General features: G+C 40.3%; 1 long non-coding RNA gene across 1 annotated transcript; it reads left to right on the top strand.

Annotated features, from left to right (window-relative positions):
- Nucleotides 1–26,689: 26,689 nt before the first annotated feature.
- LOC146042002 (uncharacterized) lies at nt 26,690–34,510 on the top strand. The gene is made up of 3 exons (XR_014463705.1): nt 26,690–26,819; nt 32,432–32,599; nt 34,248–34,510. It is a non-coding gene; the product is annotated as an uncharacterized LOC146042002 (long non-coding RNA).
- The last annotated feature ends 37,579 nt before the right edge of the window (nt 34,511–72,089 follow it).

Below are 72,089 nucleotides of genomic sequence, written 5' to 3'. Positions count from 1 at the left end.
TAGTTGGTGGAGGTCGCCCCCCTGTACGGCTCCTGACAGTCAGAATTCCGATGTCAGTGAAATGACCATCCCGACTGTTGGTAAGTTATACCGTACCCTTTTTTACTTACATACTTTGTAAGGTTCTCTGGAACCCTTTTGATTTCATAAAAATTATTAATAATATACAGTATATTATTATTATTTCCAAAACTTAAGCTTTCATTTTGAGTTGAGTTACCCATACTTTTACTTGCTTTATGGCTTTGAACATGTTACTGTACTGATGAATTTCTGTACCAAGTACTTACATGCACTCTGCTCCATTTGCTTGGTTGTAACACTCGCCATTGCCGAAACAGTAATCAGGATTCTGTGCGCAAGGTCCCATACACTCACAAGATTGGTTGTTACAGGTCAGGTTGTAATCAGAAAAATTCAGCGCACATGTTAGGTAATCCTTCAGCTGGGTGACATCTGAAATAATCAAAAGATGGTTCAGCTAATATTTAGGTGTTTTACTGTCACTATATCACTGATCTAAATTATTTATGACATTTCATGATATCACTGGTAATTCCTCTTAAATGTCATCATTAAAATTTAAATCTGAAATGCGATAGAGAAGATGTGTTTGTTGTACTGGTGGACAGTTACATCACTTCAGTGCTCTGGGACCCATTGGAGGAGTGCTAATGATTGTTTAGCCAGTGGTTGCCCTCTGGCAGTTTTACGGACATCATATTTACTAATATATTGGCAGCAGCATTACTATAAGTGGTGCAGCCTTATGTAGGCCTTACATCTCTTTTTCATAAGCAGAAATTACTAAATTAAAATCTTAATTTGTTTAGTGTCTATAAGTTGGTTTTAAACATTTCACTTTTAATTAGGGTCGTAACTAAGGCCCTTATTCTGATCGGTGCGGCCGGATCCGATTATGCGGCCAGGACCGTGCGTGCGAAACCACGCCTTCCATACGGATCGCAAACTCCGTCTGTACGCGGTAAGAAGCTGGCCGAACGGACCGCACGTGTATTTTTCACGGAATACGCCTCCTCCATCTAAGGGAACCTCCCCCATCATTCGAATGCAGGACCGAGTGCTCCACCAGCTCCCGCAACCTCAGACCACACAGACATTTTTCCGTGCAAAAGCCGGGATCTGGGCGGGCAGCTGACATCCGGCGATGTCATATGTCCGCCCCCAACACGTGCGTCACGGCCGTATTACCATACGTACGCCCAGCGTTTGCATGGGAACGCCCATGAAACGCGGGGCCTATGCATATGGTAATGAGCCCAAATAGCCCTTCACGCCCCTCTCCACCCCCTGTTCGGAGTGTTCACATATCATGCGGGATTTGGCCGTACGCCCCGCTCGCACATGCGCAGAGACCCCTCTGCACATGCGCAGACACAAAACATTGGCGGGCCGAACGCACGCGGATATATTTGCACCGACCAGAATAAGGGCCTTAGTTTGTGTGTGTGGTGTTGTCACACAACACGCAGTTCCCTGGGCACTGTTGCTGCCTATGGCAACTGCAACAGCATCCTATAGCCAGTAGTGCTTCTGCAAAGCCACCTGGAGCATCCAATTAGGCGGGCAACCTGCAGCCAGTGGTATTTGGACATGGGTCCATCCTAGGAATGACCAGGCATTTGCAAGGTAAAGCTCCTCACAGCAATAAAGGGGTGTGGTATAGGGGTCCGACAGTCGGGATCCCGACAGTCATTAGCCCGACGTCGGGATCCCATCTGGCAGGACCCAGACAGCATGGTGAGCGCAACTAAGCCCCTTGCTGGCACGGTGGCTCGCTACGCGAACCACTTATTCTATTCTCTCTCTATGGGGATTGTGGACCCCCATAAGGGAAAATAGCAGGTGGCCGTCGGGAACCTGGCTGTCAGTGTTTTGACAGTCGGGATCCCGACGTCGGGTAAATGCCTGTCGGGATCCGGACTGTCGGGATCCCGCCCGGCACCCCAATAAAGCAGGTCGCTGTTGTCATCAGGTGGGGTGTGAATGGGACCTGGGTTACCCATTCACACTGCACAGCAACCTGGGTTTGCCCCAGGATTAACCTTTTTTTTATAACGGGTCGGATTGCCAGGTTGTTGGACCCTAGATTTTTCAAAAGGCTCTTTTTGTGTGATGTGAAAGGGGCATTAGAATGCTTCAAGCAGTGTTCTACTTATATCATGGGTTTATCAGGTGACAGCAATATTGCAGCTTGTGTAACACTAAAAAAAAAACAACTTGATCTGATCATGCACCAAATTAACGGCTCCATTTGGTCACTTGTATGTGGCCAAAATGGACACTGGTCGTTTTATTTGGCACTGAAGGTAGCACCTAGATCACACTACATGTGGTCACCATTGAAGGACCATTTATGAAAAAGAAAATCTTAGCATTGCCAAAAGTTAGAACCAAAAGTAAGTACCATGATACAAGTATTACAGAGCATGGAAAGTATTTAACAACAGATTTATGCTGGGAGGGTCTCACTACAGCGAACCCTCTAATAATTTAAGTAATGGGACTTTACATCCCAACAGTCTCCATATTTACACAAATGCAAGATACTTACTTGATATCTGCGCAGGCTCAGCTGTAAAATTCACAACAGTGGCAGTTGTATTGAAATCAGTTGAGTTCAGTTCATTTGAAAACACATTATAAACAGCACTGGTCAAGTTATTGTTTATAAAGTCGATACCAGTCTGATTATTGGGGTATGCATACTCTCCAGTTGTGTTTACAAGGGTACTTCCTCGGCTGCAACAAAATAATAATAAAAACAATACTGTACATCAAGATATGACTGTTAGAAATGGTCATTAGGACAATCTGTAATTTTTATAAGTGAACATCTACTATCACACACACACACACACACACACACAAACAAACACACACACATTATCGTAGGTAGTAGGTAACATTTACAATAGGCAAAACTAAATATTTCACACACATCCAGGGTGACTGCTCCATAATGAGCCAGCTTGGCACTTAGTGAATTATCGTGATTATGTTTTTATTCTTCTTATAAAGTTATTACAGCTTACATACAGTACCTGAATTCATTTACTGTCATCCCAAAAAAGTACTCTGATGCTTTCTGGTACAATGGTGTAAGGATCTGAAAATGCACAACACAGAGCACACTGAGAAAAACAATTCAACACTTTCACTGTTATTTTATACATTTTCTGTAAAATGTTCTGTTTATAACTATTTAAAGCATAAACATTCCCTTCACAGTCAATGTTTTCTTCCAGGTCAATGTTTATATCAACTTCCGAAGCTTCTTACTGTGACATTGGTCCCAAGTGAAATGTGCCCAGTGTCGGAGTGGGGGTCAACCTGGGGAACTCAGTGCTATGGTCCCATATTAGTAATGTGGCCAGCCAAGGGAATGAGTGTGCCAAGCACAGAGGAATCACTTCTGTCTCCAACTGTTAGTTGGAGATGTTTGAAGCAGTGTTAGAACTGGAGGGGGGGGAGTGTTCAGGCACCTGGGCTGCTCTACACACGGCTGAGTGGATGCCTGGAGACTCAGGACTGACACCCCAGGGCACTGCGATATGGGAGATGGCACTGGCTGCACACCGCTCCCTTCAGCACTGTAGCTTGCTAGCCACACTTGTTTCTACCCCAAAGGCAATTATTACAGAAAATAGTTATTTGTAGAAAGACAGAAAAATGAGACCGGATACATGCTGTAAGTATTGGTAAGTTACCCCTCTCTCTTCAGCACGTACCTGATCTAATTTCTCTGTTGCACAGAAATAATCAATGTGGCATGGCAGCCTAAGCAAACACACTTTACCTGGATGCTTTTGTTCCTGAGGTTTATGTACTCTGCAGAAGATACATTTTGTAGCTCTTCAACAAAAATTGTATTTAATGAAACAATCACAGTTATTTTCCTTTTTGGAGCGTTTCCTATAAAAAGAGTAAAACATTGTTTATTATAGGATGTTAATAGTTTTCTAGCCCCATTTTTTATTGAGGGGTCACAGGAACGACAAAACATAATTCATTAGAACATAGGAGGAGCAGGAAACTGGTGCATACAGATGTTCTATAGAGATGACGATTGTACATTAAGGGGGGTGATACGGAAAGAGAGGGAGTGAAGTTGTGGACTGCGTTCAGTGAAAAAAAGAAAAAGAAACAACAGTAGAGAAAGAAAGAGCGGAGCAAAGAGAGAAAGAACTAAAACAGATGAAATCATATCTGACTACGAGGATGCTTCAGCATTATATATTGTGAGAAAGGGACTTTTTTGAAAGAAAAAACATCATTAACTGACTACAAAGAAATGTAAGAATTCCACTTACTGTAATGCGCCCATACAACAGTGCCACTACAATTCGCCGATCTGATCTACTAATGACGTCAACGAATTGCAGAAGTTCTGCATGCTAAAACCCCAGATCTGCTTCTCCGAGTTATTTTTTGTTGTTGGACTCAGCATATCAGGGAAATCCAGCTCATGCAATAACAGAATAGGGACAGATGGACCCCATTGGTTATGAGCAGTGGAGGCTCCAGAGGAAGGGCTGGAGCACAGGCCAAAGTGCAAATAGGGGAGCAACACCAACTGCCTTCCCAAACTGACTCACAGGCAGTTGTTGTGACTCCTCCATCTGAATTTTGGACAGTGATGCAGCTCCACCTCTGGAGCCGCATCTGGTTATGAGCATATTCAACCTAATGACCATGTCCACCTATATCATGTGTTGACAGTCACCTATTGTGATCAACCTAATGACTGTCAACCTAAGTTCTGTCGACTCTATGATACCTGGAACATGGATTCCTGGGGGTTGACTGGGAGGTGGCTACACAGATGCACATAGATATGTATTCAGTCTGATGGGCATGTTACAATGGTGTGTCACAGGAGTAATTGGGCACTAACCGCATACACAGTGGTACAAATACTGTAGATTTATTATGGTACTGTATTTAGCCATCTCCCCTTCATTATACATGCGGAATAGTCATACACTATTGTGAGACACAAATAATACGGCTTCCATTGTCACATAACCTCCGCTACCCATGCGCCATACAGGCTACTATGTATATGTGTGAGGTAGTAGAACTGCTTGACGTAGCAATGCTGACAAACAATTCGTACCAATGTAGGCCTTATGGCACAAAAGTGGGAATGCCTGGTCCCCCCTAGTACTCCACATTGCTCCCAGCCTACTGATGTGGATGGAAACAATTATAATAATCTGTTTGATTCTAGTAGGCTACAGGGAGAGGACAGAGGAGACTCTCTGAGCAATGGATTGCAAAGGCTGGAGCTGAAAATGCATTGCCAGTTCCTCCTCTTTGCTTGACTTCACAATATTGCATTCACAGATGTCCTACTACACAGCAAGCAAAACAAGGAGGAGCCAAAGGTACAAATAGGAGGAGCCAGAAAAAACGGGTATATTTCTCTGTGCCAAGTGAAAACTCTCACTAGGCGGCACAGATGAGGCCATGTTTCTGCCTATATCACGCCTATGCAATGTGGCAAAAATTATTCACATATTGATAGATAGATAATTAGGTACTTGTTTCCTAGCACGGCGCCCATCGCATCGCATACCATAAGGCATACGACGGTATGCGATGTGATGTTAGCCGATGTTATACAATTTTAAATTGTATACCATCGAATTCTATGCCATTGTATGCCATATACAATGGTATACGGTTTAAATTGTATAAGCACCCTAATGGGTGCTTTCAATGTTAAATGTGCCCCCTATAAGATAAATAATTGTATAAGCACCGTAATAGGTGCTTACAATGTTAAAAGCACCCCCACGCCACCCATACTATGAACGCCAACCCAAGTGTGGCGAGCACAGCGAGCCCGCGTGGGGCGGCGGTACACGTCATCCGTCCATTTCATACCCCCACTATCCACGTCAGCGTGGAGTTGAGTTTATATAGTGTGGCGAGCGCAGCGAGCCACCAAGCCCGAAACGTGGTGAGCGGCCGCGGAATACGTGTGAAGTAATGCGCATCCCCTCGCGGGGCTCGCCACGCTTCGGGCTCGCCACGCTTCGGGCTCGGTGGCTCGCTACGCTCGCCACACTATATGAGAACCAACTCCATGCTGATGTGGATAGTGGGGGTATGAAAAGGTCGGAGGACGTGTACCGCCGCCCCTCGCCACACTTCGGGTTGGCGTTGATAGTGGCGGTGGCGTGGGGGGTGCATTTAACATTGTAAGCACCTAATAAGGTGCTTATACAATTAAAAATTGTATATACAATTTAAAATCGCATTGCATTGCATTGTATGCCATTGTATGCCATATACAATGGTATACAATTTTAAATTGAATACAATGTCATACGACTGAATATCGTGGGTGCCGTGCTAGGAAACAAGTACCGATAATTATTTCTAAATTGTATGAAGTACCTGTCCATACCATCTTACATACATTACATTTCTAATGAAACTTTAAATAAGCTTGATGCCAAAGCTCTAGTCTAGTCTAGTCTAATTTGCATTGATTTTGCAATGTAAAACCAATATATGCTAAAAATGAACAAAATGTTTTACTAAACTCCAAGAGTAAAATCATTGGTACTAAATTAAAATTGTGCTTATCATCAACATCAATACTGTATATACAAAAGCGTAACTACACCAATGTGCTTACCTAGTGTGACATCCACATAATTGTCTCCATTTTTACAGTTATCTCCACTTGCAAAACGTGGACAGATAGCAGCAGAACTTTTAGAAGTTGAACTTTTCATGCCACCACTGGTTCTATGGCTTTCTGTAATTATGGAAGAAATGGATGACCATGTTGGGGATTCTATTGCTTTAGTTGATAGCACACTCTCTGTTAAAGGTGAAGCCTCTATTGTGTGAGAAGTTTCTGATGACTGGCTCACAGATGAAGTATATGATAATCCAGATGAAGGTGATAACTCTGTCAAAGTAGAGGGTTCTTCCATATGAATAGAATAGGACGTTTCTTTCAGGGATGATGTCACCTTGGATTCGGAACCAGTGGATGTGGGCACAGCTGGTGATGTTCCAGATTTAGTTGTTATTTCCTCCATGATTGTTGAGGTCTGTACAGTTCTGGTAAAATGTGGAGATTCTGATAATGATGATACCTCTGTTGTGTGGGAAGCAGGTGATGTCTGTGCTTGAGTCATACCAGAAGACATTGTTGTGCCTATCAATGTTGATGACTCCAAAGTTTGAGCTGTTTGTTTATCTTCTGATAAAGTTGAGCCTTCAGTTGTTTGCAAAGTTGTCGAAGATCCCGTTACAGATACTTGGTGTGATGTTTCAGAAGAACTTGAAAATGTTGGTAATGCAGATGACTCTGTTGTTTGAGTAGAACTTGATGTTTCTGATTCTGTTGATTGCTCTTGAGTTTGAGAAATACTTGATGTTTCTGCAACAGAGGAGGAATCTGAAGCTATTGAAGGCCTTGATGTTTCTAGATTTGTTGACGATTGTATTGCTGGAGTAGAAAGTGGTGACTCTGTTATGGTTGATGCTTCAGATGTAGGAGAAGCACTGGTTATATGACTTTCTGTAATTACTGAAAAACTAGATGAGCCTGTTGAGGATTCTATTGCTTTAGTTGATTGCACACTCTCTGTTGAAGGTGAAGCCTCTGTTGTGTGAGAAGATTCCATTGACTTGCTCACAGATGAAGTATATGATAATCCAGATGACGTTGACAATTCTGTCAAAGTAGTGAGTTCTTCTGTATCAGTAGAATAGGATGTTTCTGTTAAGGATGATGTCACTTTGGATTCGGAACCAGTGGATGTGAGCACAACTGGTGATGTTCCAGAAGTAGTTGTTATTTCCTCCTTGATTGTTGATGTACTTACTGTTGGAGAAAAATGTGGAGATTCTGATAAGGTTGATACCTCTGTTGTGTGTGAAGCAGGTGATGTCTGTGTTTTAGTTATACCAGAAGACATTGTTGTGCCTATCAATGTTGATGACTCCAAAGTTTCGTTAGTTTGCGTATCTTCTGCTAAAGTTGTGCCTTCAGATGTTTGTTTAGCAGTTAAGGATCCTGTCACAAATATTTGTTGTGATGTTTCAGAAGATCTTGAAAATGTTGGTAATGCAGATGACTCTATTGTTTGAGTAGAACTTGATGTTTCTGGTTCTGTTGATTGCTCTTGAGTTTGAGAAGTACTTGGTGTTTGGGCAACAGAGGAGGATTCTGAAGCTCTGGATGGCCTTGATGTTTCTAGATTTGTTGACGATTGTATTGCTGGAGTAGAGAGTGTTGACTCTGTTATGGTTAATGTTTCAGATGTAGGAGAAGCACTGGTTATATGACTTTCTGTAATTACTGAAAAACTAGATGAGCCTGTTGAGGATACTATTGTTTTAGTTGATTGCACACTCTCTGTTGAAGGTGAAGCCTCTGTTGTGTGAGAAGATTCCATTGACTGGCTCACAGATGAAGTATATGATAATCCAGATGAAGTTGATAATTCTGTCAAAGTAGTGAGTTCTTCTGTATGAGTAGAATAGGATGTTTCTGTTAAAGATGATGTCACTTTGGATTCAGAACCAGTGGATGTGGGCACAACTGGTGATGTTCCAGAAGTAGTTGTTATTTCCTCCATGATTGTTGATGTACTTACTGTTGGAGAAAAATGTGCCGATTCTGCTAAGGTTGATACCTCTGTTGTGTGGGAAGCAGGTGATGTCTGTGTTTCAGTTATACCAGAAGACATTGTTGTGCCTATCAATGTTGATGACTCTAAAGTTTCAATAGTTTGTGTATCTTCTGCTAAAGTTGGGCCTTCAGATGTTTGTCTAGCAGTTAAGGATCCTGTCACAGATATTCTTTGCGATGTTTCAGAAGAACTTGGAAATGTTGGTAATGCAGATGACTCTGTTGTTTGAGTAAAACTTGATGTTTCTGGTTCTGTTGATCGCTCTTGAGTTTGAGAAGTACTTTGTGTTTGGGCAACAGAGGAGGATTCTGAAGCTTTGGAAGGTCTTGATGTTTCTAGATTTGTTGACGATTGTATTGCTGGAGTAGAGAGTGTTGACTCTGTTATGGTTGATGCTTCAGATGTAGGAGAAGCACTGGTTATATGACTTTCTGTAATTACTGAAAAACTAGATGAGCCTGTTGAGGATTCTATTGCTTTAGTTGATTGCACACTCTCTGTTGAAGGTGAAGCCTCTGCTGTGTGAGAAGATTCCATTGACTGGCTCAAAGATGAAGTATATGATAATCCAGATGAAGTTGCTAATTCTGTCAAAGTAGAGGGTTCTTCTGTATGAGTAGAATAGGACGTTTCTATCAGGGATGATGTCACTTTGGATTCGGAACCAGTGGATGTGGGCACAACTGGTGATGTTCCAGAAGTAGTTGTTATTTCCTCCATGATTGTTGATGTACTTAGTGTTGGAGTAAAAGTTGGAGATTCTGATAAGGATGATACCTCTGTGGTGTGGGAAGCAGGTGATGTCTGTGTTTCAGTTATACCAGAAGACATTATTTTGCCTAGCAATGTTGATGACTCTAAAGTTTCAGTAGTTTGTGTATCTTCTGCTAAAGTTGGGCCTTCGGATGTTTGCCTAGCAGTTGAGGATCCTGTCAAAGATATTCTTTGTGATGTTTCATAAGAATTTGGAAATGTTGGTAATGCAGATGACTCTGTTGTTTGAGTAGAACTTGATGTTTCTGGTTCTGTTGATTGCTCTTGAGTTTGAGAAGTATTTGGTGTTTGGGCAACAGAGGAGGATTCTGAAGCTCTGAAAGGCCTTGATGTTTCTAAATTTGTTGACGATTGTATTGCTGGAGTAGAGAGTGTTGACTCTGTTATGGTTGATGCTTCAGATGTAGGAGAAGCACTGGTTATATGACTTTCTGTAATTACTGAAAAACTAGATGAGCCTGTTGAGGATTCTTTTGTTTTAGTTGATTGCACACTCTCTGTTGAAGGTGACGCCTCTGTTGTGTGAGAAGATTCCATTGACTGGCTCACAGATGAAGTATATGATAATCCAGATGAAGTTGCTAATTCGGTCAAAGTAGAGGGTTCTTCTGTATGAGTAGAATAGGACGTTTCTATCAGGGATGATGTCACTTTAGATTCGGAACCAGTGGATGTGGGCACAACTGGTGATGTTCCAGAAGTAGATGTTATTTCCTCCATGATTGTTGATGTACTTAGTGTTGGAGTAAAAGTTGAAGATTCTGATAAGGATGATACCTTTGTGGTGTGGGAAGCAGGTGATGTCTGTGTTTCAGTTATACCAGAAGACATTGTTGTGCCTATCAATGTTGATGACTCTAAAGTTTTAATAGTTTGTGTATCTTCTGCTAAAGTTGGGCCTTCAGATGTTTGCCTAGCAGTTGAGGATCCTGTCACAGATATTCTTTGTGATGTTTCAGAAGAACTTGGAAATGTTGGTAATGCAGCTGACTCTGTTGTTTGAGTAAAACTTGATGTTTCTGGTTCTGTTGATTGCTCTTGGGTTTGAGAAGTACTTTGTGTTTGGGCAACAGAGGAGGATTCTGAAGCTTTGGAAGGTCTTGATGTTTCTAGATTTGTTGACGTTTGTATTGCTGGAGTAGAGAGTGTTGACTCTGTTATGGTTGATGCTTCAGATGTAGGAGAAGCACTGGTTATATGACTTTCTGTAATTACTGAAAAACTAGATGAGCCTGTAGAGGATTCTATTGCTTTAGTAGATTGCACACTCTCTGTTGAAGGTGAAGCCTCTGCTGTGTGAGAAGATTCCATTGACTGGTTTACAGATGAAGTATATGATAATTCAGATGAAGTTGCTAATTCTGTCAAAGTAGAGGGTTCTTCTGTATGAGTAGAATAGGACGTTTCTATCAGGGATGATGTCACTTTGGATTCGGAACCAGTGGATGTGGGCACAACTGGTGATGTTCCAGAAGTAGTTGTTATTTCCTCCATGATTGTTGATGTACTTAGTGTTGGAGTAAAAGTTGAAGATTCTGATAAGGATGATACCTTTGTGGTGTGGGAAGCAGGTGATGTCTGTGTTTCAGTTATACCAGAAGACATTGTTGTGCCTATCAATGTTGATGACTCTAAAGTTTCAATAGTTTGTGTATCTTCTGCTAAAGTTGGGCCTTCGGATGTTTGCCTAGCAGTTGAGGATCCTGTCAAAGATATTCTTTGTGATGTTTCATAAGAATTTGGAAATGTTGGTAATGCAGATGACTCTGTTGTTTGAGTAGAACTTGATGTTTCTGGTTCTGTTGATTGCTCTTGAGTTTGAGAAGTATTTGGTGTTTGGGCAAGGGAGGAGGATTCTGATGCTCTGAAAGGCCTTGATGTTTCTAAATTTGTTGACGATTTTATTGCTGGAGTAGAGAGTGTTGACTCTGTTATGGTTGATGCTTCAGATGTAGGAGAAGCACTGGTTATATGACTGTCTGTAATTACTGAAAAACTAGATGAGCCTGTTGAGGATTCTTTTGTTTTAGTTGATTGCACACTCTCTGTTGAAGGTGAAGCCTCTGCTGTGTGAGAAGATTCCATTGACTGGCTCACAGATGAAGTATATGATAATCCAGATGAAGTTGCTAATTCTGTCAAAGTAGAGGGTTCTTCTGTATGAGTAGAATAGGACGTTTCTATCAGGGATGATGTCACTTTAGATTCGGAACCAGTGGATGTGGGCACAACTGGTGATGTTCCAGAAGTAGTTGTTATTTCCTCCATGATTGTTGATGTACTTAGTGTTGGAGTAAAAGTTGAAGATTCTGATAAGGATGATACCTTTGTGGTGGGGAAAGCAGGTGATGTCTGTGTTTCAGTTATACCAGAAGACATTGTTGTGCCTATCAATGTTGATGACTCTAAAGTTTCAATAGTTTGTGTATCTTCTGCTAAAGTTGGGCCTTCAGTTGTTAGCCTAGCAGTTGAGGATCCTGTCACAGATATTCTTTGTGATGTTTCAGAAGAACTTGTAAATGTTGGTAATGCAGATGACTCTGTTGTTTGAGTAGAACTTGATGTTTCTGGTTCTGTTGATTGCTCTTGAGTTTGAGAAGTATTTGGTGTTTGGGCAACAGAGGAGGATTCTGAAGCTCTGGAAGGCCTTGATGTTTCTAGATTTGTTGACGATTGTATTGCTGGAGTAGAGAGTGTTGACTCTGTTATGGTTGATGCTTCATATGTAGGAGAAGCACTGGTTATATGACTTTCTGTAATTACTGAAAAACTAGATGAGCCTGTTGAGGATTCTTTTGTTTTAGTTGATTGCACACTCTCCGTTGAAGGTGAAGCCTCTGTTGTGTGAGAAGATTCCATTGACTGGTTTACAGATGAAGTATATGATAATTCAGATGAAGTTGCTAATTCTGTCAAAGTAGAGGGTTCTTCTGTATGAGTAGAATAGGACGTTTCTATCAGGGATGATGTCACTTTGGATTCGGAACCAGTGGATGTGGGCACAACTGGTGATGTTCCAGAAGTAGTTGTTATTTCCTCCATGATTGTTGATGTACTTAGTGTTGGAGTAAAAGTTGGAGATTCTGATAAGGATGATACCTCTGTGGTGTGGGAAGCAGGTGATGTCTGTGTTTCAGTTATACCAGAAGACATTATTGTGCCTAGCAATGTTGATGACTCTAAAGTTTCAGTAGTTTGTGTATCTTCTGCTAAAGTTGGGCCTTCAGATGTTTGCCTAGCAGTTGAGGATCCTGTCACAGATATTCTTTGTGATGTTTCAGAAGAACTTGGAAATGTTGGTAATGCAGATGACTCTGTTGTTTGAGTAAAACTTGATGTTTCTGGTTCTGTTGATTGCTCTTGGGTTTGAGAAGTACTTTGTGTTTGGGCAACAGAGGAGGATTCGGAAGCTTTGGAAGGTCTTGATGTTTCTAGATTTGTTGACGATTGTATTGCTGGAGTAGAGAGTGTTGACTCTGTTATGGTTGATGCTTCAGATGTAGGAGAAGCACTGGTTATATGACTTTCTGTAATTACTGAAAAACTAGATGAGCCTGTTAAAGATTCTTTTGTTTTAGTTGATTGCACACTCTCTGTTGAAGGTGAAGCCTCTGTTGAGTGAGAAGATTCCATTGACTGGCTCACAGATGAAGTATATGATAATACAGATGAAGTTGCTAATTCTGTCAAAGTAGAGGGTTCTTCTGTATGAGTAGAATAGGACGTTTCTATCAGGGATGATGTCACTTTGGATTCGGAACCAGTGGATGTGGGCACAACTGGTGATGTTCCAGAAGTAGTTGTTATTTCCTCCATGATTGTTAATGTACTTAGTGTTGGAGTAAAAGTTGAAGATTCTGATAAGGATGATACCTTTGTGGTGTGGGAAGCAGGTGATGTCTGTGTTTCAGTTATACCAGAAGACATTGTTGTGCCTATCAATGTTGATGACTCTAAAGATTTAATAGTTTGTGTATCTTCTGCTAAAGTTGGGCCTTCAGATGTTTGCCTAGCAGTTGAGGATCCTGTCACAGATATTCTTTGTGATGTTTCAGAAGAACTTGGAAATGTTGGTAATGCAGCTGACTCTGTTGTTTGAGTAAAACTTGATGTTTCTGGTTCTGTTGATTGCTCTTGGGTTTGAGAAGTACTTTGTGTTTGGGCAACAGAGGAGGATTCTGAAGCTTTGGAAGGTCTTGATGTTTCTAGATTTGTTGACGTTTGTATTGCTGGAGTAGAGAATGTTGACTCTGTTATGGTTGATGCTTCAGATGTAAGAGAAGCACTGGTTATATGACTTTCTGTAATTACTGAAAAACTAGATGAGCCTGTTGAGGATTCTATTGCTTTAGTTGATTGCACACTCTCTGTTGAAGGTGAAGCCTCTGTTGTGTGAGAAGATTCCATTGACTGGCTCAAAGATGAAGTATATGATAATCCAGATGAAGTTGCTAATTCTGTCAAAGTAGAGGGTTCTTCTGTATGAGTAGAATAGGACGTTTCTATCAGGGATGATGTCACTTTAGATTCGGAACCAGTGGATGTGGGCACAACTGGTGATGTTCCAGAAGTAGTTGTTATTTCCTCCATGATTGTTGATATACTTAGTGTTGGAGTAAAAGTTGAAGATTCTGATAAGGATGATACCTTTGTGGTGTGGGAAGCAGGTGATGTCTGTGTTTCAGTTATACCAGAAGACATTATTGTGCCTATCAATGTTGATGACTCTAAAGTTTCAATAGTTTGTGTATCTTCTGCTAAAGTTGGGCCTTCAGATGTTTGCCTAGCAGTTGAGGATCCTGTCACAGATATTCTTTGCGATGTTTCAGAAGGACTTGGAAATGTTGGTAATGCAGATGACTCTGTTGTTTGAGTAAAACTTGATGTTTCTGGTTCTGTTGATTGCTCTTGAGTTTGAGAAGTACTTTGTGTTTGGGCAACAGAGGAGGATTCTGAAGCTTTGGAAGGTCTTGATGTTTCTAGATTTGTTGACGATTGTATTACTGGAGTAGAGAGTGTTGACTCTGTTATGGTTGATGCTTCAGATGTAGGAGAAGCACTGGTTATATGACTTTCTGTAATTACTGAAAAACTAGATGAGCCTGTTGAGGATTCTATTGCTTTAGTAGATTGCACACTCTCTGTTGAAGGTGAAGCCTCTGCTGTGTGAGAAGATTCCATTGACTGGTTTACAGAAGAAGTATATGATAATTCAGATGAAGTTGCTAATTCTGTCAAAGTAGAGGGTTCTTCTGTATGAGTAGAATAGGACGTTTCTATCAGGGATGATGTCACTTTGGATTCGGAACCAGTGGATGTGGGCACAACTGGTGATGTTCCAGAAGTAGTTGTTATTTCCTCCATGATTGTTGATGTACTTAGTGTTGGAGTAAAAGTTGGAGATTCTGATAAGGATGATACCTCTGTGGTGTGGGAAGCAGGTGATGTCTGTGTTTCAGTTATACCAGAAGACATTATTGTGCCTAGCAATGTTGATGACTCTAAAGTTTCAGTAGTTTGTGTATCTTCTGCTAAAGTTGGGCCTTCGGATGTTTGCCTAGCAGTTGAGGATCCTGTCACAGATATTCTTTGTGATGTTTCATAAGAATTTGGAAATGTTGGTAATGCAGATGACTCTGTTGTTTGAGTAGAACTTGATGTTTCTGGTTCTGTTGATTGCTCTTGAGTTTGAGAAGTATTTGGTGTTTGGGCAAGGGAGGAGGATTCTGAAGCTCTGGAAGGCCTTGATGTTTCTAAATTTGTTGACGATTTTATTGCTGGAGTAGAGAGTGTTGACTCTGTTATGGTTGATGCTTCAGATGTAGGAGAAGCACTGGTTATATGACTGTCTGTAATTACTGAAAAACTAGATGAGCCTGTTGAGGATTCTTTTGTTTTAGTTGATTGCACACTCTCTGTTGAAGGTGAAGCCTCTGCTGTGTGAGAAGATTCCATTGACTGGCTCACAGATGAAGTATATGATAATCCAGATGAAGTTGCTAATTCTGTCAAAGTAGAGGGTTCTTCTGTATGAGTAGAATAGGACGTTTCTATCAGGGATGATGTCACTTTAGATTCGGAACCAGTGGATGTGGGCACAACTGGTGATGTTCCAGAAGTAGTTGTTATTTCCTCCATGATTGTTGATGTACTTACTGTTGGAGAAAAATGTGCCGATTCTGCTAAGGTTGATACCTCTGTTGTGTGGGAAGCAGGTGATGTCTGTGTTTCAGTTATACCAGAAGACATTGTTGTGCCTATCAATGTTGATGACTCTAAAGTTTCAATAGTTTGTGTATCTTCTGCTAAAGTTGGGCCTTCAGATGTTTGTCTAGCAGTTAAGGATCCTGTCACAGATATTCTTTGCGATGTTTCAGAAGAACTTGGAAATGTTGGTAATGCAGATGACTCTGTTGTTTGAGTAAAACTTGATGTTTCTGGTTCTGTTGATCGCTCTTGAGTTTGAGAAGTACTTTGTGTTTGGGCAACAGAGGAGGATTCTGAAGCTTTGGAAGGTCTTGATGTTTCTAGATTTGTTGACGATTGTATTGCTGGAGTAGAGAGTGTTGACTCTGTTATGGTTGATGCTTCAGATGTAGAAGAAGCACTGGTTATATGACTTTCTGTAATTACTGAAAAACTAGATGAGCCTGTTGAGGATTCTATTGCTTTAGTTGATTGCACACTCTCTGTTGAAGGTGAAGCCTCTGCTGTGTGAGAAGATTCCATTGACTGGTTTACAGATGAAGTATATGATAATCCAGATGAAGTTGCTAATTCTGTCAAAGTAGAGGGTTCTTCTGTATGTGTAGAATAGGATGTTTCTATCAGGGATGATGTCACTTTGGATTCGGAACCAGTGGATGTGGGCACAACTGGTGATGTTCCAGAAGTAGTTGTTATTTCCTCCATGATTGTTGATGTACTTAGTGTTGGAGTAAAAGTTGGAGATTCTGATAAGGATGATACCTCTGTGGTGTGGGAAGCAGGTGATGTCTGTGTTTCAGTTATACCAGAAGACATTATTTTGCCTAGCAATGTTGATGACTCTAAAGTTTCAGTAGTTTGTGTATCTTCTGCTAAAGTTGGGCCTTCGGATGTTTGCCTAGCAGTTGAGGATCCTGTCAAAGATATTCTTTGTGATGTTTCATAAGAATTTGGAAATGTTGGTAATGCAGATGACTCTGTTGTTTGAGTAGAACTTGATGTTTCTGGTTCTGTTGATTGCTCTTGAGTTTGAGAAGTATTTGGTGTTTGGGCAACAGAGGAGGATTCTGAAGCTCTGAAAGGCCTTGATGTTTCTAAATTTGTTGACGATTGTATTGCTGGAGTAGAGAGTGTTGACTCTGTTATGGTTGATGCTTCAGATGTAGGAGAAGCACTGGTTATATGACTTTCTGTAATTACTGAAAAACTAGATGAGCCTGTTGAGGATTCTTTTGTTTTAGTTGATTGCACACTCTCTGTTGAAGGTGACGCCTCTGTTGTGTGAGAAGATTCCATTGACTGGCTCACAGATGAAGTATATGATAATCCAGATGAAGTTGCTAATTCGGTCAAAGTAGAGGGTTCTTCTGTATGAGTAGAATAGGACGTTTCTATCAGGGATGATGTCACTTTAGATTCGGAACCAGTGGATGTGGGCACAACTGGTGATGTTCCAGAAGTAGATGTTATTTCCTCCATGATTGTTGATGTACTTAGTGTTGGAGTAAAAGTTGAAGATTCTGATAAGGATGATACCTTTGTGGTGTGGGAAGCAGGTGATGTCTGTGTTTCAGTTATACCAGAAGACATTGTTGTGCCTATCAATGTTGATGACTCTAAAGTTTTAATAGTTTGTGTATCTTCTGCTAAAGTTGGGCCTTCAGATGTTTGCCTAGCAGTTGAGGATCCTGTCACAGATATTCTTTGTGATGTTTCAGAAGAACTTGGAAATGTTGGTAATGCAGCTGACTCTGTTGTTTGAGTAAAACTTGATGTTTCTGGTTCTGTTGATTGCTCTTGGGTTTGAGAAGTACTTTGTGTTTGGGCAACAGAGGAGGATTCTGAAGCTTTGGAAGGTCTTGATGTTTCTAGATTTGTTGACGTTTGTATTGCTGGAGTAGAGAGTGTTGACTCTGTTATGGTTGATGCTTCAGATGTAGGAGAAGCACTGGTTATATGACTTTCTGTAATTACTGAAAAACTAGATGAGCCTGTAGAGGATTCTATTGCTTTAGTAGATTGCACACTCTCTGTTGAAGGTGAAGCCTCTGCTGTGTGAGAAGATTCCATTGACTGGTTTACAGATGAAGTATATGATAATTCAGATGAAGTTGCTAATTCTGTCAAAGTAGAGGGTTCTTCTGTATGAGTAGAATAGGACGTTTCTATCAGGGATGATGTCACTTTGGATTCGGAACCAGTGGATGTGGGCACAACTGGTGATGTTCCAGAAGTAGTTGTTATTTCCTCCATGATTGTTGATGTACTTAGTGTTGGAGTAAAAGTTGAAGATTCTGATAAGGATGATACCTTTGTGGTGTGGGAAGCAGGTGATGTCTGTGTTTCAGTTATACCAGAAGACATTGTTGTGCCTATCAATGTTGATGACTCTAAAGTTTCAATAGTTTGTGTATCTTCTGCTAAAGTTGGGCCTTCGGATGTTTGCCTAGCAGTTGAGGATCCTGTCAAAGATATTCTTTGTGATGTTTCATAAGAATTTGGAAATGTTGGTAATGCAGATGACTCTGTTGTTTGAGTAGAACTTGATGTTTCTGGTTCTGTTGATTGCTCTTGAGTTTGAGAAGTATTTGGTGTTTGGGCAAGGGAGGAGGATTCTGATGCTCTGAAAGGCCTTGATGTTTCTAAATTTGTTGACGATTTTATTGCTGGAGTAGAGAGTGTTGACTCTGTTATGGTTGATGCTTCAGATGTAGGAGAAGCACTGGTTATATGACTGTCTGTAATTACTGAAAAACTAGATGAGCCTGTTGAGGATTCTTTTGTTTTAGTTGATTGCACACTCTCTGTTGAAGGTGAAGCCTCTGCTGTGTGAGAAGATTCCATTGACTGGCTCACAGATGAAGTATATGATAATCCAGATGAAGTTGCTAATTCTGTCAAAGTAGAGGGTTCTTCTGTATGAGTAGAATAGGACGTTTCTATCAGGGATGATGTCACTTTAGATTCGGAACCAGTGGATGTGGGCACAACTGGTGATGTTCCAGAAGTAGTTGTTATTTCCTCCATGATTGTTGATGTACTTAGTGTTGGAGTAAAAGTTGAAGATTCTGATAAGGATGATACCTTTGTGGTGGGGAAAGCAGGTGATGTCTGTGTTTCAGTTATACCAGAAGACATTGTTGTGCCTATCAATGTTGATGACTCTAAAGTTTCAATAGTTTGTGTATCTTCTGCTAAAGTTGGGCCTTCAGTTGTTAGCCTAGCAGTTGAGGATCCTGTCACAGATATTCTTTGTGATGTTTCAGAAGAACTTGTAAATGTTGGTAATGCAGATGACTCTGTTGTTTGAGTAGAACTTGATGTTTCTGGTTCTGTTGATTGCTCTTGAGTTTGAGAAGTATTTGGTGTTTGGGCAACAGAGGAGGATTCTGAAGCTCTGGAAGGCCTTGATGTTTCTAGATTTGTTGACGATTGTATTGCTGGAGTAGAGAGTGTTGACTCTGTTATGGTTGATGCTTCATATGTAGGAGAAGCACTGGTTATATGACTTTCTGTAATTACTGAAAAACTAGATGAGCCTGTTGAGGATTCTTTTGTTTTAGTTGATTGCACACTCTCCGTTGAAGGTGAAGCCTCTGTTGTGTGAGAAGATTCCATTGACTGGTTTACAGATGAAGTATATGATAATTCAGATGAAGTTGCTAATTCTGTCAAAGTAGAGGGTTCTTCTGTATGAGTAGAATAGGACGTTTCTATCAGGGATGATGTCACTTTGGATTCGGAACCAGTGGATGTGGGCACAACTGGTGATGTTCCAGAAGTAGTTGTTATTTCCTCCATGATTGTTGATGTACTTAGTGTTGGAGTAAAAGTTGGAGATTCTGATAAGGATGATACCTCTGTGGTGTGGGAAGCAGGTGATGTCTGTGTTTCAGTTATACCAGAAGACATTATTGTGCCTAGCAATGTTGATGACTCTAAAGTTTCAGTAGTTTGTGTATCTTCTGCTAAAGTTGGGCCTTCAGATGTTTGCCTAGCAGTTGAGGATCCTGTCACAGATATTCTTTGTGATGTTTCAGAAGAACTTGGAAATGTTGGTAATGCAGATGACTCTGTTGTTTGAGTAAAACTTGATGTTTCTGGTTCTGTTGATTGCTCTTGGGTTTGAGAAGTACTTTGTGTTTGGGCAACAGAGGAGGATTCGGAAGCTTTGGAAGGTCTTGATGTTTCTAGATTTGTTGACGATTGTATTGCTGGAGTAGAGAGTGTTGACTCTGTTATGGTTGATGCTTCAGATGTAGGAGAAGCACTGGTTATATGACTTTCTGTAATTACTGAAAAACTAGATGAGCCTGTTAAAGATTCTTTTGTTTTAGTTGATTGCACACTCTCTGTTGAAGGTGAAGCCTCTGTTGAGTGAGAAGATTCCATTGACTGGCTCACAGATGAAGTATATGATAATACAGATGAAGTTGCTAATTCTGTCAAAGTAGAGGGTTCTTCTGTATGAGTAGAATAGGACGTTTCTATCAGGGATGATGTCACTTTGGATTCGGAACCAGTGGATGTGGGCACAACTGGTGATGTTCCAGAAGTAGTTGTTATTTCCTCCATGATTGTTAATGTACTTAGTGTTGGAGTAAAAGTTGAAGATTCTGATAAGGATGATACCTTTGTGGTGTGGGAAGCAGGTGATGTCTGTGTTTCAGTTATACCAGAAGACATTGTTGTGCCTATCAATGTTGATGACTCTAAAGTTTCAATAGTTTGTGTATCTTCTGCTAAAGTTGGGCCTTCAGATGTTTGCCTAGCAGTTGAGGATCCTGTCACAGATATTCTTTGTGATGTTTCAGAAGAACTTGTAAATGTTGGTAATGCAGATGACTCTGTTGTTTGAGTAAAACTTGATGTTTCTGGTTCTGTTGATTGCTCTTGAGTTTGAGAAGTATTTGGTGTTTGGGCAACAGAGGAGGATTCTGAAGCTCTGGAAGGCCTTGATGTTTCTAGATTTGTTGACGATTGTATTGCTGGAGTAGAGAGTGTTGACTCTGTTATGGTTGATGCTTCAGATGTAGGAGAAGCACTGGTTATATGACTTTCTGTAATTACTGAAAAACTAGATGAGCCTGTTGAGGATTCTTTTGTTTTAGTTGATTGCACACTCTCTGTTGAAGGTGAAGCCTCTGTTGTGTGAGAAGATTCCATTGACTGGCTCACAGATGAAGTATATGATAATCCAGATGAAGTTGCTAATTCTGTCAAAGTAGAGGGTTCTTCTGTATGAGTAGAATAGGACATTTCTATCAGGGATGATGTCACTTTGGATTCGGAACCAGTGGATGTGGGCACAACTGGTGATGTTCCAGAAGTAGTTGTTATTTCCTCCATGATGGTTAATGTACTTAGTGTTGGAGTAAAAGTTGAAGATTCTGATAAGGATGATACCTTTGTGGTGTGGGAAGCAGGTGATGTCTGTGTTTCAGTTATACCAGAAGACATTGTTGTGCCTATCAATGTTGATGACTCTAAAGTTTCAATAGTTTGTGTATCTTCTGCTAAAGTTGGGCCTTCAGATGTTTGCCTAGCAGTTGAGGATCCTGTCACAGATATTCTTTGTGATGTTTCAGAAGAACTTGGAAATGTTGGTAATGCAGATGACTCTGTTGTTTGAGTAAAACTTGATGTTTCTGGTTCTGTTGATTGCTCTTGAGTTTGAGAAATACTTTGTGTTTGGGCAACAGAGGAGGATTCTGAAGCTTTGGAAGGTCTTGATGTTTCTAGATTTGTTGACGATTGTATTGCTGGAGTAGAGAGTGTTGACTCTGTTATGGTTGATGCTTCAGATGTAGGAGAAGCACTGGTTATATGACTTTCTGTAATTACTGAAAAACTAGATGAGCCTGTTGAGGATTCTATTGCTTTAGTTGATTGCACACTCTCTGTTGAAGGTGAAGCCTCTGCTGTGTGAGAAGATTCCATCGACTGGCTCACAGATGAAGTATATGATAATCCAGATGAAGTTGCTAATTCTGTCAAAGTAGAGGGTTCTTCTGTATGAGTAGAATAGGACGTTACTTTCAGGGATGATGTCACTTTGGATTCGGAACCAGTGGATGTGGGCACAACTGGTGATGTTCCAGAAGTAGTTGTTATTTCCTCCATGATTGTTGATGTACTTAGTGTTGGAGTAAAAGTTGGAGATTCTGATAAGGATGATACCTCTGTGGTGTGGGAAGCAGGTGATGTCTGTGTTTCAGTTATATCAGAAGACATTGTTGTGCCTATCAATGTTGATGACTCCAAAGTTTCAGTAGTTTGCGTATCTTCTGGCAAAGTTGGGCCTTCAGATGTTTGTTTAGCAGTTGAGGATCCTGTCACAAATATTTGTTGTGATGTTTCAGAAGAACTTGAAAATGTTGGTAATGCAGATGACTCTGTTGTTTGAGTAGAACTTGATGTTTCTGGTTCTGTTGATTGCTCTTGAGTTTGAGAAGTACTTTGTGTTTGGGCAACAGAGGAGGATTCTGAAGCTTTGGAAGGTCTTGATGTTTCTAGATTTGTTGACGATTGTATTACTGGAGTAGAGAGTGTTGACTCTGTTATGGTTGATGCTTCAGATGTAGGAGAAGCACTGGTTATATGACTTTCTGTAATTACTGAAAAACTAGATGAGCCTGTTGAGGATTCTATTGCTTTAGTTGATTGCACACTCTCTGTTGAAGGTGAAGCCTCTGCTGTGTGAGAAGATTCCATTGACTGGCTCACAGATGAAGTATATGATAATCCAGATGAAGTTGCTAATTCTGTCAAAGTAGAGGGTTCTTCTGTATGAGTAGAATAGGACGTTTCTATCAGGGATGATGTCACTTTAGATTCGGAACCAGTGGATGTGGGCACAACTGGTGATGTTCCAGAAGTAGTTGTTATTTCCTCCATGATTGTTGATGTACTTAGTGTTGGATTAAAAGTTGGAGATTCTGATAAGGATGATACCTCTGTGGTGTGGGAAGCAGGTGATGTCTGTGTTTCAGTTATACCAGAAGACATTATTGTGCCTAGCAATGTTGATGACTCTAAAGTTTCAGTAGTTTGTGTATCTTCTGGTAAAGTTGGCCCTTCAGATGTTTGTTTAGCAGTTGAGGATCCTGTCACAAATGTTTGTTGTGATGTGTCAGAAGAACTTGAAAATGTTGGTAATGCAGATGAGTCTGTTGTTTGAGTAGAACTTAATGTTTCTGGTTCTGTTGATTGCTCTTGAGTTTGAGAAGTACTTGGTGTTTCTGCAACAGAGGAGGATTCTGAATCTCTGGAAGGCCTTGATGTTTCTAGATTTGTTGACGATTGTATTACTGGAGTAGAGAGTGTTGACTCTGTTATGGTTGATGCTTCAGATGTAGGAGCAGCACTGGTTTTATGACTTTCTGTAATTACTGAAATACTAGATGAGCCTGTTGAGGATTCTATTGCTTTAGTTGATTGCACACTCTCTGTTGAAGGTGAAGCCTCTGTTGTGTGAGAAGATTCCATTGACTGGCTCACAGATGAAGTATATGATAATCCAGATGAAGTTGCTAGTTCTGTCAAAGTAGAGGGTTCTTCTGTATGAGTAGAATAGGACGTTACTTTCAGGGATGATGTCACTTTGGATTCGGAACCAGTGGATGTGGGCACAACTGGTGATGTTCCAGAAGTAGTTGTTATTTCCTCCATGATTGTTGATGTACTTAGTGTTGGAGTAAAAGTTGGAGATTCTGATAAGGATGATACCTCTGTGGTGTGGGAAGCAGGTGATGTCTGTGTTTCAGTTATATCAGAAGACATTGTTGTGCCTATCAATGTTGATGACTCCAAAGTTTCAGTAGTTTGCGTTTCTTCTGCTAAAGTTAAGCCTTCAGATGTTTGTTTAGCAGTTGAGGATCCTGTCACAAATATTTGTTGTGATGTTTCAGAAGAGCTTGAAAATGTTGGTAATGCAGATGACTCTGTTTTTTTAGTAGAACTTGATGTTTCTGGTTCTGTTGATTGCTCTTGAGTTTGAGAAGTACTTGGTGTTTGGGCAACAGAGGAGGATTCTGAAGCTCTGGAAGGCCTTGATGTTTCTAGATTTGTTGACAATTGTATTGCTGGAGTAGAAAGTGTTGACTCTGTTATGGTTGATGCTTCAGATGTAGGAGCAGCACTGGTTTTATGACTTTCTGTAATTACTGAAAAACTAGATGAGCCTGTTGAGGATTCTATTGCTTTAGTTGATTGCACACTCTCTGTTGAAGGTGAAGCCTCTGTTGTGTGAGAAGATTCCATTGACTGGCTCACAGATGAAGTATATGATAATCCAGATGAAGTTGCTAATTCTGTCAAAGTAGAGGGTTCTTCTGTATGAGTAGAATAGGATGTTACTTTCAGGGATGATGTCACTTTGGATTCGGAACCAGTGTATGTGGGTACAACTGGTGATGTTCCAGAAGTAGTTGTTATTTCCTCCATGATTGTTGATGTACTTAGTGTTGGAGTAAAAGTTGGAGATTCTGATAAGGATGATACCTCTGTGGTTTGGGAAGCAGGTGATGTCTGTGTTTCAGTTATACCAGAAGACATTGTTGTGCCTATCAATGTTGATGACTCCAAAGTTTCAGTAGTTTGCGTATCTTCTGCTAAAGTTGGGCCTTCAGATGTTTGCTTAGCAGTTGAGGATCCTGTCACAAATATTTGTTGTGATGTTTCAGAAGAACTTGAAAATGTTGGTAATGCAGATGACCCTGTTGTTTGAGTAGAACTTGATGTTTCTGGTTCTGTTGATTGCTCTTGAGTTTTAAAAGTACTCTGTGTTTGGGCAACAGAGGAGGATTCTGAAGCTCTGGAAGGCCTTGATGTTTCTAGATTTGTTGATGATTGTATTGCTGGAGTAGAAAGTGGTGACTCTGTTATGGTTGATGCTTCATATGTAGGAGAAGCACTGGTTATATGACTTTCTGTAATAACTGAAAAACTAGATGAGCCTGTTGAGGATTCTATTGCTTTAGTTGATTGCACACTCTCTGTTGAAGGTGAAATATCTTCCAGGGTTGAATGCTCGGTGGCTGGGGAATCACTTGGTGTAGTATCTGAAGTTTCACTAAAAGAAATGAAAAATAGATAATACATGTACTTTATTATTTCTTTTTATTATGTGACTTTTACATTTAGTAAATTAAGGTTTGTTCAAAGGGTTATGTATTTTTCAACATTTGTGAAAAATGATTTACATATTTAAATAGGTGTAATTTACAGTAATTTATAGTATAGCTCTGTGGATCCCAAACTGTGTGCTCAAATTATTTGTAGTCAAAATCGGCAAAACCACTGCTTTTGACTTCTAATCGTAATTTATTTGGACAAACTAAAGTGAATTTGGTCCCTCACCATAAAATTGAACCTAAAAATTACATATAAACACTAATTACTTAATTTAGATTATTTTCAAAATTATAAGAAACTTTTGGTCTAGGGGTGCCATGAAAAAAAATCTGATTTTCTAAGGTGCCGTGATTCCAAAAAGTTTGGGAACCACTGCTGTAGCTATTCAATTTACACAATTGAATAGCTTCAGTATAAATTAGACTTTGCTGTAAAATGCTATACCTACAGTATAGTCTCTTGGCTGTTGCTGTGACTTACTTTATACATTTTTGTGTACTATTAAAGGGACCCAGCATGTGTTCATCCCACTGCTCTGTCCATCCAGTCTTTGCCCCCAATTTGTACCACCCAGTGGCATAAGTTTGTCACAGTTGCCTGGAGGCAAGATAAATATTGGTGCCCCCCTCCTCCACACACACACACACACACACACACACACACAACCTTATATAAATATATATATGCATGTGTGTATGTATGTAATGTATCTGAACACAAAATGAACAGCGCTAATGGACTATAACAGACAACAAATTAACAATAAATGTATTAATAACACAATAACATTAGAATTACTTTCTGAATAATAATGTATTCACACTGGCTCAAGTTTAACCTCTGGGAGTTTTTTGCAGGCTAAGTGACTTTTTTGCAGGCTAAGTGACTTTCCAATTGAACCTTAAAGGAGGTTATACAAATGGAAACATTGTGGGTGAAATGTAATAGGATGAGAGATTCAGAAAGTGAGAGATTTGGTAAGAAATCTCCAGTTTTTTTAAAGTGGCAATCATTTACACTGCAAAACCCAGTGTGATTTTGCAGTGTCAATGATTGCCACTTTAAAAAAACTGGAGATTTCTTACCAAATCTCTCACTTTCTGAATCTCTCATCCTATTACATTTCACCCCGTGTGTTTAAATGATCATCTGCTGTAGTGTTACTGTGTCCCACTTGAATCAGTGTGAATACATTTTTATTCAGAAAGTAATTCTAATTTTATTGTGTTATTAATAAATGTATTGATAATTATGACAATTGCGCTCTCTTCTTTTATGTGAATAATTTGTGTTAAAGTTTTGAGTGACAGAGAGTCACACTTGGGAGCAGCAATCTGTCATAATTTATTATGGAACATTTCCCCCCTTCCCCCCTTTTTTGAAGTAAAGAAGGAAGTATTAATTCTAGGTATTTGTGCACCTGATTTCCCCATCTGTTTACTGCATTGTGTGTCTAAATATATCACACATCTGCAGTATTACAAAGGGGGTATTCTATTGTAGACAACAAATGAAGTCTTTTTAAATTAAAACCTTTGAATGTTTATTAACATACCCCAAAAATTTTTTGTATACAAATATACACCGGCCGGTGAGACATACACTATAATAAAATCACATTCAATGTGACATAATTTGACAAAGATCACTGAAATCAATTAGCAGCACATAGCTTAGTTAGTTAAACAAGTAATAGCTAGAGACAAGTTATTTTTTTGCTCTATTGCACAGATCTATTCCTCTCAAACTGCACTGAGTTTTTGATGGAGCAAACTTGTTAGTCTATAGCAGCGTTTGAAATATAAACTCAAGCACAATGATTCCTTTTTTAAGGCAAATTGATGTTAAAAACTTTAATTAATTTTATGTCTTATAGACCCCTGCACCACAGCTGGAAGTTCTAGCGAAGTCTGCTTAAATAGGAGGCACCAGCAGCCGGGAACCAGCTTTTGGTGTGCCACGCTTGAACCCACATGGGGATTACAAATTCCAGGACTCTGCAGCTGCAAAGCATAAGTATACATTTTTTTTATGGCTAAATCTGCATGAATGGCTACAAAAAAAAGCTGCTTTATTGAGCTCACTAATTGGCTGCTTCTCTGGATGGACATAAAATTTATTCAAGCACAAGTGCCCACCATCTATGCTGCGTCCACTGGCTCATCACGCCCTCTCCGAATGTCATCCCCCCTGGTTCACCTGCCCACTCTGCCGCATCCACCTGCCCATCCGCTCTGCTGCATCCATCACCCACCCGCTGCGCCCGCCCGCTGAAGAACTACTTCTGGTACTTGTGTATTTTGGCGGCGCCCGATTTCAGCATCATACGATGAACGTATCGCATCGCATGCCATGTACCCGATGGCATGCGATACGATTTTGACCCCCTATGCGATGAAAAATCGTATAAGCACCCTAAAGGGTGCTTTTGAGCACCCTAATGGGTGCTTACAATGTTAAATGCACCCCCACGCCACCCCCCCACTATAAACGTGAACCCGAAGCGTGGCGAGCGGCGGCGGTACGCGTCCTACGACCTTTTGATACCCCCACTATCCACGTCGGCGTGGAGTTGAGAATAGAAAGTGTGGCGAGCGCAGCGAGCCACCGAGCCCGAAGCGTGGCGAGCGCAGCGAGCCCCGCGAGGGGACGCGGATACCTTCACAGGTATACACGTCCCCTGGCGCGCTTCACAGGTGTCCGCGTCCCCTCGCGTGGCTCGCCATGTGGACACCTGTGAAGCCCGCCAGGGGACGCGGACACCTGTGAAGGTATCCGCGTACCCTCGCGGGCTTCACAGGTGTCCGCGTCCCCTCGCGTGGCTCGCCATGTGGACACCTGTGAAGCCCGCCAGGGGACGCGGACACCTGTGAAGGTATCCGCGTCCCCTCGCGGGGCTCGCTGCGCTCGCCATGCTTCGGGCACGGTGGCTCGCTGCGCTCTCCACACTTTCTATTCTCAACTCCACGCCGACGTGGATAGTGGGGGTATGAAAAGGTTGTAGGACGCGTACCGCCGCCCCTCGCTGCGCTCGCCACGCTTCGGTTTCGCGTTTATAGTGGGGGGGTGGCGTGGGGGTGCATTTAACATTGTAAGCACCCATTAGGGTGCTTAACATTGTATAAGCACCCATTAGGGTGCTTATACAATTTTTAATCGCATCGCATCGTATGGCATTGTATGCCATGTACAATGGCATACAATTTGAAAATTGTATGCCATCGTACACTATTTCACGAAATCGCGTAGCATCGCATACCATCGCATGCGTTATGGTATATGATGCGATGGGCGCCACCAAAATACACAAGTACCCTACTTCTAAGCAATTCCTCGCACAGCGTGGTATCAGGATGTCAATACTAGGATCCCAGGAATCCCAGGATTGACAGTTTTTCAATCCAGGGATTGAAAAAATGGCCCAGGATTGGCCTCCCTAGTCCTGATACTCTGTCAGTAGAAGATGATAATTATAGGAGATGGGACAAACATTATAGAATTATTATATATTTAACCTTTCATATGGTATTTTATGGTTTAAACATTTAAAAATCTGCATATGACTTTTGTGCATCCTGATACCTTTGCAGTCACTCTCACATACTTTCCATGGCTAAAACAACAAGGGAACCTATTAATTTACTGCACTACATTTATTTCTCTAGCACAAGTTGCAGGATGACCTTTAATATTTTTTTTTTATAGATTACTTACTTGCAGGTAGGTCCATTTACTTGGTTGTAGCATGTTGTGCCATTTGTACAATTACCATTATTCTGAGTACAGGGTCCAACACATATACAAGTCTCATTGCATTGCATGGTATAGCCAGTAAAATTGGGTGCACAAACCACATAGGATCCCATTTGAGTTATATCTTTGGAAAAAAAGACAAACAAACAAAGAACAGTTGAATTATTGTTTAATTTCTGATTCTTATTTTCAAAATGTTTCTTTTGTGTCATGTCGCCAAAACCAATATGCCAGCCCATCTAATATACGTAAAAGGATTGTCCTTTTCCTTCAGGGTGGAGATGAAAGTAAGGACTGCCATTTTTGGTGGCATAGTAAAACTCTTGTTTAGTATGTATATGTGAGTAAAGCTCTACATACTGTAAATTGTGTAGATATTAGGCGTCACTTAGGAGCTCTGTTGCTCTATAAATACACTGTTTTATGATGAATCCTTGTATACAGGTCTAAGCAAAACAGTGGCTTATAGACAGATGAATACAACAAAGGACAAGTACAAGGTATAAGTACAATAGCTGCATCATCAGGTGGCACTGAGATACGTATCATGGTGGCATAAAACTGTAGGATTTGGTGCTATCAAAGATGGTTTAAGTAAGATAACTAAAGCACATGAGGGAAGAGGGCCCTGCTGGTGAGATCTTACATTTTAAAGGGGAGGGGCAAACAGACTGGAGTGACACAGATTAGGTAGACAGTAAGCATGGAACAAAGAGTTGAGGTGAGATTTGGTTGGGTTTGGTGAAGAAGTGGGTCTTTAGAGCCTGTTTGAAATTTTTTAGAGATGGGGAGATTCTGAGGACGAGGGGTTGAGATTTCCAGAAAGGGAGCGGCACGGAAAAGTCTATCTTTTGATGTCGACCGAAACACTGTAGACCTTTCCACCCACACCCTTAGGCTTATAGTTTCCACACTTAACACAAATGGAAGATACTTACTTGATATCTGCGCAGGCTCAGCTGTAACATTCACAACACTGGCAGTTATATTGAGTTCAGTAGAGTTTAGTCCATTTGAAAACACATTATAAACAGCACTGGTCAAGTTATTGTTTATAAAGTCGATACCAGACCGATTATTGGGGTATTCATACTCTCCAGTTGTGTTTACAAGGATGCTTCCTGGGCTGCAACAAAATAAAAAATTATCACCCACAAAAAAGGTAATTACCTGCAACTTGGGAGCTTTGGTCATTAATAGTTTCATTAACACAAACAAATGACACAATAATGTCACATCTCCACAAATAGGAGGAACAGTGCTAAATGTTACCCTCTAATACCCCTTTCACACCGCACTTGTTAAACTGTATATTGCCATTTTTTTCCTACACGTTTCAGAGCCGTTTTTTATGCAGTGAGAATGGCTCTGAAACGGTATTTAGTAAAAACAACAGACTATAGACCTGTGATAGGCTGGCTGCCTTGAAACGTGTTCAGGGGATTAAACGGGTTGACTGATGTGAATGGTACTTAAACGGCATTTAAAACGGTAATCTACTGCAATGTGAAGGCTCAGACCCGTTTTAAATACAGTTTAAAGATACCGTTTTTTTAACGTTTTGGCAGTGTGAAAGCGGTATAATAGAAGACACAGGTAGATTTACTATAGCTACGGGGGCAACCAATCAGATATGATCTATTATCTTCTAGAAGGTGCTAAATAAATAAGAAGTCGATTCTGATTGGTTGCCCATCGCAACATCCCATGTGAAATCAGATCATATCATTTTTATGGACTGTAATTGCAAAATGATAACTTGATTCCACTTTATTCAGCGACCATCGAATGAGTTTTGTCCCGTACGTACCCGTGAGAATGGATTTGTACGCGAAACATCCACTCGCATTGAGGCAGTGGATATACAGTACGTGCGGTGGCCGGGGGCAAGCACTCTCTTGCCTGGTGGGCGACTTTAAAGGGCTTTTCTGAATTAGGCCCAAAGTATATAAGAGAGTTTAAGGCAAAAACATGTTGTACCTTTAAGTGGAGAATCATTTTTATCTTTTATATGTCCTGTATTATAGATAGGATAGCAGTGAAATGTCTCACTTTATTTGTTTCTCAATCAGCTTACATTCCTTCATCTAGTGATCAGAAATCTTAAAAACGATTAACTGCAATAAATTCTACTCCATCTGTACCCCAATTGCTTATTTTAATGGAAGTCATGTTTCCAACAGCTTAAAAGTTAGGGGACGAGGTTTATGAAAGGGACATTGAGGAAAACATACCTGAAATCATTTACTGTCATGTTTATAAAGTACTCTGATGAACTTGCATATAGTGGTTTGAAGACCTGCAATTATACAAATAAAAATAAATGATCAGTTGCTTAATTTATACGTGATTCCCTTAAAACATTGTGCTCTGGAAATGTATGGATTAGTATATTGACATATCCATCATATATCTGTTATTTAATGTAACAATAGGGTTATGGTGAGTAATGTCGGAGCAGCTGTTATAGGTATATACAGGGCCGGTGTAAGGTTTCTCTGCACCCTAGGTAAAACATCAACCTTCTGCCCCCTCAGGGACATAACTCCCAGAGGCAATGGAGACGCCATCCTCTGGAATAATAGCATTGGAGGGGCACCTGCATGTACAGCAGCACCTGTGCAGTTCACAGTGGGATCCTAGTGTGACCGTTGCTCTACCACTCAGCAGGGGAAAACGCAGGATTTTCAGAAGGGGGTTTCCAGAGGGGCGGAGCAAAGCGTGGAGATGGACACTTAGGTGACCCAGTATATGCCAGGTCCGTTAAAGTATTATAGATAGACCAAATGTTTATAAATAATAATAATAATATATATATATATATATATATATACACATATATATACATACAGGGGCATCAACAGCAGTGTAGGCCTCTGGGCATAACAATGTATTGGGGCCCCTACCAATCCTCCGGCGGTAGGGGTGGAGAAAGCTTTGAAGTCCCGCAGGTGGTAAGGGGTGTTATATCAAACGCTCAGCATGTAGGGCCGGGATTAGTAATTTCCACTAATTGCCCCTTTACTGCACAGATGGTGGGAGAAGAGAGCATTGGGCTGAATGAAGGGCTCCTGATACATAACTTCCAGGGTGGTAGAGGATGTTTAATATGTAGAGGAGGGGTATATAGTGGAGTGGGCTTATTATTCATAACTTTCTGGTGGGAGGACAGTTAGCTTGACTGCAGACTTGACTGACTTCCAGTTCCTGGAAATAGATTTCTTATATTTTAATGGAATTAAAAACTAGAGAATCCCACCTACCAATTAGTATTGGGGACTAGGGGATCAGAGTTCAGGAGGCAGAGCAATCTGCCAACGAGTATATAAAACTACATACCAGGTGTGTGGAGCTGGAGCAGTAACCAGCTGCCGGAAGGCTGATATCTCTGGTTCTGGGAACAGAAGGGCCAAACTGCTAGTGTCCATCAAAGGGGGAGAGTCACAGCTTTTGAAATATACCCTCAGAACAATGCTAGGTTAGACAGAACCTGAAATATCTGACTGGGAAGAGCAATTAACAGGCTTGGATGGGGACCACTGCTTTGAAGTCAGATATCTCCAGTTCCCAAGGGCCGATTTTTAAAATTCTTGTACCCATGGAAAGAGGGGACCCTCAGCTTTCAGCCTAGGGCCCTTAGACTCCTGGGAAGGGGGTTTCTGGGTACTCAGAAACCCCCCCTGCGTGCGCTACTGCTCAGTGGCGCCCCCCAAGATCCTGGCACCCTAGGCAGCTGCCTAAAGCTGCCTAGTGGTAGAGCCGGCCCTGGGTATGTGAATCTGGATCTTATCATGAAGATATTTGTTAGCTTACAGTAATTAGATTATTAAACCCAGTATAACAGAATGTGTTTGTGTGTGTGTTTGTCTTTCCAGAGCCAGAACTATCACTATGAATAAAGTCACCAGCTGCCCACAGCCAGGAATTACCACTATGCCAGTGGTCACCAGCTGCCCAGAGCCAGGAATTACCACTATGCCAGTGGTCACCAACTGCCCAGAGCCAGGAATTACCACTATGCCAGTGGTTACCAGCTGCCATGAGTGAGTAACTATCACTTTGCTTGTAGTCACCAGATGTCACTATTCTTAACTTCACCAGCTGCCCAAAGCCAGGAACTACCACTAGGCGAGTGGTCACAAGCTGCCATGAGTGAGTAACTATGACAAGGCTTGTGGTCACCAGCTGCCCAGAGCCAGAAGCTATCTCTATACTTGTGGTCACCAGCTGCCCAGAGCCAGAAGCTATCTCTATGCTTGTGGTCACCAGCTGCCCAGAGCCAGAAGCTATCTATATGCTTGTGGTCACCAGCTGCCGCTTATGGTCACCAGCTGCCCAGAGCGAGAAGCTATCTCTATGCTTGTGGTCACCAGCTGCCCAGAGCCAGGGACTATCCCTATGCTTGCAGTCACCAACTGCCCAGAGCCAGGAACTATCACCATGCTTATGGTCAACATCTGCTCAGAGTCGAGAACTATCACTATGCTTGTGGTTCACCATCTGTCCAGAGTCAGGAACTATCACCATGCTTATGGTCAACATCTGCCCAGCATCGAGAACTATCACTATGCTTATGGTCACCATCTGTCCAGAGTCAGGAACTATCACTATGCTTGTGGTCACCATCTGTCCAGAGTCAGGAACTATCACTATGCTTATGGTCCCCATATGCCCGGAGTCAGGAACTATCACTATGCTTGTGGTTCACCATCTGTCCAGAGTCAGGAACTATCACTATGCTTGTGGTCACCAGCTGCCCAGAGCCAGGAACTATCACCATGCTTGTGGTCACCATATGCCCAGAGTCAGGAACTATCACTATGCTTGTGGTCACCATATGCCTGGAGTCAGGAACTATCACTATGCTTGTGATCACCAGCTGCCAAGAGTCAGGAACTATCACTATGCTTGTGGTCACCATCTGCCCAGAGTCAGGAACTATCACTATGCTTGTGGTTCACCATCTGTCCAGAGTCAGGAACTATCACTATGCTTGTGGTCACCAGCTGCCGAGAGTCAGGAACTATCACTATGCTTGTGGTCACCAACTGCCCAGAGCCAGGAACTATCACCATGCTTGTAGTCACCATCTGTCCAGATTCAGGAACTGTCACTATGTTTGTGGTCACCATCTGTCCAGAGTCAGGAACTATCACTATGCTTGTGGTCACCAGCTGCCGAGAGTCAGGAACTATCACTATGCTCATGGTCACCAGCTGCATGTAGCGGGAAAATGGTATATTGCCTGTGTATTTGTGTATCCCCAACTGTTAAAAAGAATAAAACCAGGGAATTTACAACTTTAAAATTGCAATTCTGATCTAAATTAGATTTTTGTTTTTCTTATGAAGAGAGTAAAACAGACATGTAAATAATTTTTTAATTATTGTAATACATAAACACAAATGATGATGAACGGTTCTACTATAAAAGTTATATCGTAATTAGTTCTTACCCGGACGATTTTATCCTCAAGGGTTTTGTACTCGACAGAAGATGAATTTTGAAGCTCTTCAGTAAAATTTGTATTTAATAAAACAATCACAGTTACTTTCCTTGTTGGAGCGTTTCCTGACAATAGAGCAAATTGTAGTTTATTACATAGAATAAACAATGCAAATAATTGTTAAAAAATGGGTCGATGTCCAACCTACTATAAACTAATTATTATCATCATTGTTTCTTTCTAAGGAGCCACAGAGTGACCCTGGGGTCGGCACAACCACTGCCTGCTCTAGCCCAGACCATGATGCTCTTGTCCTGCAAGTGCCAGCTGACCTTGTTTGCTCCACCTCCTCCCGCTTTACCCAGTGTGTTGATGCTACACTAGTGACACCAGAAAATCTTTTCTCCTAAAAAGACAAGCCTGAAGAAGAGCCAGCTTCAGCTCCAGGAACTGCGAAGAGGAAACTGTGAGCCCTTTCTTCTCCAGACAAAGGTGGAAACACAATAAACAGGAAATTACTGTAAGTAAATAGATAAAAAATAGGTGTGGTAAGCGGTTGGGGCACAATCATTAGTTATACAAGGGGTCCTTCTAGAACCGAATACACATTTCCAGGTGCTGATGCTCTCTCTTGCTCAGGGCGCCAAAACATCTAGCTGCGGCTTTGGGTACAAATCATATAAAGGAGGGATTTATCAAGGCTTGGAAAAAGATAAAGAAGAGAGGGATAATGTAGCAACCAATAAGTTTACAGGTTGTGAAAAATTTTAGGAGCTGATTGATGCATACAGGGTATACAGCAATCCCAATGATTTACCTATATCTCTGATGTTCAGTGATCTGCACATGCATGTACTTTGCTTGTGCAGATCTGTTTCTCAGTGCCCCCTAAAAAGCAGCATGACTGACATCAGTGGCGTAACAATAGCGCCGCAGACCCCGCAACGGCGGGGAGGCGCTGACCAAGTGTGGGCGCCCGGCGCCGGGGGTCTATGGGAGCTATTGCTATGCTGCTTGTGGCCGAGTGTCGGGAGTGGACCCGCAGATTTATTAACCTGGTTCGGCGCACCTCCTGGCTATCTCCATATGAAAAATATCCCTTACAAAATGGCCACCCCTTTAAAGCAGACAGTTTTTGAGGATGCTAGAGGAGGCCGCAGCCTAGCATCCGGGGGGGGGGGGGCTGAAATTTCCCCACTGACTGACATGCTGTAGCGCTAAAACCAATGAGGAGTTTTAGAATAAAAATAACATTTAATGCTACACATACATTGACAAACATATAAAAAATGCAATCCTAACAGGATACAAAAATCCTCAGGTGAACTGCATTGGTAATTATACCTACCTCAAAAAGTTTCTACTATTATGGAAAGTGCACCAATTCTTGCAACCTGATTGGTCTCTTCCTCCACTTTATATTCTTTCTGGCAGCAATAATTGGAGTGGATCCAAGTATATACTACTTATCAGTGGCCACGAGGGCGGTGTACATGTTTTTATTATATTTTTTTATATTTGTCAATGTATGTGTACCATTAAATTTTATTTTTATTCTAAAACTCCTCATTGGTTTTAGCGCTACTTTATCTCTCTCTTTTTTGTTAATGTTATTAGGATCTACTCAGTCCCATTAGTAGCTGCTTGGCAAGACATCCCCTGCCAGCACCCATTTGGCTGCCCAAGTAGCCCATCTTTCTTGACTGACATGCTGTACCCATTTTGGGGTGGGATAGGGTTGGTGATGGACAGCATATCAGAAAACAGGGGGTGCTGTCTCTATTTTCTGGGCCAGTGTCTGGGTCCTTGGATGTAACTTTACCGGCCACAGCTGAATGAATTCCATGGCCATTCAGAGGGTTAATCAGATGACCCAGCGTTGGATCCCACAGAGTGATCCTTTGCTGCATCACAGAAGCCAGCAGAAGAAGTCTATTTGCACAAGACCTCTCCTGCGGCATCAGCAAATTTTAGCACAGCCACTGTATACAAAGATGCAATGGAGGTGCTCGTCCATCTGTGAATTAGGCCCTGCACTCCTAACAGAAGTTTGAAATAAACTTTAGCAAGCTACAATCCATTGTTACTGTGTGAAATTGCCTTAACCTTCAAATTCACAAGAACTAAACATAAGAATTAAACAAGATCTAAAGACTCACATCCCTTAACTAAAAAAATGATCAATTCAAACTTTATAACATGAGTAAATAAATAATCTCCAATGGTGTTACCTATCATGATGCCTACAATATTGTCCCCATTTTCACAGTTTTCTCCACTTGTATGTGGAGGGCATATCATTGCCGAACTTTTAAAAGTTGAACTTCTCAATCCAGTAGAACTTGTTCTTCCTGATATATATTCTGATACACTGTGTAAAGATGTTTTTGTAAAAAGTGTAGAAGCTTCTGTAGATAAACTTGGTGAATTACTCAAAATATTTTTAGTTGTTGATGTCACGGGTTGTGAAGCTGTTGAATCCAAATGTCCTGTGGTGATCTCATTCTTGGTTGATGCTTGTTTTGCAGTTGTTGTAGATCCCAATTGTATTTGCATCATTGAGGTGCTTGAATAAATAATGGTGGGTGAAGTTGATAATTTAGATTCACTTGAAAATGGAAGTGTATGTGTACTCTGCGCAGGAACGATTCTACTGGAAGCAGTAGATTCTGGTGATGAAGTCGATACAGATGTAGTTGTAAATGGTGAAAAGTTTGAGATGAGTTTTGATGATGAGCTCTCAGTATGACCTACAGATGCCACGGTGGTGGTAAAATTATTTTCTGTAGTTGCACTTGATACACTTGAAGATGATGTAAAAATAGGTGTTAATGACGCACCCTCTATACTACTAACAGTTGATTTAAAAGGTGAAAATTGTTCACTTGAAACTGATGTTTGGTCTAAAATTATTTTAGATGTCAATTCTGATTGAGATCTTCGATTGCTAGAAGTACTTGATGGTAAGGAAGATAGCAGTAAAAATGCTGTTGATGAAGATGTTCCTTGGGTACTGGGCTGCTTGGATAACATTTCTGTAGATGTTTTTGTTGAGTTTAGCGTAGTTTCTGCTGAAGAAAGAATTTGCACAGATGAGGTTGATGAGACAGATGGTGAAGAACTGTGAATTGTATTTGCTGATGAGGTCTCTGTTACAGTGGATTGTTCATGGGTACGATCTGTAATGGATGTTACAGTTGTATTGCCAGAGCTAATGACAGATGGTAGAGGCGTGGATAATTTACTTGAAACGACTTGTGTTGATATTTTGTCAGACAAAGTTGTAAATAAAGTCTGTGTTTCTGTATTTACATTACTTGAAGTACTGATGTTTAAAGAAGACAATGTAGGTTCTGTTGGTACAGTAGTGATTGTACTTATAAGGGAACTTTCTGTAGACCCAATTGAAGATATATGTGGACTAGTTTCCATTGGATAAAAAGACGCATGGGAAGTTGTAGTAGGTGTAAATGGTACAATAGGTGTAGATGGTGTAGATGACACAATGGGTGTTATTGAAGAAATCTCTAGACCAGTTGACTGTTCATAATAGCTACTTGATTTGCTAAAAGTTGAAGATTCTGTAGATGATTCACTTGACACAGCTTGCGCTGAAGGAAGTTCTGATGTTCTTGAAGATGCAGTTTCTGCTGGAGTATTTGTAATGCTTATAGTGTCAGTCAGTAATACAAATGTTGCTGTAGATTCTGCAGATGGTGCCTGGGTACTGTGTGCATTCTCTAGCGTGCTTGAATAAGACATTTCTGTAGAATCAGCGGGTGATGTATAATGGCTTGTTTCAGATATTTGAGGGGTTGGGGAGTGATATGAGGTTGTAAATAGTAAGGAAGTAGAAATGTTTGTTGTTGATGAGCTCTCTGGACTAGATGATTGCTCTTCAGTTCTACTTGGTGTGATGGATGACAGAGTAGTAGTTTCAGATGTAACAGTGGAAATGCCAGAGATAGAAGATTCACCTGAAACAGCTTGAGTTATTGTTTTTCCTAAAGCTCTTGTAGATGAAGATTCTGTTTTAGTATTAACATTATCTGTAGCACTAAGCGGTGAAGATGTAGGAATAGGGGAGTCTGTTGAAGATGTGCCTTCAGTACTGAATGTGTTAACCATTGTGCTGATATTTAAAGTCTCTTTAGATGGACCTGGTGAGTTATTGAGGGTAGTTTCTGTTGAAGGAAGAATTGGCACAGATGATGCAGTAGATGATGAAGAAGTAGGAATTGCTTTTGTTGATGAGCTCTCTGTCAAAGTGGATTGTTCATGGGTACTATCTGTGATGGAAGTTGCAGTTGTAGTAATGGCAGGTGGCAGGGATGAGGATGATTCTCTTGAAACCATTTGAGTTGTTATTTGTTCTAAATTTGTTGTAAATACAGTCTGTGTTCCAGAATTTATAATACTTGAGGTTCCGATGTTTGATGAAGATAATAGTATAGATTCTGTTGGTGAAGATGTTTTGAGGGTAGTAGGTGCAGTTGTGATCGTACTTGAAATATAATTTTCATTTCTTTCACTTGGAGATAAGGTAGATATAGTGCCCATTATTGGAGAAGAGGACACAGGTGAACTTGTAGATGGCATAGAGGAAGTAATTGGTGTTGATGGTGCACTCTCTAAAATAGTTGATTGCTCAGAAAAGCTACTTGATTTGCTAAAAGTTGTAGTTAAATGTCCAGATGTTACTGCAGGCATTAGAGTTGTAGATGATTCACTTGATACAGCTTGCGTTGAAGGAGGTTCTGAGGTTCTTGAAGATGCACTTTCTGCTGGAGTATTTGTAATGCTTATAGTGTCAGACAGTGATGAAGATGTTGTAGATTCTGTAGATGGTTGTGCCTGGCTACTGTGTGCATTCTCTATTGTGCTTGAATAAGACATTTCTGTAGAATCAGCGGGTGATGTGTTAAGGCCTGTTTCAGATATTTGAAGGGTTGGGGACTGATATGAGGTTGTAAATAGTGAGGAAGTAGAAATGTTTGTTGTTGATGAGCTCTCTGGACTAGATGATTGCTCATCAGTTCTGCTTGGTGTGATAGATGACAGAGTAGTAGTTTTAGATGTAACAGTGAAAATGCCAGATATAGAAGATTCACCTAAAACAGCTTGAGTTATTGTTTTTCCTAAAGCTCTTGTAGATGAAGATTCTGTTTCAGTACTGACATTATCTGTAGGACGAAGTGGTGAAGATGTAGGTATAGTGGAGGCTGTTGAAGATGTGCCTTCAGTACTGAATGTGTGAGCCACTGTGCTGAGATTTAAAGTCTCTTTAGATGGACCTGGTGAGTTATTGAGGGTAGTTTCTGTTGAAAGAAGAATTGGCACAGATGATGCAGTAGATGGTAAAGAAGTAGGCATTGCTTTTGTTGATGAGCTCTCTGTCAAAGTGGATTGTTCATGGGTACTATCTGTAATGGAAGTTGCAGTTGTACTAATGGCAGATGGCAGGGATGAGGATGATTCTCTTGAAACCATTTGAGTTGTTATTTGTTCTAAATGTGTTGTAAATACAGTCTGTGTTCCAGAATTTATAATACTTGAGGTTCCGATGTTTGAGGAAGATAATAGTATAGATTCTGTTGGTGAAGATGTTTCGAGGGTAGTAGGTGCAGTAGTGATCATACTTGAAATAGAATTTTCATTCGTTTTACTTGGAGATAAGGTAGATATAGTGCCCATTATGGGAGAAGATGACACAGGTGAACTTGTAGATGGCATAGAGGAAGTAATTGGTGTTGATGGTGCACTCTCTAAAATAGTTGATTGCTCATAAGAGCTACTTGATTTGCTAAAAGTTGTAGTTAAATGTCCAGATGTTACTGCAGGCGTTAGAGTTGTAGATGATTCACTTGATACAGCTTGCGTTGAAGGAGGTTCTGATGTTCTTGAAGATGCAGTTTCTGCTGGAGTATTTGTAATGCTTTTAGTGTCAGACAGTGATGAAGATGTTGTAGATTCTGTAGATGGTTGTGCCTGGCTACTGTGTGCATTCTCAATTGTGCTTGAATAAGACATTTCTGTTGAATCAGCGGGTGATGTGTTAAGGCCTGTTTCAGATATTTGAAGGGTTGGGGACTGATATATGGTTGTAAATAGTGAGGAAGTAGAAATGTTTGTTGTTGATGAGCTCTCTGGACTAGATGATTGCTCATCAGTTCTGCTTGGTGTGATGGATGACAGAGTAGTAGTTTCAGATGTAACAGTGGAAATGCTAGATATAGAAGATTCACCTAAAACAGCTTGAGTTATTGTTTTTCCTAAAACTCTTGTAGATAAAGATTCTGTTTCAGTACTCACAATATCTGTAGGACTAAGCGGTAAAGATGTAGGGATAGGGGAGGCTGTTGAAGATGTGCCTTCAGTACTGAATGTGTTATCCATTGTGCTGAGATTTAAAGTCTCTTTAGATGGACCTGGTGAGTTATTGAGGGTAGTTTCTGTTGAAGGAAGAATTGGCACAGATGATGCAGTAGATGATAAAAAAGTAGGCATTGCTTTTGTTGATGAGCTCTCTGTCAAAGTGGATTGTTCATGGGTACTATCTGTGATGGAAGTTGCAGTTGTAGTAATGGCAGGTGGCAGGGATGAGGATGATTCTCTTGAAACCATTTGAGTTGTTATTTGTTCTAAATTTGTTGTAAATACAGTCTGTGTTCCAGAATTTATAATACTTGAGGTTCCGATGTTTGATGAAGATAATAGTATAGATTCTGTTGGGGAAGATGTTTTGAGGGTAGTAGGTGCAGTTGTGATCGTACTTGAAATATAATTTTCATTTCTTTCACTTGGAGATAAGGTAGATATAGTGCCCATTATTGGAGAAGAGGACACAGGTGAACTTGTAGATGGCATAGAGGAAGTAATTGGTGTTGATGGTGCACTCTCTAAAATAGTTGTTTGCTCAGAAAAGCTACTTGATTTGCTAAAAGTTGTAGTTAAATGTCCAGATGTTACTGCAGGCATTAGAGTTGTAGATGATTCACTTGATACAGCTTGCGTTGAAGGAGGTTCTGAGGTTCTTGAAGATGCACTTTCTGCTGGAGTATTTGTAATGCTTATAGTGTCAGACAGTGATGAAGATGTTGTAGATTCTGTAGATGGTTGTGCCTGGCTACTGTGTGCATTCTCTATTGTGCTTGAATAAGACATTTCTGTAGAATCAGCTGGTGATGTGTTAAGGCCTGTTTCAGATATTTGAAGGGTTGGGGACTGATATGAGGTTGTAAATAGTGAGGAAGTAGAAATGTTTGTTGTTGATGAGCTCTCTGGACTAGATGATTGCTCATCAGTTCTGCTTGGTGTGATAGATGACAGAGTAGTAGTTTTAGATGTAACAGTGAAAATGCCAGATATAGAAGATTCACCTAAAACAGCTTGAGTTATTGTTTTTCCTAAAGCTCTTGTAGATGAAGATTCTGTTTCAGTACTGACATTATCTGTAGGACGAAGTGGTGAAGATGTAGGTATAGTGGAGGCTGTTGAAGATGTGCCTTCAGTACTGAATGTGTGAGCCACTGTGCTGAGATTTAAAGTCTCTTTAGATGGACCTGGTGAGTTATTGAGGGTAGTTTCTGTTGAAAGAAGAATTGGCACAGATGATGCAGTAGATGGTGAAGAAGTAGGCATTGCTTTTGTTGATGAGCTCTCTGTCAAAGTGGATTGTTCATGGGTACTATCTGTGATGGAAGTTGCAGTTGTAGTAATGGCAGGTGGCAGGGATGAGGATGATTCTCTTGAAACCATTTGAGTTGTTATTTGTTCTAATTTTGTTGTAAATACAGTCTGTGTTCCAGAATTTATAATACTTGAGGTTCCGATGTTTGAGGAAGATAATAGTATAGATTCTGTTGGTGAAGATGTTTCGAGGGTAGTAGGTGCAGTAGTGATCATACTTGAAATAGAATTTTCATTCGTTTTACTTGGAGATAAGGTAGATATAGTGCCCATTATGGGAGAAGATGACACAGGTGAACTTGTAGATGGCATAGAGGAAGTAATTGGTGTTGATGGTGCTTTCTCTAAAATAGTTGATTGCTCATAAGAGCTACTTGATTTGCTAAAAGTTGTAGTTAAATGTCCAGATGTTACTGCAGGCGTTAGAGTTGTAGATGATTCACTTGATACAGCTTGCGTTGAAGGAGGTTCTGATGTTCTTGAAGATGCAGTTTCTGCTGGAGTATTTGTAATGCTTTTAGTGTCAGACAGTGATGAAGATGTTGTAGATTCTGTAGATGGTTGTGCCTGGCTACTTTGTGCATTCTCAATTGTGCTTGAATAAGACATTTCTGTTGAATCAGCGGGTGATGTGTTAAGGCCTGTTTCAGATATTTGAAGGGTTGGGGACTGATATATGGTTGTAAATAGTGAGGAAGTAGAAATGTTTGTTGTTGATGAGCTCTCTGGACTAGATGATTGCTCATCAGTTCTGCTTGGTGTGATGGATGACAGAGTAGTAGTTTCAGATGTAACAGTGGAAATGCTAGATATAGAAGATTCACCTAAAACAGCTTGAGTTATTGTTTTTCCTAAAACTCTTGTAGATAAAGATTCTGTTTCAGTACTCACAATATCTGTAGGACTAAGCGGTAAAGATGTAGGGATAGGGGAGGCTGTTGAAGATGTGCCTTCAGTACTGAATGTGTTATCCATTGTGCTGAGATTTAAAGTCTCTTTAGATGGACCTGGTGAGTTATTGAGGGTAGTTTCTGTTGAAGGAAGAATTGGCACAGATGATGCAGTAGATGATAAAAAAGTAGGCATTGCTTTTGTTGATGAGCTCTCTGTCAAAGTGGATTGTTCATGGGTACTATCTGTGATGGAAGTTGCAGTTGTAGTAATGGCAGGTGGCAGGGATGAGGATGATTCTCTTGAAACCATTTGAGTTGTTATTTGTTCTAAATTTGTTGTAAATACAGTCTGTGTGCCAGAATTTATAATACTTGATGTTCCGATGTTTGAGGAAGATAATAGTATAGATTCTGTTGGTGAAGATGTTTTGAGGGTAGTAGGGGCAGTAGGGATCGTACTTGAAATTGAATTTTCATTTGTTTCACTTGGAAATGAGGTAGATATAGTGCTCATTATTGGAGAAGATGACACAGGTGAACTTGTAGATGGCATAGAGGAAGTAATTAGTGTTGATGGTGCACTCTCTAAAATAGTTGTTTGCTCAGAAAAGCTACTTGATTTGCTAAAAGTTGTAGTTAAATGTCCAGATGTTACTGCAGGCATTACAGTTGTAGATGATTCACTTGATACAGCTTGCGTTAAAGGAGGTTCTGAGGTTCTTGAAGATGCACTTTCTGCTGGAGTATTTGTAATGCTTATAGTGTCAGACAGTGATGAAGATGTTGTTGTAGATTCAGTAGATGATGTTGGTGCCTGGCTACTGTGTGCATTCTCTATTGTGCTTGAATAAGAAATTTCTGTAGAATCAGCGGGTGATGTGTTAAGGCCTGTTTCAGATATTTGAAGGGTTGGGGACTGATATGAGGTTGTAAATAGTGAGGAAGTAGAAATGTTTGTTGTTGATGAGCTCTCTGGACTAGATGATTGCTCTTCAGTTCTACTTGGTGTGATGGATGACAGAGTAGTAGTTTCAGATGTAACAGTGGAAATGCCAGATATAGAAGATTCACCTGAAACAGCTTGAGTTGTTTTTCCTAAAGCTCTTGTAGATGAAGATTCTGTTTCAGTACTCAAATTATCTGTAGGACTAAGCGGTGAAGATGTAGGGTTAGGGGAGGCTGTTGAAGATGTGCCTTCAGAATTTAATGTGTTAGCCATTGTGCTAAGATTTAAAGTCTCTTTAGATGGACCTGGTGAGTTATTGAGGGTAGCTTCTGTTGAAGGAAGAATTGGCACAGATGATGCAGTAGATGGTGAAGAAGTAGGAATTGCTTTTGTTGATGACCTCTCTGTCAAAGTGGATTGTTCATGGGTACTATCTGTGATGGAAGTTGCAGTTGTACTAATGGCAGATGGTAGGGATGAGGATGATTCTCTTGAAACGATTGCGGTTGATGTTTGTTCTAAATTTGTTGTAAATACAGTCTGTGTTTCAGAATTTATATTACTTGAGGTTCCAATATTTGAGGAAGATGAGAGTATAGATTCTGTTGGTGAAGATGATTTGAGGGTAGTAGGTGCAGTAGTGATCGTACTTGAAATAGAATTTTCATTTGTTTCACTTGGAGATAAGTTAGTTATAATGTCCATTGTTGGAGAAGAAGACACAGGTAAATTTGTAGATGGCAAAAAGGAAATAATTGGTGTTGATGGTGCATTCTCTAAAATAGTTGATTGCTCATAAGAGCTACTTGATTTGCTAAATGTTGTAGTTAAATGTCCAGATGTTACTGCAGGCATTACAGTTGTAGATGATTCACTTGATAGAGCTTGCGTTGAAGGAGGTTCTGAGGTTCTTGAAGATGCACTTTCTGCTGGAGTATTTGTAATGCTTATAGTGTCAGACAGTGATGAAGATGTTGTTGTAGATTCCGTAGATGATGTTGGTGCCTGGCTACTGTGTGCATTCTCTATTGTGCTTGAATAAGACATTTCTGTAGAATCAGCGGGTGATGTGTTAAGGCCTGTTTCAGATATTTGAAGGGTTGGGGACTGATATGAGGTTGTAAATAGTGAGTAAGTAGAAATGTTTGTTGTTGATGAGCTCTCTGGACTAGATGATTGCTCTTCACTTCTACTTGGTGTGATGGATGACAGAGTAGTAGTTTCAGATGTAAAAGTGGAAATGCCAGTTATAGAAGATTCACCTGAAACAGCTTGAGTTATTGTTTTAACTAAAGCTCTTGTAGATGAAGATTCTGTTTCAGTACTCATATTATCTGTAGGACTAAGCGGTGAAGATGTAGGGATAGGGGAGGCTGTTGAAGATGTGCTTTCAGTATTGAACGTGTTAACCATTGTGCTGATATTTAACGTCTCTTTAGATGGACCTGGTGAGTTATTGAGGGTAGTTTCTTTTGAAGGAAGAATTGGCACAGATGATGCAGTAGATGATGAAGAAGTAGGCATTGCTTTTGTTGATGAGCTCTCTGTCAAAGTGGATTGTTCATGGGTACTATCTGTGATGGAAGTTGCAGTTGTAGTAATGGCAGGTGGCAGGGATGAGGATGATTCTCTTGAAACCATTTGAGTTGTTATTTGTTCTAAATTTGTTGTAAATACAGTCTGTGTGCCAGAATTTATAATACTTGATGTTCCGATGTTTGAGGAAGATAATAGTATAGATTCTGTTGGTGAAGATGTTTTGAGGGTAGTAGGGGCAGTAGGGATCGTACTTGAAATAGAATTTTCATTTGTTTCACTTGGAGATAAGGTAGATATAGTGCTCATTATTGGAGAAGATGACACAGGTGAACTTGTAGATGGCATAGAGGAAGTAATTGGTGTTGATGGTGCACTCTCTAAAATAGTTGTTTGCTCAGAAAAGCTACTTGATTTGCTAAAAGTTGTAGTTAAATGTCCAGATGTTACTGCAGGCATTACAGTTGTAGATGATTCACTTGATACAGCTTGCGTTGAAGGAGGTTCTGAGGTTCTTGAAGATGCACTTTCTGCTGGAGTATTTGTAATGCTTATAGTGTCAGACAGTGATGAAGATGTTGTTGTAGATTCTGTAGATGATGTTGGTGCCTGGCTACTGTGTGCATTCTCTATTGTGCTTGAATAAGACATTTCTGTAGAATCAGCGGGTGATGTGTTAAGGCCTGTTTCAGATATTTGAAGGGTTGGGGACTGATATGAGGTTGTAAATAGTGAGGAAGTAGAAATGTTTGTTGTTGATGAGCTCTCTGGACTAGATGATTGCTCTTCACTTCTACTTGGTGTGATGGATGACAGAGTAGTAGTTTCAGATGTAACAGTGGAAATGCCAGATATAGAAGATTCACCTGAAACAGCTTGAGTTGTTTTTCCTAAAGCTCTTGTAGATGAAGATTCTGTTTCAGTACTCAAATTATCTGTAGGACTAAGCGGTGAAGATGTAGGGTTAGGGGAGGCTGTTGAAGATGTGCCTTCAGAATTGAATGTGTTAGCCATTGTGCTGAGATTTAAAGTCTCTTTAGATGGACCTGGTGAGTTATTGAGGGTAGCTTCTGTTGAAGGAAGAATTGGCACAGATGATGCAGTAGATGGTGAAGAAGTAGGAATTGCTTTTGTTGATGAGCTCTCTGTCAAAGTGGATTGTTCATGGGTACTATTTGTGATGGAAGTTGCAGTTGTACTAATTGCAGATGGTAGGGATGAGGATGATTCTCTTGAAACGATTGCGGTTGATGTTTGTTCTAAATTTGTTGTAAATACAGTCTGTGTTTCAGAATTTATATTACTTGAGGTTCCAATATTTGAGGAAGATGAGAGTATAGATTCTGTTGGTGAAGATGATTTGAGGGTAGTAGGTGCAGTAGTGATCGTACTTGAAATAGAATTTTCATTTGTTTCACTTGGAGATAAGTTAGTTATAATGTCCATTGTTGGAGAAGAAGACACAAGTAAATTTGTAGATGGCAAAAAGGAAATAATTGGTGTTGATGGTGCATTCTCTAAAATAGTTGATTGCTCATAAGAGCTACTTGATTTGCTAAATGTTGTAGTTAAATGTCCAGATGTTACTGCAGGCGTTAGAGTTGTAGATGATTCACTTGATAGAGCTTGCGTTGAAGGAGGTTCTGAGGTTTTTGAAGATGCACTTTCTGCTGGAGTATTTGTAATGCTTATAGTGTCAGACAGTGATGAAGATGTTGTTGTAGATTCCGTAGATGATGTTGGTGCCTGGCTACTGTGTGCATTCTCTATTGTGCTTGAATAAGACATTTCTGTAGAATCAGCGGGTGATGTGTTAAGGCCTGTTTCAGATATTTGAAGGGTTGGGGACTGATATGAGGTTGTAAATAGTGAGTAAGTAGAAATGTTTGTTGTTGATGAGCTCTCTGGACTAGATGATTGCTCTTCACTTCTACTTGGTGTGATGGATGACAGAGTAGTAGTTTCAGATGTAAAAGTGGAAATGCCAGTTATAGAAGATTCACCTGAAACAGCTTGAGTTATTGTTTTTCCTAAAGCTCTTGTAGATAAAGATACTGTTTCAGTACTCATATTATCTGTAGGACTAAGCGGTGAAGATGTAGGGATAGGGGAGGCTGTTGAAGATGTGCTTTCAGTATTGAACGTTTTAACCATTGTGCTGATATTTAACGTCTCTTTAGATGGACCTGGTGAGTTATTGAGGGTAGTTTCTTTTGAAGGAACAATTGGCACAGATGATGCAGTAGATGATGAAGAAGTAGGCATTGCTTTTGTTGATGAGCTCTCTGTCAAAGTGGATTGTTCATGGGTACTATCTGTGATGGAAGTTGCAGTTGTAGTAATGGCAGGTGGCAGGGATGAGGATGATTCTCTTGAAACCATTTGAGTTGTTATTTGTTCTAAATTTGTTGTAAATACAGTCTGTGTGCCAGAATTTATAATACTTGATGTTCCGATGTTTGAGGAAGATAATAGTATAGATTCTGTTGGTGAAGATGTTTTGAGGGTAGTAGGGACAGTAGGGATCGTACTTGAAATAGAATTTTCATTTGTTTCACTTGGAGATAAGGTAGATATAGTGCTCATTATTGGAGAAGATGACACAGGTGAACTTGTAGATGGCATAGAGGAAGTAATTGGTGTTGATGGTGCACTCTCTAAAATAGTTGTTTGCTCAGAAAAGCTACTTGATTTGCTAAAAGTTGTAGTTAAATGTCCAGATGTTACTGCAGGCATTACAGTTGTAGATGATTCACTTGATACAGCTTGCGTTGAAGGAGGTTCTGAGGTTCTTGAAGATGCACTTTCTGCTGGAGTATTTGTAATGCTTATAGTGTCAGACAGTGATGAAGATGTTGTTGTAGATTCTGTAGATGATGTTGGTGCCTGGCTACTGTGTGCATTCTCTATTGTGCTTGAATAAGACATTTCTGTAGAATCAGCGGGTGATGTGTTAAGGCCTGTTTCAGATATTTGAAGGGTTGGGGACTGATATGAGGTTGTAAATAGTGAGGAAGTAGAAATGTTTGTTGTTGATGAGCTCTCTGGACTAGATGATTGCTCTTCACTTCTACTTGGTGTGATGGATGACAGAGTAGTAGTTTCAGATGTAACAGTGGAAATGCCAGATATAGAAGATTCACCTGAAACAGCTTGAGTTGTTTTTCCTAAAGCTCTTGTAGATGAAGATTCTGTTTCAGTACTCAAATTATCTGTAGGACTAAGCGGTGAAGATGTAGGGTTAGGGGAGGCTGTTGAAGATGTGCCTTCAGAATTGAATGTGTTAGCCATTGTGCTGAGATTTAAAGTCTCTTTAGATGGACCTGGTGAGTTATTGAGGGTAGCTTCTGTTGAAGGAAGAATTGGCACAGATGATGCAGTAGATGGTGAAGAAGTAGGAATTGCTTTTGTTGATGAGCTCTCTGTCAAAGTGGATTGTTCATGGGTACTATTTGTGATGGAAGTTGCAGTTGTACTAATGGCAGATGGTAGGGATGAGGATGATTCTCTTGAAACGATTGCGGTTGATGTTTGTTCTAAATTTGTTGTAAATACAGTCTGTGTTTCAGAATTTATATTACTTGAGGTTCCAATATTTGAGGAAGATGAGAGTATAGATTCTGTTGGTGAAGATGATTTGAGGGTAGTAGGTGCAGTAGTGATCGTACTTGAAATAGAATTTTCATTTGTTTCACTTGGAGATAAGTTAGTTATAATGTCCATTGTTGGAGAAGAAGACACAGGTAAATTTGTAGATGGCAAAAGGGAAATAATTGGTGTTGATGGTGCATTCTCTAAAATAGTTGATTGCTCATAAGAGCTACTTGATTTGCTAAATGTTGTAGTTAAATGTCCAGATGTTACTGCAGGCGTTAGAGTTGTAGATGATTCACTTGATAGAGCTTGCGTTGAAGGAGGTTCTGAGGTTCTTGAAGATGCACTTTCTGCTGGAGTATTTGTAATGCTTATAGTGTCAGACAGTGATGAAGATGTTGTTGTAGATTCCGTAGATGATGTTGGTGCCTGGCTACTGTGTGCATTCTCTATTGTGCTTGAATAAGACATTTCTGTAGAATGAGCGGGTGATGTGTTAAGGCCTGTTTCAGATATTTGAAGGGTTGGGGACTGATATGAGGTTGTAAATAGTGAGTAAATAGAAATGTTTGTTGTTGATGAGCTCTCTGGACTAGATGATTGCTCTTCACTTCTACTTGGTGTGATGGATGACAGAGTAGTAGTTTCAGATGTAACAGTGGAAATGCTAGTTATAGAAGATTCACCTGAAACAGCTTGAGTTATTGTTTTTCCTAAAGCTCTTGTAGATGAAGATTCTGTTTCAGTACTCATATTATCTGTAGGACTAAGCGGTGAAGATGTAGGGATAGGGGAGGCTGTTGAAGATGTGCTTTCAGTATTGAACGTGTTGACCATTGTGCTGATATTTAACGTCTCTTTAGATGGACCTGGTGAGTTATTGAGGGTAGTTTCTTTTGAAAGAAGAATTGGCACAGATGATGCAGTAGATGATGAAGAAGTAGGCATTGCTTTTGTTGATGAGCTCTCTTTCAAAGTGGATTGTTCATGGGTACTATCTGTGATGGAAGTTGCAGTTGTAGTAATGGCAGGTGGCAGGGATGAGGATGATTCTCTTGAAACCATTTGAGTTGTTATTTGTTCTAAATTTGTTGTAAATACAGTCTGTGTGCCAGAATTTATAATACTTGATGTTCCGATGTTTGAGGAAGATAATAGTATAGATTCTGTTGGTGAAGATGTTTTGAGGGTAGTAGGGGCAGTAGGGATCGTACTTGAAATAGAATTTTCATTTGTTTCACTTGGAGATAAGGTAGATATAGTGCTCATTATTGGAGAAGATGACACAGGTGAACTTGTAGATGGCATAGAGGAAGTAATTGGTGTTGATAGTGCACTCTCTAAAATAGTTGTTTGCTCAGAAAAGCTACTTGATTTGCTAAAAGTTGTAGTTAAATGTCCAGATGTTACTGCAGGCATTACAGTTGTAGATGATTCACTTGATACAGCTTGCGTTGAAGGAGTTTCTGAGGTTCTTGAAGATGCACTTTCTGCTGGAGTATTTGTAATGCTTATAGTGTCAGACAGTGATAAAGATGTTGTTGTAGATTCTGTAGATAATGTTGGTGCCTGGCTACTGTGTGCATTCTCTATTGTGCTTGAATAAGACATTTCTGTAGAATCAGCGGGTGATGTGTTAAGGCCTGTTTCAGATATTTGAAGGGTTGGGGACTGAAATGAGGTTGTAAATAGTGAGGAAGTAGAAATGTTTGTTGTTGATGAGCTCTCTGGACTAGATGATTGCTCTTCAGTTCTACTTGGTGTGATGGATGACAGAGTAGTAGTTTCAGATGTAACAGTGGAAATGCTAGTTATAGAAGATTCACCTGAAACAGCTTGAGTTATTGTTTTTCCTAAAGCTCTTGTAGATGAAGATTCTGTTTCAGTACTCATATTATCTGTAGGACTAAGCGGTGAAGATGTAGGGATAGGGGAGGCTGTTGAAGATGTGCTTTCAGTATTGAACGTGTTGACCATTGTGCTGATATTTAACGTCTCTTTAGATGGACCTGGTGAGTTATTGAGGGTAGTTTCTTTTGAAAGAAGAATTGGCACAGATGATGCAGTAGATGATGAAGAAGTAGGCATTGCTTTTGTTGATGAGCTCTCTTTCAAAGTGGATTGTTCATGGGTACTATCTGTGATGGAAGTTGCAGTTGTAGTAATGGCAGGTGGCAGGGATGAGGATGATTCTCTTGAAACCATTTGAGTTGTTATTTGTTCTAAATTTGTTGTAAATACAGTCTGTGTGCCAGAATTTATAATACTTGATGTTCCGATGTTTGAGGAAGATAATAGTATAGATTCTGTTGGTGAAGATGTTTTGAGGGTAGTAGGGGCAGTAGGGATCGTACTTGAAATAGAATTTTCATTTGTTTCACTTGGAGATAAGGTAGATATAGTGCTCATTATTGGAGAAGATGACACAGGTGAACTTGTAGATGGCATAGAGGAAGTAATTGGTGTTGATGGTGCACTCTCTAAAATAGTTGTTTGCTCAGAAAAGCTACTTGATTTGCTAAAAGTTGTAGTTAAATGTCCAGATGTTACTGCAGGCATTACAGTTGTAGATGATTCACTTGATACAGCTTGCGTTGAAGGAGTTTCTGAGGTTCTTGAAGATGCACTTTCTGCTGGAGTATTTGTAATGCTTATAGTGTCAGACAGTGATAAAGATGTTGTTGTAGATTCTGTAGATAATGTTGGTGCCTGGCTACTGTGTGCATTCTCTATTGTGCTTGAATAAGACATTTCTGTAGAATCAGCGGGTGATGTGTTAAGGCCTGTTTCAGATATTTGAAGGGTTGGGGACTGAAATGAGGTTGTAAATAGTGAGGAAGTAGAAATGTTTGTTGTTGATGAGCTCTCTGGACTAGATGATTGCTCTTCAGTTCTACTTGGTGTGATGGATGACAGAGTAGTAGTTTCAGATAGAACAGTGGAAATGCCAGATATAGAAGATTCACCTAAAACAGCTTGAGTTGTTTTTCCTAAAGCTCTTGTAGATGAAGATTCTGTTTCAGTACTCAAGTTATCTGTAGGACTAAGCGGTAAAGATGTAGGGATAGGGGAGGCTGTTGAAGATGTGCCTTCAGAATTGAATGTGTTAGCCATTGTGCTGAGATTTAAAGTCTCTTTAGATGGACCTGGTGAGTTATTGAGGGTAGCTTCTGTTGAAGGAAGAATTGGCACAGATGATGCAGTAGATGGTAAAGAAGTAGGAATTGCTTTTGTTGATGAGCTCTCTGTCAAAGTGAATTGTTCATGGGTACTATCTGTGATGGAAGTTGCAGTTGTACTAATGGCAGATGGTAGGGATGAGGATGATTCTCTTGAAACGATTGCGGTTGATGTTTGTTCTAAATTTGTTGTAAATACAGTCTGTGTTTCAGAATTTATATTACTTGAGGTTCCAATATTTGAGGAAGATGAGAGTATAGATTCTGTTGGTGAAGATGATTTGAGGGTACTAGGTGCAGGAGTGATCGTACTTGAAATAGAATTTTCATTTGTTTCACTTGGAGATAAGTTAGTTATAATGTCCATTGTTGGAGAAGAAGACACAGGTAAATTTGTAGATGGCAAAAAGGAAATAATTGGTGTTGATGGTGCATTCTCTAAAATAGTTGATTGCTCATAAGAGCTACTTGATTTGCTAAATGTTGTAGTTAAATGTCCAGATGTTACTGCAGGCGTTAGAGTTGTAGATGATTCACTTGATAGAGCTTGCGTTGAAGGAGGTTCTGAGGTTCTTGAAGATGCACTTTCTGCTGGAGTATTTGTAATGCTTATAGTGTCAGACAGTGATGAAGATGTTGTTGTAGATTCCGTAGATGATGTTGGTGCCTGGCTACTGTGTGCATTCTCTATTGTGCTTGAATAAGACATTTCTGTAGAATCAGCGGGTGATGTGTTAAGGCCTGTTTCAGATATTTGAAGGGTTGGGGACTGATATGAGGTTGTAAATAGTGAGTAAGTAGAAATGTTTGTTGTTGATGAGCTCTCTGGACTAGATGATTGCTCTTCACTTCTACTTGGTGTGATGGATGACAGAGTAGTAGTTTCGAATGTAACAGTGGAAATGCCAGTTATAGAAGATTCACCTGAAACAGCTTGAGTTATTGTTTTTCCTAAAGCTCTTGTAGATGAAGATTCTGTTTCAGTTCTCATATTATCTGTAGGACTAAGCGGTGAAGATGTAGGGATAGGGGAGGCTGTTGAAGATGTGCTTTCAGTATTGAACGTGTTGACCATTGTGCTGATATTTAATGTCTCTTTAGATGGACCTGGTGAGTTATTGAGGGTAGTTTCTTTTGAAGGAAGAATTGGCACAGATGATGCAGTAGATGATGAAGAAGTAGGCATTGCTTTTGTTGATGAGCTCTCTGTCAAAGTGGATTGTTCATGGGTACTATCTGTGATGGAAGTTGCAGTTGTAGTAATGGCAGGTGGCAGGGATGAGGATGATTCTCTTGAAACCATTTGAGTTGTTATTTGTTCTAAATTTGTTGTAAATACAGTCTGTGTGCCAGAATTTATAATACTTGATGTTCCGATGTTTGAGGAAGATAATAGTATAGATTCTGTTGGTGAAGATGTTTTGAGGGTAGTAGGGGCAGTAGGGATCATACTTGAAATAGAATTTTCATTTGTTTCACTTGGAGATAAGGTAGATATAGTGCTCATTATTGGAGAAGATGACACAGGTGAACTTGTAGATGGCATAGAGGAAGTAATTGGTGTTGATGGTGCACTCTCTAAAATAGTTGTTTGCTTAGAAAAGCTACTTGATTTGCTAAAAGTTGTAGTTAAATGTCCAGATGTTACTGCAGGCATTACAGTTGTAGATGATTCACTTGATACAGCTTGCGTTGAAGGAGGTTCTGAGGTTCTTGAAGATGCACTTTCTGCTGGAGTATTTGTAATGCTTATAGTGTCAGACAGTGATGAAGATGTTGTTGTAGATTCTGTAGATGATGTTGGTGCCTGGCTACTGTGTGCATTCTCTATTGTGCTTGAATAAGACATTTCTGTAGAATCAGCGGGTGATGTGTTAAGGCCTGTTTCAGATATTTGAAGGGTTGGGGACTGATATGAGGTTGTAAATAGTGAGGAAGTAGAAATGTTTGTTGTTGATGAGCTCTCTGAACTAGATGATTGCTCTTCAGTTCTACTTGGTGTGATGGATGACAGAGTAGTAGTTTCAGATGTAACAGTGGAAATGCCAGATATAGAAGATTCACCTAAAACAGCTTGAGTTGTTTTTCCTAAAGCTCTTGTAGATGAAGATTCTGTTTCAGTATTAACATTATCTGTAACACTAAGCGGTGAAGATGTAGGGATAGGGGAGTCTGTTGAAGATGTGCCTTTAGTACTGAATGTGTTAGCCACTGTGCTGAGATTTAAAGTCTCTTTAGTAGGACCTGGTGAGTTATTCAGGGTAGTTTCTGTTGAAAGAAGAATTGGCACAGATGATGCAGTAGATGATGAAGAAGTAGGCATTGCTTTTGTTGATGAGCTCTCTGTAAAAGTGGATTGTTTATGGGTACTATCTGTGATGGAAGTTGCAGTTGTACTAATGGCAGATGGCAGGGATGATGATGATTCTCTTGAAACCATTTGAGTTGTTATTTGTTCTAAATTTGTTGTAAATACAGTCTGTGTTCCAGAATTTATAATACTTGAGGTTCCGATGTTTGAAGAAGATAATAGTATAGATTCTGTTTGTGAAGATGTTTTGAGGGTAGTGGGTGCAGTTGTGATCGTACTTGAAATAGAATTTTCATTTGTTTCACTTGGAGATAAGGTAGATATAGTACCCATTATTGGAGAAGATGACACAGGTGAACTTGTAGATGGCATAGAGGAAGTAATTGGTGTTGATGGTGCACTCTCTAAAATAGTTGTTTGCTCAGAAAAGCTACTTGATTTGCTAAAAGTTGTCGTTAAATGTCCAGATGTTACTGCAGGCATTAGAGTTGTAGATGATTCACTTGATACAGCTTGCGTTGAAGGAGGTTCTGAGGTTCTTGAAGATACACTTTCTGCTGGAGTATTTGTAATGCTTATAGTGTCAGACAGTGATGAAGATGTTGTTGTAGATTCTGTAGATGATGTTGGTGCCTGGCTACTGTGTGCATTCTCTATTGTGCTTGAATAAGACATTTCTGTAGAATCAGCGGGTGATGTGTTAAGGCCTGTTTCAGATATTTGAAGGGTTGGGGACTGATATGAGGTTGTAAATAGTGAGGAAGCAGAAATGTTTGTTGTTGATGAGCTCTCTGGACTAGATGATTGCTCTTCAGTTCTACTTGGTGTGATGGATGACAGAGTAGTAGTTTCAGATGTAACAGTGGAAATGCCAGATATAGAAGATTCACCTGAAACAGCTTGAGTTGTTTTTCCTAAAGCTCTTGTAGATGAAGATTCTGTTTCAGTACTCACAATATCTGTAGGACTAAGCGGTGAAGATGTAGGGTTAGGGGAGGGTGTTGAAGATGTGCCTTCAGAATTGAATGTGTTAGCCATTGTGCTGAGATTTAAAGTCTCTTTAGATGGACCTGGTGAGTTATTGAGGGTAGCTTCTGTTGAAGGAAGAATTGGCACAGATAATGCAGTAGATGATGAAGAAGTAGGAATTGCTTTTGTTGATGAGCTCTCTGTCAAAGTGGATTGTTCATGGGTACTATCTGTGATGGAAGTTGCAGTTGTACTAATGGCAGATGGTAGGGATGAGGATGATTCTCTTGAAACGATTGCGGTTGATGTTTGTTCTAAATTTGTTGTAAATACAGTCTGTGTTTCAGAATTTATATTACTTGAGGTTCCAATATTTGAGGAAGATGAGAGTATAGATTCTGTTGGTGAAGATGATTTGAGGGTACTAGGTGCAGGAGTGATCGTACTTGAAATAGAATTTTCATTTGTTTTACTTGGAGATAAGTTAGTTATAATGTCCATTGTTGGAGAAGAAGACACAGGTAAATTTGTAGATGGCAAAAAGGAAATAATTGGTGTTGATGGTGCATTCTCTAAAATAGTTGATTGCTCATAAGAGCTACTTGATTTGCTAAAAGTTGTAGTTAAATGTCCAGATGTTACTGCAGGCGTTAGAGTTGTAGATGATTCACTTGATAGAGCTTGCGCTGAAGGAGGTTCTGATGTTCTTGAAGATGCACTTTCTGCTGGAGTATTTGTAATGCTTATAGTGTCAGACAGTGATGAAGATGTTGTAGATTCTGTAGATGGTTGTGCCTGGCTACTGTGTGCATTCTCTATTGTGCTTGAATAAGACATCTCTGTAGAATCAGCGGGTGATGTGTTAAGGCCTGTTTCAGATATTTGAAGGGTTGGGGACTGATATGAGGTTGTAAATAGTGAGGAAGTAGAAATGTTTGTTGTTGATGAGCTCTCTGGACTAGATGATTGCTCATCAGTTCTACTTGGTGTGATGGATGACAGAGTAGTCGTTTCAGATGTAACAGTGGAAATGCCAGTTATAGAAGATTCACCTGAAACAGCTTGAGTTATTGTTTTTCCTAAAGCTCTTGTAGATGAAGATTCTGTTTCAGTATTAACATTATCTGTAACACTAAGCGGTGAAGATGTAGGGATAGGGGAGTCTGTTGAAGATGTGCCTTCAGTACTGAATGTGTTAGCCACTGTGCTGAGATTTAAAGTCTCTTTAGAAGGACCTGGTGAGTTATTGAGGGTAGTTTCTGTTGAAAGAAGAATTGGCACAGATGATGCAGTAGATGATGAAGAAGTAGGCATTGCTTTTGTTGATGAGCTCTCTGTCAAAGTGGATTGTTCATGGGTACTATCTGTGATGGAAGTTGCAGTTGTACTAATGGCAGATGGCAGGGATGATGATGATTCTCTTGAAACCATTTGAGTTGTTATTTGTTCTAAATTTGTTGTAAATACAGTCTGTGTTCCAGAATTTATAATACTTGAGGTTCCGATGTTTGAGGAAGATAATAGTATAGATTCTGTTGGTGAAGATGTTTTGAGTGTAGTAGGTGCAGTTGTGATCATACTTGAAATAGAATTTTCATTTGTTTCACTTGGAGATAAGGTAGATATAGTGCCCATTATTGGAGAAGATGACACAGGTGAACTTGTAGATGGCATAGAGGAAGTAATTGGTGTTGATGGTGCACTTTCTAAAATAGTTGTTTGCTCAGAAAAGCTACTTGATTTGCTAAAAGTTGTAGTTAAATGTCCAGATGTTACTGCAGGCATTACAGTTGTAGATGATTCACTTGATACAGCTTGCGTTGAAGGAGGTTCTGAGGTACTTGAAGATGCACTTTCTGCTGGAGTATTTGTAATGCTTATAGTGTCAGACAGTGATGAAGATGTTGTTGTAGATTCTGTAGATGATGTTGGTGCCTGGCTACTGTGTGCATTCTCTATTGTGATTGCATAAGACATTTCTGTAGAATCAGCGGGTGATGTGTTAAGGCCTGTTTCAGATATTTGAAGGGTTGGGGACTGATATGAGGTTGTAAATAGTGAGGAAGTAGAAATGTTTGTTGTTGATGAGCTCTCTGGACTAGATGATTGCTCTTCAGTTCTACTTGGTGTAATGGATGACAGAGTAGTAGTTTCAGATGTAACAGTGGAAATGCCAGATATAGAAGATTCACCTAAAACAGCTTGAGTTGTTTTTCCTAAAGCTCTTGTAGATGAAGATTCTGTTTCAGTACTCACATTATCTGTAGGACTAATCGGTGAAGATGTAGGGTTAGGGGAGGCTGTTGAAGATGTGCCTTCAGAATTTAATGTGTTAGCCATTGTGCTGAGATTTAAAGTCTCTTTAGATGGACCTGGTGAGTTATTGAGGGTAGCTTCTGTTGAAGGAAGAATTGGCACAGATGATGCAGTAGATGGTGAAGAAGTAGGAATTGCTTTTGTTGATGAGCTCTCTGTCAAAGTGGATTGTTCATGGGTACTATCTGTGATGGAAGTTGCAGTTGTACTAATGGCAGATGGTAGGGATGAGGATGATTCTCTTGAAACGATTGCGGTTGATGTTTGTTCTAAATTTGTTGTAAATACAGTCTGTGTTTCAGAATTTATATTACTTGAGGTTCCAATATTTGAGGAAGATGAGAGTATAGATTCTGTTGGTGAAGATGATTTAAGGGTACTAGGTGCAGGAGTGATCGTATTTGAAATAGAATTTTCATTTGTTTCACTTGGAGATAAGTTTGTTATAATGTCCATTATTGGAGAAGAAGACACAGGTAAATATGTAGATGGCAAAAAGGAAATAATTGGTGTTGATGGTGCATTCTCTAAAATAGTTGATTGCTTATAAGAGCTACTTGATTTGCTAAAAGTTGTAGTTACATGTCCAGGTGTTACTGCAGGCGTTAGAGTTGTAGATGATTCACTTGATAGAGCTTGCGTTGAAGGAGGTTCTGATGTTCTTGAAGATGCAGTTTCTGCTGGAGTATTTGTAATGCTTATAGTGTCAGACAGTGATGAAGATGTTGTAGATTCTGTAGATGGTTGTGCCTGGCTACTGTGTGCATTCTCTATTGTGCTTGAATAAGACATCTCTGTAGAATCAGCGGGTAATGTGTTAAGGCCTGTTTCAGATATTTGAAGGGTTGGGGACTGATATGAGGTTGTAAATAGTGAGGAAGTAGAAATGTTTGTTGTTGATGAGCTCTCTGGACTAGATGATTGCTCATCAGTTCTACTTGGTGTGATGGATGACAGAGTAGTCGTTTCAGATGTAACAGTGGAAATGCCAGTTATAGAAGATTCACCTGAAACAGCTTGAGTTATTGTTTTTCCTAAAGCTCTTGTAGATGAAGATTCTGTTTCAGTATTAACATTATCTGTAACACTAAGCGGTGAAGATGTAGGGATAGGGGAGTCTGTTGAAGATGTGCCTTCAGTACTGAATGTGTTAGCCACTGTGCTGAGATTTAAAGTCTCTTTAGAAGGACCTGGTGAGTTATTGAGGGTAGTTTCTGTTGAAAGAAGAATTGGCACAGATGATGCAGTAGATGATGAAGAAGTAGGCATTGCTTTTGTTGATGAGCTCTCTGTCAAAGTGGATTGTTCATGGGTACTATCTGTGATGGAAGTTGCAGTTGTACTAATGGCAGATGGCAGGGATGATGATGATTCTCTTGAAACCATTTGAGTTGTTATTTGTTCTAAATTTGTTGTAAATACAGTCTGTGTTCCAGAATTTATAATACTTGAGGTTCCGATGTTTGAGGAAGATAATAGTATAGATTCTGTTGGTGAAGATGTTTTGAGGGTAGTAGGTGCAGTTGTGATCGTACTTGAAATAGAATTTTCATTTGTTTCACTTGGAGATAAGGTAGATATAGTGCCCATTATTGGAGAAGATGACACAGGTGAACTTGTAGATGGCATAGAGGAAGTAATTGATGTTGATGGTGCACTCTCTAAGATAGTTGTTTGCTCAGAAAAGCTACTTGATTTGCTAAAAGTTGTAGTTAAATGTCCAGATGTTACTGCAGGCATTACAGTTGTAGATGATTCACTTGATACAGCTTGCGTTGAAGGAGGTTCTGAGGTTCTTGAAGATGCACTTTCTGCTGGAATATTTGTAATGCTTATAGTGTCAGACAGTGATGAAGTGGTTGTTGTAGATTCTGTAGATGATGTTGGTGCCTGGCTACTGTGTGCATTCTCTATTGTGATTGAATAAGACATTTCTGTAGAATCAGCGGGTGATGTGTTAAGGCCTGTTTCAGATATTTGAAGGGTTGAGGACTGATATGAGGTTGTAAATAGTGAGGAAGTAGAAATGTTTGTTGTTGATGAGCTCTCTGGACTAGATGATTGCTCTTCAGTTCTACTTGGTGTGATGGATGACAGAGTAGTAGTTTCAGATGTAACAGTGGAAATGCCAGATATAGAAGATTCACCTAAAACAGCTTGAGTTGTTTTTCCTAAAGCTCTTGTAGATGAAGATTCTGTTTCAGTACTCACATTATCTGTAGGACTAATCGGTAAAGATGTAGGGTTAGGGGAGGCTGTTGAAGATGTGCCTTCAGAATTTAATGTGTTAGCCATTGTGCTGAGATTTAAAGTCTCTTTAGATGGACCTGGTGAGTTATTGAGGGTAGCTTCTGTTGAAGGAAGAATTGGCACAGATGATGCAGTAGATGGTGAAGAAGTAGGAATTGCTTTTGTTGATGAGCTCTTTGTCAAAGTGGATTGTTCATGGGTACTATCTGTGATGGAAGTTGCAGTTGTACTAATGGCTGATGGTAGGGATGAGGATGATTCTCTTGAAACGATTGCGGTTGATGTTTGTTCTAAATTTGTTGTAAATACAGTCTGTGTTTCAGAATTTATATTACTTGAGGTTCCAATATTTGAGGAAGATGAGAGTATAGATTCTGTTGGTGAAGATGATTTGAGGGTACTAGGTGCAGGAGTGATCGTACTTGAAATAGAATTTTCATATGTATTACTTGGAGATAAGTTAGTTATAATGTCCATTGTTGGAGAAGAAGACACAGGTAAATTTGTAGATGGCAAAAAGGAAATAATTGGTGTTGATGGTGTATTCTCTAAAATAGTTGATTGCTCATAAGAGCTACTTGATTTGCTAAAAGTTGTAGTTACATGTCCAGGTGTTACTGCAGGCGTTAGAGTTGTAGATGATTCACTTGATAGAGCTTGCGTTGAAGGAGGTTCTGATGTTCTTGAAGATGCAGTTTCTGCTGGAGTATTTGTAATGCTTATAGTGTCAGACAGTGATGAAGATGTTGTAGATTCTGTAGATGGTTGTGCCTGGCTACTGTGTGCATTCTCTATTGTGCTTGAATAAGACATCTCTGTAGAATCAGCGGGTAATGTGTTAAGGCCTGTTTCAGATATTTGAAGGGTTGGGGACTGATATGAGGTTGTAAATAGTGAGGAAGTAGAAATGTTTGTTGTTGATGAGCTCTCTGGACTAGATGATTGCTCATCAGTTCTACTTGGTGTGATGGATGACAGAGTAGTCGTTTCAGATGTAACAGTGGAAATGCCAGTTATAGAAGATTCACCTGAAACAGCTTGAGTTATTGTTTTTCCTAAAGCTCTTGTAGATGAAGATTCTGTTTCAGTATTAACATTATCTGTAACACTAAGCGGTGAAGAAGTAGGGATAGGGGAGTCTGTTGAAGATGTGCCTTCAGTACTGAATGTGTTAGCCACTGTGCTGAGATTTAAAGTCTCTTTAGAAGGACCTGGTGAGTTATTGAGGATAGTTTCTGTTGAAAGAAGAATTGGCACAGATGATGCAGTAGATGATGAAGAAGTAGGCATTGCTTTTGTTGATGAGCTCTCTGTCAAAGTGGATTGTTCATGGGTACTATCTGTGATGGAAGTTGCAGTTGTACTAATGGCAGATGGCAGGGATGATGATGATTCTCTTGAAACCATTTGAGTTGTTATTTGTTCTAAATTTTTTGTAAATACAGTCTGTGTTCCAGAATTTATAATACTTGAGGTTCCAATGTTTGAGGAAGATAATAGTATAGATTCTGTTGGTGAAGATGTTTTGAGGGTAGCAGGTGCAGTTGAGATCGTACTTGAAATAGAATTTTCATTTGTTTCACTTGGAGATAAGGTAGATATAGTGCCAATTATTGGAGAAGATGACACAGGTGAACTTGTAGATGGCATAGAGGAAGTAATTGGTGTTGATGGTGCACTCTCTAAAATAGTTGATTGCTCAGAAAAGCTACTTGATTTGCTAAAAGTTGTAGTTAAATGTCCAGATGTTACTGCAGGCATTAGAGTTGTAGATGATTCACTTGATACAGCTTGCGTTGAATGAGGTTCTGAGGTTCTTGAAGATGCACTTTCTGCTGGAATTTTTGTAGTGCTTATAGTGTCAGACAGTGATGAAGATGTTGTTGTAGATTCTGTAGATGGTGTTGGTGCCTGGCTACTGTGTGCATTCTCTATTGTGCTTGAATAAGACATTTCTGTAGAATCAGCGGGTGATGTGTTAAGGCCTGTTTCAGATATTTGAAGGGTTGGGGACTGATATGAGGTTGTAAATAGTGAGGAAGTAGAAATGTTTGTTGTTGATGAGCTCTCTGGACTGGATGATTGCTCTTTAGTTCTACTTGGTGTGATGGATGACAGAGTAGTAGTTTCAGATGTAACAGTGGAAATGCCAGATATAGAAGATTCACCTAAAACAGCTTGAGATGTTTTTCCTAAAGCTCTTGTAGATGAAGATTCTGTTTCAGTACTTACATTATCTGTGGGACTAAGCGGTGAAGATGTAGGGTTAGGGGATGCTGTTGAAGATGTGCCTTCAGAATTGAATGTGTTAGCCATTGTGCTGAGATTTAAAGTCTCTTTAGATGGACCTGGTGAGTTATTGAGGGTAGCTTCTGTTGAAGGAAGAATTGGCACAGATGATGCAGTAGATGGTGAAGAAGTAGGAATTGCTTTTGTTGATGAGCTCTCTGTCAAAGTGGATTGTTCATGGGTACTATCTGTGATGGAAGTTGCAGTTGTACTAATGGCAGATGGTAGGGATGAGGATGATTCTCTTGAAACGATTGCGGTTGATGTTTGTTCTAAATTTTTTGTAAATACAGTCTGTGTTTCAGAATTTATATTACTTGAGGTTCCAATATTTGAGGAAGATGAGAGTATAGATTCTGTTGGTGAAGATGATTTGAGGGTACTAGGTGCAGGAGTGATCGTACTTGAAATAGAATTTTCATTTGTTTCACTTGGAGATAAGTTAGTTATAATGTCCATTGTTGGAGAAGAAGACACAGGTAAATTTGTAGATGGCAAAAAGGAAATAATTGGTGTTGATGGTGCATTCTCTAAAATAGTTGATTGCTCATAAGAGCTACTTGATTTGCTAAAAGTTGTAGTTAAATGTCCAGATATTACTGTAGGCGTTAGAGTTGTAGATGATTCACTTGATAGAGCTTGCGTTGAAGGAGATTCTGATGTTCTTGAAGATGCACTTTCTGCTGGAGTATTTGTAATGCTTATAGTGTCAGACAGTGATGAAGATGTTGTAGATTCTGTAGATGGTTGTGCCTGGCTACTGTGGGCATTCTCTATTGTGCTTGAATAAGACATCTCTGTAGAATCAGCGGGTAATGTGTTAAGGCCTGTTTCAGATATTTGAAGGGTTGGGGACTGATATGAGGTTGTAAATAGTGAGGAAGTAGAAATGTTTGTTGTTGATGAGCTCTTTGGACTAGATGATTGCTCATCAGTTCTACTTGGTTTGATGGATGACAGAGTAGTAGTTTCAGATGTAACAGTGGAAATGCCAGATATAGAAGATTCACCTAAAACAGCTTGAGTTGTTTTTCCTAAAGCTCTTGTGAATGAAGATTCTGTTTCAGTACTCACATTATCTGTAGGACTAAGCGGTGAAGATGTAGGGTTAGGGGATGCTGTTGAAGATGTGCCTTCAGAATTTAATGTGTTAGCCACTGTGCTGAGATTTAAAGTCTCTTTAGAAGGACCTGGTGAGTTATTGAGGGTAGTTTCTGTTGAAAGAAGAATTGGCACAGATGATGCAGTAGATAGTGAAGAAGTAGGAATTGCTTTTGTTGATGAGCTCTCTGTCAAAGTGGATTGTTCATGGGTACTATCTGTGATGGAAGTTGCAGTTGTACTAATGGCAGATGGTAGAGATGAGGATGATTCTCTTGAAACAATTGCGGTTGATGTTTGTTCTAAATTTGTTGTAAATACAGTCTGTGTTCCAGAATTTATAATACTTGAGGTTCCGATGTTTGAGGAAGATAATAGTATAGATTCTGTTGGTGAAGATGTTTTGAGGGTAGTAGGTACAGTTGTGATCGTACTTGAAATAGAATTTTCATTTGTTTCACTTGGAGATAAGGTAGATATAGTGCCCATTATTGGAGAAGATGACACAGGTGAACTTGTAGATGGCATAGAGGAAGTAATTGGTGTTGATGGTGCACTCTCTAAAATAGTTGATTTCTCAGAAAAGCTACTTGATTTGATAAAAGTTGTAGTTAAATGTCCAGATGTTACTGCAGGCATTAGAGTTGTAGATGATTCACTTGATACAGCTTGCGTTGAAGGAGGTTCTGAGGTTATTGAAGATGCACTTTCTGCTGGAGTATTTGTAATGCTTATAGTGTCAGACAGTGATGAAGATGTTGTTGTAGATTCTGTAGATGATGTTGGTGCCTGGCTACTGTGTGCATTCTCTATTGTGCTTGAATAAGACATTTCTGTAGAATCAGCGGGTGATGTGTTAAGGCCTGTTTCAGATATTTGAAGGGTTGGGGACTGATATGAGGTTGTAAATAGTGAGGAAGTAGAAATGTTTGTTGTTGATGAGCTCTCTGGACTAGATGATTGTTCTTCAGTTCTACTTGGTGTGATGGATGACAGAGTAGTAGTTTCAGATGTAACAGTGGAAATGCCAGATATAGAAGATTCACCTAAAACAGCTTGAGTTGTTTTTCCTAAAGCTCTTGTGGATGAAGATTCTGTTTCAGTACTCACATTATCTGTAGGACTAAGCGGTGAAGATGTAGGGTTAGGGGATGCTGTTGAAGATGTGCCTTCAGAATTTAATGTGTTAGCCATTGTGCTGAGATTTAAAGTCTCTTTAGATGGACCTGGTGAGTTATTGAGGGTAGCTTCTGTTGAAGGAAGAATTGGCACAGATGATGCAGTAGATGGTGAAGAAGTAGGAATTGCTTTTGTTGATGAGCTCTCTGTCAAAGTGGATTGTTCATGGGTACTATCTGTGATGGAAGTTGCAGTTGTACTAATGGCAGATGGTAGGGATGAGGATGATTCTCTTGAAACGATTGCGGTTGATGTTTGTTCTAAATTTGTTGTAAATACAGTCTGTGTTTCAGAATTTATATTACTTGAGATTCCAATATTTGAGGAAGATGAGAGTATAGATTCTGTTGGTGAAGATGATTTGAGGGTACTAGGTGCAGGAGTGATCGTACTTGAAATAGAATTTTCATTTGTTTCACTTGGAGATAAGGTAGATGTAGATGGCATAGAGGAAGTAATTGGTGTTGTTGGTGCACTCTCTAAGATAGTTGATTGCTCATAAGAGCTACTCGATTTGCTAAAAATTGAAGTTAAATGTCCAGATGTTATTGCAGGTGTTAGAGTTGTAGATGATTCCTTTGATAGAGCTGGCGTTAAAGAAGGTTCTGATGTTCTTAAAGATGCTGTTTCTGCTTTCCCATTTATAATGCTTATAGTGTCAGTCAATGATGAAGATGTTGTAGATTCTGTAGATGAAGTTGGTGCCTGGGTACTGTGTGCTCCCTCTATTGTGCTTGATATATACATTTCTGTAGAAGCAGCAGGTGATGTTTTTAGATTTGTTTGAGATTTTGCAATAGTTGATAGGTCAGATATGGTTTCAATTACTAAAGATCCATTCAGTAGTGTTGTTGATGACGTATCTTTGCTGTTTGATAGCTCTTGGGTTCTTCCTGAGGTAGCAGATGATAAAGTAGTTATTTCATTTGTAACAGTAGAAATAAGAGGTATTGATGATTTACTTGAAACAGCTTGTGTTATTGGTTGTCCTGAAGTTGTTGCAGATACAAAGTTTTCTTCTGTACTTGTAGATGGCGAAGAAGTTGAAATGAATAGTGTTGAGGAGCTTTCACCGAAAGTAGATTTCTCATTAGTACTAAATTCGATTGAAGATAGAGTGGTACTATCAGATGTAACAACAGATGTAAGGGGTGCAGATTTTTCACTGGAAGCAGTCTCTCTTGAGGTTTGCTCTGCTATTCCTGTAGTAAGCAGGAAGTTAGGTGTTAAGTCTGTTTGCAATATTGATGTCTGAGTGTCAGTTGTTGACGTAAGTCTGCTTGTAACAGTATTTTTAGAACTCTGTGAAGTCTCGTATTTTGATGATGACATGATTTGGGATGTAGATGGCGCAAAAGTGTGCATTGAGGTAGATTGCTCATAAGTGCTATTTGATACTAAAGTCACTGCAGAAGTTATTCCTGAAGGTTCACTGTCACTCGAATTGGTGGTTACAGTCGGTGTTGGTTGTGTTATGTTATTCTGCACAGATATCTCTGAACTCATTGTAGAAATGGTGGCTGCTCCTGTTGACGTGCCCAGAGTTGAATTTATTTTTGAGTTTGTAAGAAACGATAAAGCTTGATCTGTTGTTAATGTAACGGATACAGTGTTAAAGTCTGTAATCCCAATTGTCGGATTTGGAGAGCTAGATCTCTGAGAGTCAATAGATAAAGCTGTTAAACGATCAGAATTTGTTAGAGCTTTATTAGCGTTAGTGAGTGACTCGAAGGGACTGTTTTCTGCTATACTTGCAGTAGTTTTACTAATCATCACGTTTTCGATTGTGCTAGATGCTGTCTCCAGCGCACTTTCCGTTGATGATTGTGCTGTTAGAAATTACAAAGAGTTAGATAATAATTGAATCCAATTTTGTTTTCTTTTTAATGGTACATACGGTATACAACATATAGTCATGTACAAATTATATTTAACAAAATGGACGTTTTATTATTTATTGAAAATATTTTTTCAAAATGCAGTATATGTTAAAGAAGATCACGCTACTGAAACCATCAGATGGTATAAAATGGAGTAAAAATATGCAGTGGAGTCACTGGGATTACTTATACCTGGTGCTGTTATCCAGTGACCCAATAAGTGTTGTGACCTCACAGGAAGAAGTGTGCCCTCATGGGCAGGTGGTATGATCTTGCATCCTACTGTATTTTCATCACTCCACGGGCATACCCACCATTCCTGGAGATGTTGGGCTGCCTCAAGACTATGCGACAGAGGTATTTGACTAACAGGTGCGCAATTAAACCAAAGTGCAGCTATACCCAAATTCACAGTAGTAGAAACACCAGAAACTACTAAGAGATACAGACAATTGGAAAGGTTGTGAATATGATAGATAGCGCTCAAAGGTAGCTATATTGGAGATCAATCAAACCTCATACAATTATAACAGACCACAAACAGCTTGATTTTGATCGATAGCTGGATGATCAGATAACTGGCACAAATAGGGGAGGAAAAAGGGACCCTTTGTGCCAGTTATATGATCATCCAGCTATCGATCATATTCACAACCTTTCCAATTGTCTGCCTCAAGACTAGTCTGCCTGCATGAAATGGTACAGTGCAGCCCCTAGCTCCTTCTCAGAAAGGAGCCGGTATTTTGGTGCCACTCCTCAGAGGTTGACACAGGGCTGCAGTGCAGTTCAAAACCCTGCAACATTCAATGTCACCACTGATAGCATACCAACGGCAGTATTCAATGTCGGCCACTATTTCCAACAGGGGAAATAATGGCCGCTGCCAGGAAAACAGAGAAATAGAGAAACAGGAAGAGTGGTGGATTGCGCTAGTAACAAACAAATTATGGTATCAAATGATTTAGATAGGTCAGGTGTATGAAAAAAGATAACAAATTATTATTAAAACATAGTTATGTTAGACATGATAAAAAATATATAAAAGAAAAACAAATGACACTCAGATTTATAGTCACCCTTAGGTTTCCAGAATTTTCAATCAGGTGGGGTTTCCCAAAGTGAATTGATGTGGATCCACACGGTTAGATTTATAATCCGTTATTAGTATATGGGGGCTGAGATGTTGGTGTAAAATTCTCCACAGATGGTAACAAGTTTTTAAGGGGGAAGCATGTCTCCAGGACGGTCTTTTGCCTCAGGTGAAGGGCCAATTCACTTGGTCCGAGGGGAGAGGTATCTCAATTAGGAGATGAATCTACCACCTTGGCAATACAGATTAGGACCCACAAGATAGGGAGAGCTGGAATTACCTTAACAGATGTTACCGGGCCTTTAAGGAGGTGGCGTGCCTCCAGATGAATCTTGTGCCTCGGATTTGAATCCCCCATATCCTAATAACGGATTATAAATCTAACCGTGTGGATCCACTTCAATTTTCATTGAATGAAAGTGCAATGAGATATATTGGTGCTATATAAAGAAGTGTATATAAAGTAGTCAAAATAAAAAAAAAGTTAAATAAAAATAAAGCATTAAAAAATGTGATCACCAATAACCTGATGTCGTTAAGTTAATTAACGATGAAGCAACTTCAAAACAAAAACCGAAACTGTAAATACTTAAAACTACACAACTCTTCAGTACAGGTGAAATGTAATCTACACATAAACATCAGAACGTGTTTACATTGGGCATCAGGCTACTGTACGTCTCTGCATCCACTGGGTCGGGGCCTGTTTCGCCAGTATTGGACCCCACAATTTCCAATGGCGGCCCAGTCATCCTCTATCCCCTGTCTCCCACTATTCCTCCTCTGTCCTATTCCACCCCCCAATTTTTCCTATCTCTCATCTCACCATATTTATCCTCTCTGTCTCTTTTTCCACCTCTCGCTTCTCCTTTCTGTCTCCTGCCTATTCCTTTTGTTTATCTCTAGTATTGCCATCCCTTCTTTCTCTTTCTTCTCTCGCTTCCTTCAGTGCCCATTGGAAACACATACCTCCCAACTTTGAGGAGGGAGGAGGAGGAACGCTGGTGCGTAGCGTAGGCGTGGCCGAGCGGGAAGTGGGCATGGCCTATACTCGCAAAGCTCCCACGAGACCACGCACCAGTTTTGCCACTGTGGGGACATGAATAGACATGTGCATGGGCACAGCATCCATACACAGGTGACAGGGGGGACTCCCAACCGACCCGGGCACATCCCAAAAAACGGGATGTTCCCATGGAAAGCGGGACAGTTGGGAGCAGTGGCGTAACTACACACATGTGGGCCCCATAGCAAAAGTTTTTAAGGGCCCCTATTTATCACCTAATGCTGAAAAATATATACCGCACATGTAACTTTGACAGGCAAAGTGGGCCCCTCTCAGCTTTGGGCCCCATAGCAGCTGCACCCCCTGCACCAATGGTAGTTACGCCCTTGGTTGGGAGGTATGAAAACACAATAGAGGTGCCCTGCCTATTTTGTCAGTTCTGGGCCCCACTATTTCTGGTGGCAGCCCTGTATGCAACTACAGGTCTTGTGCACAGATTTCTAGGATGTCACAGTGAGAGTGCATCACACAGTGACATCCTTTCTTTCTTGTGCTACAATGTAAATTTGTGTCCAGTGATAGCACGCCCTCCTTTTTTCCTATACACTATTATTAAAGGAATATTGCATATGAAGGTCAATCCTGTTTAAATTGATCATTAATCCTCCTGTGGGACTGTTCTCACCCCATCCCCAATTGCACATATTTCTACCAGGTAACATAAGAAACAAGGGGGTGATTCTAGTTAGTTTGCAAAAACAAACTCCTTCTTCAATGGGCAAAACCATGTGCACTGCAGGTGGCAGTGGCAAATGCAGGATTTTTAGAGGGGGTTTCCAAATATAACCCAAAATCTCCCACTCTGCAGCACATTGCAGTAAGTACAGGAGTCTGGGGAGCAGTAACAGCCCTACAAATTGATATTCTTATACACTGGATATTGTATAGAATACAATATTAATATTTAACAGTACAGATGGTCTATAGCAGGGGCCCTCAAACTGTTTTGCTCTGGGACCCCATCAGGCAATAAAATTAAGAACAGGACCGCAGCAGGTTACTGCAGACGGTTATCACATGTGTAGTCAGCAGACAGCACATACATGGCAGCATTGTGGAGGAATAAGATGTGGGAGGACTCTAAAATAACAGACAATTCAACAGATTTTTCCTATTCCTTGAATAACTGATCTGAGATTAGAAAAGTCATCAACCTGATGGTCAGCAACATGGAGTCGCGACCCCATACTGAGAAGGTCGGGACCCACTTTAGGGTCAGGACCCACAATTTGAGAACCGCTGGTTCTCAAACCAGTATATGCTGTTTCAAACATTTAAATTATATAAGCGGTCAGGAAAAGGTTAAACATATAATAAATAAATGCACAAACATGATAGAACCAGTACTGCAATTTTTAAACTCACAATCTCCCACTTCATAGTAAAGCTCCTGTCTCTACCACCTGGCAGCTGCTCCCCATTGCAATGTTTGAGGGCTCAGATCCACACATACAGTGTATGTGGCAGAAGAAGCTGGTACACAGGGCATGTACAGCAGGTCCGCTCTGTCCCTTACACTGATGCAGGGTTGCCGACTTTTCAGCTGCCCTCTCCGGGAGAGGGCAGCCAGCTGCAGCAAGTAGGGGGCGGGGCCGTTGGGTATAGCACAAAAGGGGCGGAGTCATGGGTGGGACTAACCAAATGAAATTGCAAGCAGTACTCACCGCTGCTGCTCCAGCCACTCACGCTGTCGCTCCCGCTCTCCGTGCTGCCAGGCCAACAGAGCCCTGCAGTGGCTGCCACGCACCGCTCCCACCGCTGTCGCACACGCTCTACACACCATGCTGATAGCCTCCGTGGTGGCCGTCACACAGGAAAGCGACACCATGACGCAAGGTATGTCATGACGTCGCGCTGGTAACTAGCACCCGCCCCCAGCACTTTGGGACTTGCGCATGCGCAGTCCAATTTTTCAGCAGGAAGGCTGAAAATCCGTGAGGATGGCGGGGCTTTCCGGGGGACCGGGAGAAAGGTTCAAAACGCGGGAGACTCCCGCGAAAAGCAGGAGGGTAGGCAACTATGCACTGATGTAATGGCAGCTCTAGTGATCATATTATATACCAGTGCTATTGTTGTCATAAGTTAAGGCACTTGCCAAGAGGAGGGGGGTTTCCAGGCAACCAGAAACCCCCCTGCGTTTGGGTGGGGCAGATGTAACATGGTTAGAGAGAGTTACATTTGCGTGAGTAATTTTGTTTCTGTGCAGAGTAAATACTGGCTGCTTTATTCTTATATTGCAATTTAGATTTCAGTTTCAACACACCCCACCCAAATCTAACTCTCTCTGCACATGTTAAATCTGCCCCACCTGCAGTGCACATGGTTTTGTCCTTTAAAGAAGAAGTTTGTTTTTGCAAACCAACCAGAATCACCCCCACGTTGTAATTAGGTACTGTGCATGCTGCTCTGTCCTAGATGCCTGCAGTTTCCTTGAATTCCTCTAGGTGTCACTTCTGTTACCTATTTGAAATATTGGTGGCCTCACCTACGGACCACAGTATGTAATTAAACATAATTATAGATACATACTGCACTACAGTATTAGTCACCGTCACTTTAGTGCTCTACATAGTAACAGCCATGGATATGGCAATGCAAACATCATGTCCTATTGTTCCTTCCAGCATCCCACAGACTTGTTTTGCAATAGACAATATATATATATATATATATATATATATATATATATATATAAAACCGTTATGCACTAAAGTTATTTCTGCACTACAAACCCGTAGTGATGTCTATTATTTCTTCAGTATATATATATATATATATATATATATATAAGTTATTATTATTAGTAGTAGTATTATTTATATGGCACTTATCTTTAATGGTACTCAGGAATCTTATAATAATAATATTAGTATAATAGAGTGGTTTAGATGATTTGCATTCAGTACAACACCCTGCAGGGGTGGCAGTCATTTTGCTTCATAAATTATTATTGTCCTTTATTTATATGGCGCCACAAGAGATCTGCAGCGCCTGATTACAGAGTACTTAAAGGAATAAGCTAAAATAGAAACAGTGACTCACAGTTGAATACAATAGAGAACAAGCACAGGATATATAACCAGGGGTTAAAATGAGGGGGAACGGGGTGGAACTGAGTTCCACCACCTCTCATGGTGAGGTGGAACATTTTAACCTCCACATTGGCCCTGCACAGTAATTCTAACAGGAAAGCATTCTAGTTTGCAGGGGGGTGCCGAAAACCCTACCACTGGCCCTGTCTCTGGCTTATGGGGGAGGGGGGTAATTAGGTGGCATAGAGAAATGAGTTCCCCCACCTCTGCATGACCACTTTCTATATAACCATATATGCATCAGCAGAGGACACTAATACTAGCGTGACAGAAAATTGCAGGATATGGTGTCATCAAAGATGGTTTAAGTAAGAGCAGGAAAAACACATGAGGGAAGAGGGCACTGTTCGTCAGTGCTTACAAAGGGAGAGACAGATTGCACTACAGATGGAGCCGGGCTTGTTTTTGCAGGGGATGGCGATGGCGACACCAGCCGCCATCCCCCGCCATCCACCATCTGTATCTGCAAAAGGGGGCGCGCGCGCGAGATGCACGCGCGTCCCCTTCCGACAGCGCTTCCCCCGGGTCCCTGCCGGCTTGTCGGCGGTCACCCGGGGTCATCCTACCCACACAGTATCCAGGTAAGGCTGCCATTTGACCCCTTGAGTGGTGGGTTTTGCTGGGGCAGGACAAACCTACCAGGACCACCCCCCACATAGCTCCCACCCTCCTGTCGCTCCCCTTAATCTCAGCTCTGGCCACCATAC

The sequence above is a fragment of the Crinia signifera genome, chromosome 19, assembly GCF_055691185.1.
Source record: "Crinia signifera chromosome 19, ASM5569118v1, whole genome shotgun sequence".
In the NCBI taxonomy this organism is placed as follows: domain Eukaryota; kingdom Metazoa; phylum Chordata; class Amphibia; order Anura; family Myobatrachidae; genus Crinia; species Crinia signifera.
Note: the sequence above shows the minus strand (reverse complement) of the source record. Positions and strands in the feature narration are given on the sequence as shown.